Below are 72,089 nucleotides of genomic sequence, written 5' to 3'. Positions count from 1 at the left end.
TGTATAGTGTGGCCCACGTGTGACTGGTACCCACAGAGGTCAGAAGAAGGCACTGAATCCATAGGAACTGGAGTTGCGGAGAGCTGTGGGCTACCAGATAAGTGTTGGGGATGCAACCCGGTCCTCTGCGAGAGCAACACATACTCTTAACTGGCCGTCTTCCTGCCCCCAGAAGGAAGGAAATAAGGAAGGGAGGCGGGAAGAAGGGGAGGGGAGGGGAGGGGAGGGGAGGGGAGGGGAGGGGAGGGGAGGGGAGGGGAGGGGAGGGGAGGGGAGGGGAGGGGAGAGAGGAAAAATTTGGTCAAATTTTGGTGACATTTGGGAGAATGCATGGGTGGAATGAACCCCTCTTGTCTACCTAAGTCAAACACGTAAAGACTTAGTATAGGAAAGGCCACATGTTGCTCTCATATTTTCTAAAAATAAAATCTAAAAATCTAAATCGTCATGGACCCAATCTTTGCATAAAACAAACTGAACACCGGAGAGATTTGAGAGCTATTTGCTTCGTCTGTGATTTTAATACTCAACAGAAACACATTTTTTATTAAGTCTGTAAATTACCGTGCAGAGAGAGAGCTTTCAATTTCCAAAGCAAACTCAAGCACTCGTTGACTGAGTAGTTACCCCAAAGTACATGGCTTCAAAGGCATCTTCATCCAGCATCAAATAAAAATAATAAAAACAGATGACTCCACCTCACAAGCAGCGCGGAAGGGAACAGAAGTGTGTCAGGAGGGCACGGGTGTGTTCTATTACTGGGTGATATGTAAGAAACTAGAGGTGAGTGCCCCGCCCAAACATCTGTTTATGTGGTCAGCCATTTAAAAGCAGCTCAATAGTTTCATAATCAAAGGTCTCGTTCTCATTTTACAACCGGTGGCTTCTCAATACATGTATGGAAAGACGGCTTAGACATGAAAGGTGTGTGCTGCTCTTACAGAGGACAGGTTCTGTCCCAGCACCCACATCGGGCAGCTGACGACCACCTGTCATTCAAGCTCTGTGATATCCAGCACCTCCTGGCCTCCACAAACATCCGCACGCATGTGCACAGACACACTATATACGAATGTGAGGGCCCAGCCATTGCGGGTGGTACTACCCTGGGCAGGTGGTCCTGAGTTGTGAAAGCAGATTGAGCAAGTCATGAGGAGAAAGCCAGTAAGCAGCATTCCTCCATGGCCTCTGCATCAGTCCCTGTCTCCTGGGTCCTGCCCTGAGTTTCCTAGAAGATGGACAACAAGCTTCAAAATGAAATAGCCTTTCCTCCCCCACACTGCCTTTGGTCCTGGGATATCTTCACAGCAACAGAAGCCCTGAGACGGTGGGTAAAGTGCTGCCACGCAAGCATGAGGGCAGATTTAGATCCCGGGATCCATGTAAAACGCCAAGTGGGTGTGGTGACCACCTGTGATGCCAGCCGTGGCAGGTGAAGACTGGATTCCTCAACACAAGCTGGCTATCGAGACTAGCCATATTGGCGAGCTCTGGGTTTGATTGAGAGACTCTGCCTCAATGAATAAGGGAGAAGAGTAATCAAGGATGATTCTTCCTGACTTCAGAACTCACATGGACAAGCATACTTACACATGTGCCCACATACATGCAAACATGCATACACACATGTACAATTCACACACACACACACACACACACACACACACACGCATGCATCCAATAGTATTAGAAAAAAATCCTAAAGCTAGTTTTCTATTTTCCTACTGTGTGACTTGTAGTCCTTAGTGGAGACACAGCATGGCTTCAGAGTGGGCAGAGGGCTTTCGGAGCAGCTCAGTTTAATAAGACAAGGTTTTGTGCCAGGCCTGGTGGGAGCAGAGGGCACACACTGTACATCTGACAGCTACAACCAGTCTGCCCGTCTAGTTTAAACCACCCACTTGTGCGTATCATGTAACGCCAAATCCCACCTCCCCCACGAGGGCTTCAGTTACAGAAGACTAAACCAGGAGTGGTGGTTGGCCAAACAAGCCATTACTAGGGCTAGTCCAACTAGGCTTTCTTTGGAGAACAGGGGCCTACAAGCTGGACAGACTTTGTTGACCACATTCATGCTGAGAGCAGACGGCAATGGGCAACTCATGGTACTGAGGAGCAGAGACTGGGGCCACATGGGGGAGCACTGAGCAGACAGACACGTGGACCAGACAGCAAACAGGGACAGACAGACAGGAGAGATAGGCAACACCACAGAGTGTGTGGTGGAGACAAATTAGCAGATAGTGGCAAGAAAGAAGGGAGATGGAGAGACAAAATGGGGCGGCAGTTGGCACAGTTAGTGACAGGCAGAGACAGGAGGCAGACGGAAGACGGAGAGAGAGGAGATGAGGGGCATGGGTCTGAAGTGTGGGGACAGGCCAACAGTGGATGCACGGGCACAGGGTAGACTTACAGAGCAGGTTCCCAAAGTGAGACCTAGCCATGAATCAAGCCCTTTGGAGAGGGTCCTGGGGAGCCTGAGGACAGACAGGAAGACCAGAGGTGGGCACTCTGAGTGTGGACCTCAGGATCAGGCCTCTCTGACTCTCCCCAGCCACCCACCACCCCAGTCAATCTTTGTTGATCCTTTCTCTTCCACAGAGCAAGAAGAGACTTTCTCTGGTAACAAAAGCCTTATTTGCCTGGAGACTGGATCTCAGAACAAGGGACGCAATTGCCTTCAAATCTTCTTACTGGAATTTCATTAACCAAGGAAGATTAAACATCAAGAGAATGAGATTGAAAACCAAACTGTACCCAGAGGCCAGGGGAACTGCTTCTTAGGACACTGGTTGGTCTCTGGACACATTTATTTCCTCTGAAATTCATTTATTACCCCTTAAGTTATTTATTACAGAGCCAGCAAGACAGGTCAGTGCAAAGACGCTTGTCACCGGGACTGATGACCCGAGGTCGAGCCCTAGGACGCAAATGATAGAAGGAAAGAGAGCACTCCAGCAGCTGACCTCCACAGATACGGCATGGCATGCGTGTGCACCCACACACATTAAAATAAATGTAAAAAATTATATCACCTTCTGAAATTGCCAACAGGCCTCTCCCACACTGCCCTCCTCATAAAGACAGGACTCAGTTCCTGCCATCCAGTCCATGTGCTGTGTGGGCCCTGTGTACACATGACCATGAATAAATCTGTTGTGCTTTTCTCCTGTAACTATTTCTTCTGTTACAGGGATGTGAGCCATGACCCTCTGTGATGGTCAGGAAAGTGATCGCCCCCTTCTCTGTTCCCCAGGGAGACACAGAGAGAGCAGGCGTGACGATGGCAGGTGAGCGGGAAGGGAAGGGTGCGAAGAAACATGAAATGCCAAGACAAGGGGAAAGCAAGTGGAGTGGTGGAGCATGGATGAACCCCTGGGTGTCGGGATGGCTGGGAAAGGGCCAGACAGGAGACTAGAACCCAGGGCCTCCTCTTTCTAGAAAAAGCATGTTACCATTTCAAAATGGCAGACACACCAATCTCTTCATTCTCAAATGATGACTGAAAAGTTAGAGGAAGATACAGAAAAGGGAGCCTCCTGCAGACAGGGACTCTCCAGTTTCATCAAAATGAAAGGAACGAAGAGAGCTGAGTGACAGAGGAAGTCAGGTGTAAAATTCCAGGGACGCCCAGCAGAGGTTGATGGGTAGGTCAGAGACGAAACTCACAATACTGAGAGAGGAATAAAATGTGGGTAGGACAAGACACTGAAAGTCAACAGGGAAAGCATCCACTCTCACCCCAACACGCCCATTCCTCCATCCACACAGGCCTGGAGGCCAAGCATTTACCTCACACATTGAAGAAATGGATGGAGTCCTCACTAAAGCAGGCCCCAACTGTCAGACCCATCAGAGCTGCCTGCAGGATTCACTGAAGTACAGGAAGCTGGGCCCTGTTGCCAGTTTCGGGTCTCCTCATTTGTGTTGAGGTGATAAAACACCCTAGGGTTATAATCACAGCAGGGGAGTCACAGCAGCAGGAGTGAAACAGCGTCACCTCACATCCACAAGAGAGACGGATGCGTGCACACTTGGTGCTCGGCTAACTTTCTCTTATCCAGTGCATGGCCCAGACCCAGGGAACTGTGCTGCCCAATTGCAGGCTTGATTGTCTTACCTCAACAATGGGGACAACCTACCACAGACATGCCCAGAGACCAAACTAATCTAGACAATCCCTCATTGAGACCCTCTTCCCAGATGAGTGTAGGGTGTGTCAAGTTGACAACTGGAACTAACCCTCACTAAGTAAGATGTGAGAAGGGAGACTTCGCTTCTTAAGACTCTAAACATTCAACGCCGGAAATTAATCCACATTGATTTAGGTCATCTCTTCAAACTTCAGTCTCTACACTTGTAAAATGGGAATAATGGCAGCTCCCACCAAATAGAATTGTAAGGAAGATCAAAGAAGATGCATATTAAATCTTCAGCACACAGCTAAGAAAGACCACTTTTTGTGGCCCACAGTCTAGATGATAACTAATAACTGCCATAGGTGACTATAACTTGTGGTGGTATTGTGTTCCCCAAAATATTGTGTACCCTAATAAACTTATCTGGGCTCAGAGAACAGGAAAGCCACTAGATACTTAGGATAGGCAGTGGTAGCACACGCCTTTAATCCTAGCATTCCAGAGGCAGAAATCCATCTGTTCAAGGATACAGCCAAGCATGGTGACTCACACCTTTAATCCCAGGGAGTGATGGCAGATAGTAGAAAGGTATATAAGGCATGAAGACCAGGAACTAGAAGCATTTGGCTGGTTAAGCATTTGGCTGGTTAAGCTTTTAGGTTTTGAGCAGCACAGTTCAGCTGAGAGCCATTCGGATATGAGGACACAGAGACTTCCAGTCTGAGGAAACAAGATCAGCTGAGAAGTTGGCCAGGGGAGGTTAGCTGTGGCTTGTTCTGTCTCTCTGATCTTCCATTTTACCCCCAATAACTGGCCTCAGGTTTGATTTTATTAATAAGAACTTTTTAAGATTCATGCTATAATAACTCGTGTTAGTTAGCATCTGGTGACTGTGATAAACTCTCCACTTTTGCTCTTTTTGACATGTGAGATTATGAAGCTGGGAAAATATGGAAGAGTGTGAAAGGGCTTCGTCAGGCCGGAACATGGAGCCTTCATCCGGCCAAAACCCGAGAGTTTGTACGTAGAAAGGAGCGCTTCAGGGCGCATCCCTCACCGAGCTCACCCACACAGCACATACAGGTTCGTGCAAAGGCTGAGAAATTGACAGCCACGGAACAAGCCATTGGTTCCTTAGGCCAGTCTCACCAAGAACACGGAGCCACTCAACAGCAAGCTCGATGGCGATGGCGGCTTAAGAAATGTTTCATAAAGGAGCAGGGCATGAGATGGAGGAGGCAGCATGGCAGCAAGATGACCCTCGGGAAGGGGAAGTGGTTTACAGCCTTTGCCAACTCCGAAGGTGTAAATGTGCCCACCACAGCAGCTTCCAAACACCAAGATGAAGTTGGCAGGCCAGGAGGGGGGAAGAGAAGCACACAGCTGCACCCTGTGCACATCTGTGCAGTCTTCCCAGAACCCCACCCAGGAGCTCCTGGAGAGACAACCCCACGGATGCAAGGACGTAACCATTAACCAGAGGGAAGCAGCCATTCACCGTGCATTTGCAGAGAAAAGGCTCGGAGAGTCAGTACCTCCTAATCTCACATGGAATACTCGGTAAGATGAAGCCAGCCAGCTACCAGCCAACAACAGAGCCAGCAGCTGTAATCTACACAGGCCAGCCTCCCAAGACACAGAAAGGCTGGGAAAACAAAAGACAGTGGACCTATCAATCCAAACAGAACGTTACACAGATCTCTGGTCCATGTAGAAATGCCAAGCCTTCAGGACAGCTACACACAAAAAAGTAAAATAAAAACCTAAAATTACAATCGATTGTGCAGGCGAGCTGGTTGGGGGAGTAAAGGTGCTCGCCACCAAGGCTGACTGAATTTGATCCCTGGAACCTACATGGTAAAAGCAGAGAACCAGCCGGGCAGTGGTGGCGCACGCCTTTAATCCCAGCACTCAGGAGACAGAGGCAGGCGGATCTCTATGAGTTCAAGGCCAGCCTGGTCTACAAAGCGAGATCCAGGACAGGCTCCAAAGCTACACAGTGTGACCCTGTCTTGAAAAAAAAAAGTAGAGAACTGATTCTCAAAAGTTGTCCTCTGACCTCCACATGTGCACTACAGCACACACACACATGCACAGACATGCACACACACAAAAGTAAATGTAAATAAGATTTAAATATTTGCACACAGACACAATTGGCTGGAATACAGTCTTACCCCTCAAATTAACCACATTTCCTTTGTCAGGGTGGAGAAGTGAAGCTCTGATCTAAGATGTATTTTTTTAAGTAACTCTTCATACAAGGTCAAGTTAAGACGTAGACTTGAGTGACGTGTGCTAGTATCTTCTTTCCAATGCCCACCCCAGCTCACTGAGAACACCCAGGCTTCAAGGAAAGAGAGGAAGCAGAGGCCCTCTCTTCCTGCAGAAGCACCTGCCCCAGATAGTCGGTGACATGGCGGCCTATGTAACAAGACCGTGTCCCAAAACAAAACAAAGAAACACCCGATGCCATGCAGAGCCAGATAGCCATGGGCATGCTGGTCTCCAGCCCTTCTTTCTCACCAATTCTGTTGATAATGGTGGGATTGACTCCGCTCACTTCAGAGCATGAGTTTTATGCACCATGGGACTAGTCAAAAAGGCTGCCACCTGAGTGTGAGTAAGATGACCGATGACCGGCATAATGCGGTGACACCCAATCACAAGGACTTTAAGGGGTTTGTCATTGATATACACAATCTGATTGATACAGCAGAGGCCATGAGCACCCGGGGGATGCTGAAGCTGGATGGACAGCTCTCTATTAGCACAGACAACAACAGAGCACTAAACAAATTCCAGATCTAAGGTGCACTGAAGAATCGCACCAGTCCATGAGCACCCCAAAGGCAGGGCAGCGGCGGGCCAGAGGCAGGAAGTGTTCAAAGGAAGCTACAACCCCTTGGAAGCAAATCTTTCCACATTCTGCCACCTTTTCTTCAGTGACTTAACACCATCTGGCCATCAACACATCCAACCTCACAAAAATGAGTTATAAGAGCCAAGAATACTCCTGGGTGAGATGCATGCTGGGGAGGAAAATGTAGTGAGTGTGGAGTCTGTAGAGCATCTCTCAGTCCTCTGGAGAGATTTATACTTCGTGTCTGGCTTTGTCGTGGCTTCTTCAGTGAGACCCAGAGGCACAAATGTCTCCCTCATGCTGAAATTCCCAGGCACAGAATCCAGCTCATAGGAGGTTCACCACAGTTATGAAACCGAGTCACAAGCTAGCCTTTGCATTTTAATTTTCTTGAGACTATTTTCTGTGTGTATATACATACGGTGTGTGAGTGTGTGTGTGCGTGCATGTGTGTGTGTGTGTGTGTGTGTGTGTGTGTGTGTGCACGTGCGTGTGCGTGTGTGCATACCTGTATATGCACAGAGATGTAGAGGGCAGAGGTCAATGTTAGTGAGCTCTCTCTCTCTCTCTCTCTCTCTCTCTCTCTCTCCCCCCCCACCCCCCACCCCCCCACCCCCCCCACCCCCCCCCCCCCCGCCCCTAGAGTCTTTCCCTGAAGCTCACCAGCTGGCCAGAGGACCCAGGATCCTCCTGTATTCACCATGACTGGGATTACAAGCACATACCACCGTGCTGGGCTTTTATGCTGGCATTAGGGGCTGAAGTCAGGTCTTCGTGCTTGCATGACCATCACTTTCCTGAGCCCTCCCCCCAACCAGCCGCCCCTCCACTGAGTCCGACCCCTCCTGTCACTCACTTCAGGAAAAGAAAGACTTATAATCACCCCAAACCCAGGTGCCCTGACGCCAGTGTAAGAACACAGTCAGTAACAGACAAGGCAATATGTCACCACCACAGTCAAGCTATCCCACCACGGCAAGCCCTAAATAATCCAACACAGCTGAAGCACAAGAAAACAACCTTAAAACAAACTTTATGAAGACAACAGACGTCCTTAAAGAGGAAGTGAGTAAATGAGTGGTGCTCCCTGAGTGGTGCTCCCTGGTGCCTTCACCCTTCAGCTCCAGTTCTTTCGCAATCTCTGTCCCCTGAGTTTAATGCATCTCAATACGAGAAAATGAATGTCCTAAACACACACGTACTAAAAACAAAAACAAAAGCAAAGCAAAGCAAACACCACAAGCCTTGTCTGCGCCCTTTGTACATAACCTTTAGTGTGACGTCTCCAGGTCACTCACAGCCATGTGAGGACACACACACATGAGAATGTTTGAAATCACTCCATGTCCAAGCTTCCCACAGGACAAGAACAAGTTTTGTTTTCATTTCATTTTGGCCACGTGCTCGCTAGGAAAATAGCCCCAGATGACCCCAGACATTTGTTACTAGATTGAGCAAAAAACGGAGAGAATACCAAATGCTGTAGACTTGGAGCGGTGGGACCCGTCGCCCACTGCAGGGGGCAAGGGTGTGCAAACTGGTGCAAACTCTTTGCATAACTCTCTGGCAGCGTCTACCACAGAGAAGCATGCGCATCCAGGGTGTATCCCCAAGAGAAACACACGTCACAGGTCTCAAACGCTGGTGCAAGAATGATAGCCCCAGACTGGAAACCCACATGTCTCGCAGCATCAGAACAGGCACATAAAACGTGGCCACACTGTGAAGTGTCAGACAGCAGGGAACAAAAAGGGACCGGACAGGCAACCCCGAGGGATCCACAGCTAACCAAAGAACATGGGTCCTGCAGCCCATGCATGCAACACCCCCCAACACAGAGGGACTAAGCTGCCCTGATCAGAAGGCAGACTGAAGTGGTGAAACTTGGGAGAAAGGAAGAACCGCCATAAAATCAGGACACAGCTCCCTATGGGAAGGAGCAGAGAAGCCAGGGCCAGGAAGGCTCTGGGGGGGGGGGGGGCTTGCTATGTGGGGGAGAGGAGCTGGGGTCAGGAAGGGGGGTTGCTATGTGGGGGAGGGGAGCTGGGGTCAGGAAGGGGGGCTTGCTATGTGGGGGAGGGGAGCTGGGGCCAGGAAGGGGGGGCTTGCTATGTGGGGGAGGGGAGCTGGGGTCAGGAAAGGGGGAGTTGCTATGGAGGCGGGGAGCTGGGGCCAGGAAGGCTCTCGGGGTCTGTGGATCACCACTGGCTGATCTGCCTCCCCACACAGGGAATGATGGCACAGGACTCTGCAAAGAAATGTTGACAAGCCACACAAAGTTGCTTTGTGTGCATTTCAATTATTGTATTAAACCATTTTTAAAATACTTGAGACTAAAGATTTTTCAAATGAATATATATGTAGCTGTGGGCTGGATCTGTTTTATACCATAGGACCAGCTATGAATGGGGAGAAGCACTGAGGGCAGAATTTAAGCTGGACATACAAGTGCATACCAGTAATCCCAACCCTGGAGAAGGAAGGGCACACTGAAGTTGGAGTCATGAGTTCAAGGCCAGCCTGGGATGCATGGTGAGACTTAGTCAATTGAACTCAAACGGCAGCAGCAGAAGAGGAGGGGAGAGCAGGGGAGAAGGGCAGGCGGGCAAGAACTTCTCAGTGGTCATTACTTAAAAACAGTATATTCCCTGGGAAAGAGTGAATGTCCCCCGATGGCGGACACCCAGGGGGAGGAATGTTCTGGAGAGAACTAAACACTGAAGAGGAGCTCAGCAGACCGTCTGTCAGAACTAAGATTCCAGGAGTCTAATTCTCATGTTCCTCAACTACCGATGTGGCCACTTAGAAAAACAGGAACAAAGCAAGTACAAACACACACGGATGACGTGTCCACCCATGTGAAGGTTCCCTTTGGATAAATAACTAATGCCGACTCTAAATGCATTTTTAAGCCATTAACTAAAGATTGAGAGGGAAAGAACTGGGAGGCTTCAAGGCAATGCTCAAGGAGCCAGATATGAGGTCCTGCTGCAGTGAAGACCTGGTATCCGAAAGAAGAAAGCTCCATTTCCCATGGTGTTTCCCAAAAGCACATGCTGCTTTGAAACGGGTGATTAAGATGTGTGGAGCTCATTAAAGCCATGGCCTTGGGAGTCTTTACTGCCTTGGCTACGTCACAGGACTTCGGGCTCTTGGTTCCTAGCTAATATCCATCACTATGGTCAAGTTGTTAACACTTTAGAGGAAGACGGATGAAGGTTACCTGAGCACCGACTGTACGGAGAAACAGGCCCCCTCTCAGACACACGCTTTACCCTGCTGTTTCACACTCTTGCCGTGGCTCCACACATCCACGAGGAGACACAGCATCACCTGCGGTGCCTGTCCTGCTTGCTAACTAGTTATATCAACAACCTGAGCCGCCTTAACACCGCACACAAACACAGCTGCCTCAGCCTGTAAACTACACAAGTACATGAAGCGGTACCAAAACGCGCTGCATCTCGCTCCTGTTGATGCGGACAGTCTCCCAGGCGTCTACAACCGTTAGCTATAGGTTCCCAAACGTGAAAGCGTATGTTCTGCTGAGAATGGGCCCATCTAGAATAAAATTCTGGAGATTCCTGGCACCTCGGTTTGCCGGCCTTTCTAAGACAGATCTCTTATTTGCTTCAGTGAGTTTCTGACAACAGGCGCTGCAGGCTTAAGCAATCGTCAAGAAGTGTTGTGGAAGAGCACTTCCCTGCCGTGAAGAGAGAGCGCAGATGGGGGGGGGGGGTGCGTGCGTGCGTGTGTCTGTGTGTGTATCTGTCTCTGTGTATGTCTCTGTGCATGTGTCTGTGTGTCTGTGTGTGTCTCTGTGTTTGTGTGTCTGTGTATCTGTTGTGTGTGTCTGTGCATGTGTCTGTGTGTCTCTGTGTGTCTGTGTTTGTGTGTTTGTGTGTCTGTGTATCTGTTGTGTGTGTCTGTGTTTGTGTGTCTGTGTGTGTATCTGTCTCTGTGCATGTGTCTGTGTGTCTCTGTGTGTCTGTGTTTGTGTGTTTGTGTGTCTGTGTATCTGTTGTGTGTGTCTCTCTGTGTGTCTGAGTCTCTGTATGTGTGTCTGTTGTGTGTGTGTCTCTGAGTCTGTTTCTGTGTGTTTCTGTGTCTCTGTGTGTGTCTGAGTCTGAGTCTGTGTCTGTGTGTTTGTGTGTCTGTGTATCTGTTGTGTGTGTCTCTGTGTGTCTGAGTCTCTGTGTGTGTCTGTTGTGTGTGTGTCTCTGAGTCTGTGTCTGTGTGTATCTGTGTGTGTCTCTGTGTGTGTCTGAGTTTGTGTCTGTGTGTTTGTGTGTCTGTGTATCTGTTGTGTGTATCTCTGTGTGTCTGAGTTTGTGTGTGTGTCTGTTGTGTGTGTGTGTCTGAGTCTGTGTCTGTGTGTTTCTGTGTGTGTCTCTGTGTGTGTCTGAGTCTGTGTCTCTGTGTTTGTGTGTCTGTGTATCTGTTGTGTGTGTCTCTGTGTGTCTGAGTCTGTGTGTGTGTCTGTTGTGTGTGTGTCTCTGAGTCTGTGTCTGTGTGTTTCTGTGTGTGTCTCTGTGTGTGTCTGAGTCTGTGTCTGTGTGTTTGTGTGTCTGTGTATCTGTTGTGTGTCTCTGTGTGTCTGAGTCTGTGTGTGTGTCTGTTATATGTGTGTCTCTGTGTGTCTCTGAGTCTGTGTCTGTGTGTCTCTGTGTGTGTCTCTGTGTGTCTCTGAGTCTGTGTGTGTGTCTGGTGTGTTCGTGTGTGTATGTGTGTGTCTGAGTCTGTGTCTGTGTGTGTGTCTGTTGTGTGTCTGTTGTGTGTGTGTCTGTTGTGTGTCTGTGTGTGTGTCTGGTGTGTGTGTGTGTGTGTGTGTGTGTGTGTGTGTGTGTGTACCACAGAGTGCATGTGGAGGTCAGAAGACAGTTTTGGAAAGCTGGTTCCCTCCTCCACCGCAGGTCCAGCAGGCTGTCAGGCTCTTTTCCCTGCTCAGCCGTCTTGCAAGCTCACCAATAGGATTGTAAACGATGGTTGACGCAATCCGAGCAAACTCTCATCGAGTGTGGGGTACTAATCTTTCCCGCTAACAGCTAACCATCCAAAGCATAGATACTTATCAAATCTTTCCTTCATGTTCTACTCAAAAGCACCCCAAGAAAGTTAAACTAGTTTTCAGTAAACACCTTAAAGTGTTTTGTTTTGTTTTTTAATATACCGAGAGGCCTAAGTAACCACTGCTGCCAGCCACTGCTGGAGAACAGGAGCAACAACTTGGATCGAGATTGGCTAGGACATGGCCTTTGCAGAACTCCGCCCTCCAGGCATCGCATGGCTGTCCCTGTCCTGAAGTCAGAGACCCTCACACGATCCAACCTATTAATATTCCATCAGAGAGAGCAGTGTGGGGCATCAGGGCCTCACCTGCTCTTCTAGCCACTCAGTGCTTGACCCAGCTGTGGCATCCTGTCCCCACTGAACATGGAGTCCATAGGTGGGGAGACTGGGGTGGGACTTCAGGGAAGCAGTGTTCACATGATCACCCAGGGGGTGGGCCTTCGGGATTCAGCTATTTGGGGGTCACTCCTGCTCTAGTAATTAACCCCTCCCTACTCCATGTACCTATCAACTCGGAGACTGGAATAGGCTCCAGATTTTGATCTGTTGTCGGGACCGATCAAGTCCCCAGGGAAAGTCACACAACAAACTCACTAAGAGTCAGAGGGTTTCTTGTTGCCATCTATCCCCAGGGTTCAATGACTATGTCCTGTAAATCATCAATAAGTGATAAATCGCTACAACCTGCTGCCTGGACCCCAATCTACCCACCCATTCTGCAAAGGCTGCTCCTCACTGTTGAGAACTATTCACAGAACCCCTGGCTCCTTGACTTTACAGGGGAGCCCATCCTTCTTCCGTTGGATCCTGAGGTGCATAGGCTCATGAATGTGACCCAGGGTTCCCTGGGGGATGCGTGCACACAGGAGCCCCTCAGCCCACAAAGGTGAAAAGGCCCGAGCTTCTTAAGTGTACTTGGGCCCTCCTCTGCCTGTTGTTCTGTCTGGATGTCGTGGCGTGGCTGCCGGCCAACATGGACGCTGTTCCTGTTGCTATGACGTGTTGTGTCATCTCCACTGGGAAATCTGCCTCTTGAGAGCAGCAGTGACACAGGGAATGAGGCTTCCTGGGGCCCTTCCAACGGCAGGGCGGGGATCTCCTCGGCGCTGCCGAACGGTCCCCATCCACAGCGGTGAGGAGGAACAGCCAGATTATAAGCGGTGTCTGAGCCCTGTGCCCTCCACAGCTCTGGCACATTCCAAACTCCACATCCTCAAGGCACCCCAGACGGGGCCATTTCTAACCCCTTCGTACATTCTCTCAGCCACTCTTCTAGAGATGACAAAAACATTTCCCAGCCAAGGCTCATCAAGCAGACAAAAAAAATAAAACACAAGAAGCTGCCTGAGGGCTGGTACAGCCCAGTGGTACACGCTTGCCTAGCGTGTTCAAGGCCCTGGCTTTGATCTCTAACACTGAAGCAAAGCCATGGTACCCTCCAGCAAACACCAGCTGCAGGAACCTCCGACCAGCCAGTGAACAGGCCACTTAGTATAGGACTCAGTTTGCTGCTCTATGGATGAGAAATAGAAACATCACACAGGACCACTGGAGTAAAATTCCTAATAAGGTGACTGTGGAGTACTGCTATTTAAAGGTAAATGCTATTTAAATGTTGTGATGACCAAAAATAGGTTTCCAGGTTTCAAGAAACTATATGTGTGTATGGATATGTGTGTGTGTGTGTGTGTGTGTGTGTGTGTGTGTGTGTGTGTTGGTTTTTCAAGACAGTGTTTCTCTGTGTAGCCCTGGCTGTCCTTGAACTCACTCTGTAGACCAGGATGGCCTCAAACTCACAGAGATCTGCCTGGCTCTTCCTCCCCAGTGCTGGGATGAAAGGCGTGTGCCCCCACCGCCCAGCTGATATGTAAAGGTAAAATACAATGCAGGCAGATATTGAAATATTTCTTAGCATTCACAATGTTTAGTCATTCACATTTGGGTACTGTTATGAAAATGATCACCCCAAACTGTAAACTCCATATTTCAAGTCAGCACTCTTTACCCTAAAACAGAGTATTTAACAAGTCTTCTAGGCCGTCTCCTCCTCAACCCCCGCCCCCCGGGATCTTCAGCTTCTCTGTGTTGCTCCCTTTTAGTTGATGGGAATCAAGCTGTTGGAACAGGTGCCGAGATAAAAGGGCCAGAGCTAAAAATACTCCAAGCTGCTTGCTTTATCGACATTCTACCTGTGCTCACACAGGGGAATGGCACAGAGATCAGCAGACCAGGAGGTCAGTTGCAGCAGTTTTTTAGCTCCCCGATAAAACCCAGGCAGCCCTAGCTGTGGCCTGCAGCATCCTCTTCCTGCTCCAGCCTACAGTGCACCACAGATAGTTTCCCCTCTAACTTACAGGACGCCGCTTCCTCTCCAAGAGATAGACTTCTCACTAATGTTCGTGGTGTTTGTGCAAAAGTTATATGTCGCTCACAGTGGGGTCCCCCAATCTGCAAGATGGTGCCCATACCAGGACAGTTAATAGAGCCATAATAATACACTAACTTAAACCACTATTACTTCCAGTTTTTTATGGCAGGAGCATTCCTTGTGACTGCCCATTTAGCAATCAATTCTCTCTCTCTCTCTCTCTCTCTCTCTCTCTCTCTCTCTCTCTCTCTCACACACACACACACACACACACACACACACACACGCACACACACACCGCCCCAGGTAATGACTGTGACCTTTCTCTAAACAGCCCTTTAAACCCTGGAGGAAAAGGTGACTGCCAATTAGTACTCTTATCTTAAGGGGCACACAATAAAGGTGGGATCATTTCTAAGAAATCACTTAAGGAGCATGTAAGATTTGCTACTGTAGCAGAGAGGCTTTTTCTCAAGTTGCTTTTTAATTAAACAGAATGGCTAAGAGGCAGAGGTCACTTTTCACGCCCTTCCTTTGAATCCCTAACTGAATTCAACTGGAAGCTCGTCATTTTCAAGCCAAGTTCCAAGGCTGCACGCCATGATGTTTACATGGTTAAAAGCCAGCTCTAATGTTAGGTCCTCACAGCGTCTCCACAGGAGAACATTGCCTGCTTCTGGAAGGAGAGGGCCCGGGAGCCTGCGTGGAGCGCCTCGGGTAGCCTGGTGAACAGGTGTATGTAGCAACTCCCCAATGCCAGGATTTTTTTCTTTGTGTGTGTGTGTGTGTGTGTGTGTGTGTGAGTGTGTGTGTGTGTGTGTGTGTGCGCGCGCGCGCGCGCGCGCTCTATAGCTCAGGTCGCAAAGATTTGGATTGCTCCGTTTGGGTTCCTAAGGACTTTGGCTTCCCGGGTTTCATGCTAAACCAAAGGAAACTGTAAACCCTGCGTTTAAAGGTGTTGGAAATTGCTCCCTCTCATAGTAGGACTCTCTCCTCCCTGCGCTTCGTGCTGTCCTTTAAAGACAGAAACCTCTTGCTGTGCTCAGGTTTCTTGGGTAATGGACAGACTGGAGAGTCTGGAGGGTGATGGAAGACAAGACTGACCGGGTTTTAAAGAAAAGAAATATATCAGATGTGTGCCTGGGACCACTTAGTTCGCTCCTGCCTGTGCCCTCTGCTTCCCAGCTGAGTCCAGGAAAACCATGGGACCCTCGCGAGCCATCGGCTCTAGCTGTTTGGCTGGTGAGACTTTCTTGCTTAGGGTATGGAAGGTGGAGTTGGCACATCCCCGAACCCGAATAGGGCCAGGACCTGAGTGGCCCAGCTCTGAAGCTAGCTCTGGCCTCCCTGGCACCTTGGGACTCCGGGAAGCCTCCGCGGGGAGGCAGGCAGTGCGCATCAGGAGCGCAGTGCTCGAAGGTGGCCAGCCTGCAGCCACTTTTCCCAGGACTTTGCTCACCAGCTGCCAGGCTTTCCTGGAGAGGACAGCGGGAGGGCGCGGGAAAAGGCCCCAAAGGCGTCGCCTAGGTATCTCTCCTCCAGAGATGGGGCGTACAAGCCTTCCTCCGGTCCTGCCCACCTTCCGGGCCGGCGGGCGGGAGAGGCCGATGCGAGGAGCTCCGGGATGCCCCTGCCTATGCCGGCACGGAGCAGGAGGCGTCTGCAATCACCGTACTCGTAAAAAAACAAAAAAACAAACCCGCCTGGGCAACTGAAATCCAGAAGCAGCGCTTACCGTTGGACCGCCGCACGATGTTCTCCAGAAACGTGTTCTGCGGGGCCACCAGTCCCCGCCGGCCCCCAGCCATGGTCATCCTCCCGACTGCCCGGGCTCTGGGGGTGTCCGGTGCCGCGTCTCACCGCAGCAGACGGCCGGACACGCAGCCCGCAAAGGTTCCCAGCTCCCCGCGCCCCATGCGTCCCGCAGCCACGGAGCGCAGGGGCGGCGGTCCCGCAGCCGCCCTCGCCGCGCTCCGCACCTCCCCGCTGCGGCCCGCCGGGCTGTGCGCTCGAGTGCCCCGGGCTTGGTGCGCCGCGGCCGCCTCCCGTGGGCGGAGGGAGCCAGCCGGTCCAGGGCGCCCCCTACCGAGCGCGCATCCCGCGGGGACCCAGTCGCAGCCGGGAGCCGCGGGGCAAGGCTGGGACTGCAGCGGCACCCTCTGGGCGCAGCGGGAAGTGTGTCCAGAGTGCGCCTGGGGCTGGGTGCTGAGCTTGAGCAGCTTTCTTGGTGAAGTCACCCCTGAAAAGGTTACAAGGAGTCTCAGGAACAGGAGGGTGAGACTCTTCCTTTGCGCTGCTTCGGACCGGAGTCAGGATCTCCAGGCTCTGCAAACAGCATTCTGCGTTCTACAAGTTTTCTTAGCCTGCCTGTCCAGCTTCCCCAGCAATCAACCAAGTGTCTAAGGGGGCCAACTTGCAGGATGACTGACAGATTCAGCTCCCAGAAGCCCTTTTGGGGTGCAGCCTCCTCAACTGATAAATGGCCCCTTCCACCTGGTGGTTGTCCGCTCTTACAGAACAAGCATTTTACCGAAGAAAAAAACAACAAAACATGAGTTAGCACATTGTGGTTTCCAGCTAAAACACAATCTCTTAAGATTCGTGAGGTCAAAAATAGGAACAAACAGGCTGTCCAGCATCAAAGAGGTGGGCTGCCTCTGAAGGCTTCCCAAAGTCCATCAGGCTTTAATTAAACGGTTATTTAATTAAAATAACCGTGGCTTGGAGGAGCATCCACAGGGCAGACCCCGGGGTAGAGACTACTCAGACCTTTTGTTCCCCGAAAAGAGGGGTGTTCCCGCTGCACATACTGTGAGTGAGGCAGGGGACTGAGACTGTGTCCCCAGAAGGATGGATTGGTTGTTAACTGGTTAGTTTCAGATTGGACAAAGATCCAACATAAGCCAGGCGATGGTGGCGCACGCCTTTAATCCCAGCACTCTGGAGGCAGAGGCAGGCGGATCTTTGTGAGTTCGAGGCCAGCCTGGTCTACAGAGGGAAGGAAAGGTGCAAAGCTATATAGAGAAACCTTGTCGAAAAAACAAAAACAAAAACAAAAAAAAAATCTAACATAAAATGCAAGAACAAAACCGACCCTGGGACCTCTGATGCCTAGGTTCACCATCCTGAAACATCTTAATAAGCTGCAAAGACACCCTGTCTCAGATTCTAAATCTCAAAAGCTAATTCTGTCCAAGTATTCTCTCAGAGTTGTGGAGCACTTGAGGAATTAGACAGAGGGCAGGATACTGCCTTTTAAAGTTCTGTGCTGGGCCCTGCAGAGGGGGCTCGGCAGTTAAGAACACTGACTGCTTTTGCAGAAGACTTGGGTTTAGTTCACAGTAATTAAAAACGGTCTGGAACTCCATTTCCAGGGCATCTGATGCCTTTGACCCCATCAAGCACCAGGCACAGGCATGGCACACATACATACATGCAGGCAAAATTCATACTCGTAAAATAAATCTGGGGGAAAGATTTAAGTGCCGAGTCAAATGTCATTGTCAGAGTGACTAGATGAATCAGGCCATTATAAATGTCACCTTTCATCTATTTGCGAGGGTACCGCCCAAGCAATGGCTCCTGCCAGCAGAAGATGGCTGGGCAAGCCTGGCATAAGCTGTGACTTGAAGATAATGCTGGATTTCTCACATTGGGTAACATCAACCCCCAGGTTTGAGCTGTGATTTCTTAAACACTAGCTCCTTCTAGTGGTCCTCTGTCCTATTACAAATGAGGTAGCCACGGGACCCAAAGAATGAACTTGGGCTTGATGGCTACCCACTTCGTTTGATTAGGTTCATTTGAATAAGGCAAGACCTTACAGCTGTGCTATTTGTGGTGGAAAATTCACAAAGGGCAACTTTACATGATAATATGAAGACCCTTCAATCACCCTCATGCACCTGTTTGTGGAAGAGAAAACAATGGGGGGTACCTATCATAAAGAGACCATAAAATTTCCCTCATGTTTTGTGGCTTAGAGAAAAAGAAACAGATGGCATTTGTTTGGGGTGAGAGCCTCGGTAGGCTTAACTGTTGAACAAAAGGAGCTCAGAGATAAGCTTCCCATTTTAAATGCACCATTTCTGTGTTTTCTCAATGCAGACTGTTTGTATGCACCTTCTTAGAGACTAATTTTCATGGCACACAAAAACTACACTAAAAAGTCGACAATCTTTAACCACATTGTGATGGTTCTCTGGGTCTTTAAAAGCATACCCAAGTGTTCTCTGTGTCTAGCTGGCCCCTGGCTCATTTGCCTGGAGGAATAGTCTCATTCTTCCCTACTTGAAGGAGGCTGCTCTTGCTCCCTGCGCACAGCATCCTTCATAGAACCACACAGCAAATTAGAAACCAGTCTGGACACAAGAAACCTTGTCTTGAAACACACACACACACACACACACACACACACACACGCACGCACGCACGCACGCACGCACGCACGCAGCCTTAACACCGGAAAGACAGTGACTGGCAGCTCTTTGGGATTTTGCCAGCCAACCTGACCAGCCAGGCAAGCTTCAGAGCAGTCAGAGGCCCTGATTCAGAAAAAACAAGGTAGGCAGCGCCTGAAGACTGACATCTGAGACCTTCTCACCCCTACTCCAACCACACCACCTCCACCCCCAACCACACAGCTTGCCCTTTGGAAAATAATTTAAAGCTACTTACAAGGGTTACGTTTTATTTTCAAAACTATATCTGCAGAGTCTGGTTTGTAGCAAACACGGTGGATTTGAGGAAGTAGAGAGTCATGATGACATCTACTCTCAGGAAAACTCAGCACACGTTTAATGAGCGCTCTTGCCTCACTTCTCTGCATTCGGCTACTTTCCTTCTTTGCTAGTCTTTCTCTCTTTGTAAGTAAGCTACAGTTTAGCTTGCTCTCTCCACTGAAGACAGCCCTGCTTCTACCCTAGGAGATGCCACTTCTTAGGAGAATAGTTATTCTGCCCAGGACCCTAGAAGCCAGCGGCTGGGGCAGACTCACTGGACGTCACTGCAGACCCAAGTCCCCTCTCCCCACTTGTGTGCACCTTCTCCTGCTGTGAAGTTCATGCTACACAACATGCTGCTCTGCCCCTCTTTGCATCCTAAAAGGTTTGAGGGACACTGCATTCGGTGTTTAAAAGGCTCGGGTGCTGGAAGGTCTGTTATAGAAAAGTAGCAAGTCAGCAGTGCCTTCTGGGTGGAGCCAGGGGGTCGCATTCTATGACTTACAAATAAAGTCATTTGTATTTACCATTACTATTGGAAGGTATGTGTTAATCTCTCTCTTATTCATCTTAGAGACTTGCTGATTTACTAAGTTAATGTTATGTGATTCTGACCTCGTGTTTTTATCAATCCTTCAATGAGATTTATTCCATCCCAAGCTGCTGTTTTCCCCTTCTGTGTGTAATACCCCTGTAAATATCTTTGGCACTGTCGTGGTAGGCATTATTGCTTTAGCAATATTTAAGTCATGAATTGCTTTACCTTATGCTTTTCTGGAAGGCCTTTATTTCTAGTTTAATAGCTGTGTATATCTGATGTGTGTGTATAAGCATACATATGCTAAGGTGCCTATGTGGAGGTCACAGGACATCTTTATAGACTCCTCTCTTTCCACCTTTACAGGATTCAGGGAACTGAATTCATGTTATCAACCCTGTGCAGTAAGCACATTACCCACTGAGCTGTCTTGTTGGTCCTACCCTTTGATGTGAAAGGAAAAATAACATTAGTGGATGGAATCATCTTGGTTAGCAGTTACTTTCCATCAGGATTTGAACTACATCAGTCTCTGCTCTCCTAGCCTGTTGTTACTGCAGCGCTGGCCTTGTACCTGTGTCTTGAAGCTTTCCATATTCTGTCTTTGTTCTGCACTCTGGTCATTTTAAGTACAGCACAGAGAGGTTCTTTTCTGGCCCCCTGCATTAGAGATTCTACACATCTCTTTTATTTGGAAGTCCGCATGTGTCCCAAGATGTTTCTGCTAAGATTACAGTGAATAGGTTTCCTGTCCCTTTAGTCTGTGTCTCATGCCCCTTCTTTACAGACTTGGGGGTTCCATCTCTTTGTTTGTTTGTTTGTTTGTTTGTTTGTTTGTTTGTTTGTTGACAAGGTTTCTCAGTTCTGACTGTCCTGGAACTCACTCTGTAGACCAGGCTGGCCTTGAACTCACAGAGATCCACCTGCCCCTGCCTCCCAAGTACTGGGATTAAAGGTGTGCACCAGGTTTTATCTCTTAATCATGTCCCAGGGTTTTGCATATTGCAGTCATGATTAGCTTTTCAATTATTGGTATCTGATTTAATAACCCATTTCAACCCCTAGCATTCTATCTTTTATGTTCTCTGTTCTATTGGTAATGTTTCCATTGGGTTTCTTGTATTTATTGAGCACTCTGTTTTCAAGTTTTCTCTTTTTTCATGATTTTACCCCTCTGTAGAATTTCTAATCCGAGCCACTAAATTTCTTGTCATATCTTGACTTGATTTCATGTGTTTGTCTAAATATTTTTGGGGGTCATACATCTCCTAAAACAAGCCTTTACACTTGCACATCAGTTGCTGGCATTTCCATCCTCCCACTGTCTTTGAGTTGGGTTACTGCAGAGCTGGGAGCTTGTGCAGTTGTATTTTGTGTTGCTGTGTTTTTACCTTTTCCTGTTTCTTGTGTTTCTATGTTGCAGTTTGTGTATTGGGTAGGATGAAAACCTTTCTTTGGAGGTCTCAATCCCCAGTATCACTTGGAAAAAAGAAAACAAACTGGAAGTTTTTAACAGCAACAGCATCAAAACAAACCAGATCTAGACAACAAAAACCAGGAAAAGGTAACTACTATATCATTAATAACCACAGAAAAGAAAAAGGCAAAAAAATGGAGAATAAATTATGATCTTTAGATCAATAAGGATAAAAAAATACTCCTAATAGAATAAGTCAGGCATGGTGGTGGGTGCCTTTAATCCCAGCACTCAGGAGAAAGAGGCAGCAAGTCTCTGAGTTCAAGGCCAGCTTCGTGTACATAGAGAGTTCCAGGATAGCCAGAGCTACACAGTGAGACCTGTTCAAAAATAAAAGTAGTAAAGTAAATAAAGGGGGAAAGGTGTGGGGGGAGAAAGGTAGATCTGGGAAAACAACTCCGTGGGCAAAGCACTTACTGCACAAACGATAGCCTGGGTTCAGATCTCCAGAAACCAGGGGAAAGCCAGAGGATGCAGCAGCAGCAACAGCGCCTGTGATCTCAACCTCCTGCTGTGAGGTGGGATATGGATAAAGGTGAATCCCCAGAAACCCATACATAGGCCAGCCCTCTAACATATGCAGTGGCAGAGAGAGGGAGGAAGGGAGAGAGGGGGAGAAAGTGAGAGAAAAAGAGAGAGAAGAGAGAGAATCTCAAAAGAGATGAGAAATGAGAACTGACACGTGAGGTTGTCCTCTGCCCTCCATAAATCCTCCATGGCATGGAAGTATATACACATACACACACACACACACACACACACACACACACACACACACGGACACGGACACACAGACACACACACATGCACATACACACACACACACCACAAAAATACAAAAAAAAAAGAATAAAGTAAAGGAAAAGGGGGGCTAGAGAGATGGCTCAGGAGTTAAGAGCACTGATTACTCTTCCAGAGGACGCAGGTTCAATTCCCAGCATCTACATGGCAGCTAACAACTGTCTGTAACTCCAAGATCTGACATCCTCACACAGAGATACACATTCAGGCAAAAACACTAATGCACATAAAATTTTTAAAAAAACCATAATTTTTTTAAAAAAAGAAAAAGAAAATGGAAGAAGAATATGAGAAAGAAAACAGTAAGAAATTAGAAGTCTGATTTCAAGTAAATGAAAATACAAACATACAATTAGATAAAAGTAAGAAAACAAATAAAAATGAAACATAGAGCTTGGAGAGATGGCTCAGAGGTTAAGAGCACTGACTTCTCAAGCATAGGATCTGGGCTGGACTTCCAGCATGCAGCTCCCAGCCATTGTAAATCCAATCCCGGTGGATCTGGTACCCTCCTCTGGCTTCCAAGGGCACCAGGCACTCACAAGGTGCACAGACATACATGCAGGCAAATAAAATAAAAAGGGAAATAATAATGAAAACATAATTTTTTAATTAACCTAGGTGTGATTGTGAACACCTAGAATCTCAGCCCTTAGGAGGCAGGGGGATCTCTGAGTTCTAGGCCAGCCTGAGCCACACAGTGAGTTCATGGCAGCTGTAGATCATGATCCTGTCTCAGAAGATTTCAATGAATAAGTAACAATACTGAAAAATAATAGTAAAAAGAGAAAGCTTTTTTTTTTTTTAATAGGAAAGCATCCAGGATGGCTAATGTAGGAATCCACCAAGTCTCAGAGGTGAGTGTTGTACCTGAAGTCGGCTGCAGCCCTGCGGTGACGCAGGACAGAGCCATCAATGGTGCACTGTCAGCCTCCAGTTACACCCACTTCCCTTTTCCCACGTTGGGAACTGTTGCTGGTACCAACAAGCTTTGCTGCCTGGCCAGGTTCCTACTAGCTTCAGAGGCCCTGGAGTCTGCACCTAGAGGTGACAGATATCCAAGATGAGGTCTCCTGGGCTTTTCTCTGTCAGGTGTGATATGTTCATTGATGTCACCCTGTTCAGCTCACATTTGGGCAGTCGTGTTGGTGAGACTTTATGGGTGTAGCTTCTGATGTTACTAGAAGACAAATTTTCAAGCCAGGCAGTGGTGGTGCACGCCTTTAATCCCAGCACTCGGGAGGCAGAGCCAGGCGGATCTCTGTGAGTTCAAGGCCAGCCTGGTCTACAGAGCGAGATCCAGGACAGGAACCAAAACTACACAGAGAAACCCTGGATTGAAAAACCAGAAGGAAAAAAAAAAAACCTCACAGCAAAGTCCCTGATCTTCCAGCTCTTCTGCTCTTTCCTCCCCCTCTTCCACAAAGTTTCCTGAGCCTTTGGTGCACAATGTATCTATTGGGACTGGGCTCCAGGAACTACAGGCAACCAAGGAAAGCTGGGAAATGAAGGGGCGGTCTTCAGCTAAGAAGAGCATAACAATTGGTTGTCCAGTGCCAGTCAGCCCTAAAAACAAACATACAGGCAGCATTTTACAGACTAAATAGGTTATATTTAGAAACATATATGTGTTTACATATTGTGCTAGTTTGAATGAGAATGGTCCCATAGGGTCATATGTTTGAATACTTTATCCCCAATTAGTGGAACTGTTTGAAACGGACTAGGAGGTGTGGCCTTGTTGGAGGAGGTGTGCCACTGGGCGTGGGCATTTTTTTGCCTCTCTCTCTCTCTCTCTCTCTCTCTCTCTCTCTCTCTCTCTCTCTCTCTCTCCCTCTCTCCCTCTCTCCCTCTCTCCCTCTCTCCCTCCCTCCCTCCTTTTCTTCCTCCCTCCACAGTGTTCTGCCCTGGAGGGCAAGAGCTAAAAGACCTGGGCCCTTTGCCTGGTGGTCTTGGGGCTTTCATACCACACCCAGCAAAGGAGAAAGAAGGCTCTGTAGGAGAAGACCCAGCACAAAAGAGAAAGAAAATATGTGAACTAGAAGCTTCCCTTGGACATGAAAATGCACTCTCTCCTCGTAAAGCCAGACAGACCCACTTTACCTTGCTCTCTGTCCAGTGTGGCTTCCCCCAGCAGGTCCTTTTCTCCCTCCTCCCCAGACCAAGCGTCCTGGGTCCTCCATGGTCTCATAAGCAGCAGTTTTTATAGCCTGAACCACGCAGGGGATTGTCCATCTGGCCCAGAGAATCCAGGACAGAAGAGGCCTGCCTCCTCTGTGTCTAACATTGAGAAAGATTCAGAACTGAGTAACAATTCTACTTTGTACACACAACCCGTGAACCTGCTTAAGTGTGTCCACATCACACATTGTCACAAGATTTCTCTGAACAGCCCGAGAGGTCTACTGACCTCTGCTCTTTGATGCTGGTTCATTTGCTCACTACAGCCACGCTTCCTGGCCAATACTGTTCCCACCTTCAAAGCCCTCTGTCCATCAGCTCACTTAATAAATTCACCTTTTAGGAAGAAATGATCCAGAACCTTAATCCTTCTACCTGTGTGAAGAAATGCTGGGCTGCGGCAGCATAGGCCTTGGAGTGCTCACAAACCCTGCTAAGGGAGAAAGGGAAGAAACACACGAAGCAGCCAGAGCACGCAGACCTGCTGAAGCATCCCTCCTTGGAAGGACAAGTGCAGAACCGAAAGAGAAGTCACAAAGCAGTACCAACCCGTGAGACCTTCTGAGACTCGTGAGCACCAAAACCGTATCCTCAGAACAAGGAGTAACGCGGAGGAACTCCACGTGGACAAGCTGGTAGACAGAGATGTGGCGAGTAGCAAAGGCCGTGGACCCCCGGAGCTCCTGGGGCCTTCCTCTCCAATGTTAAGGAAAACACATAAACAGCTCAACTTTCCATCATAATAAAAGGAAACTGAAGCCTAAAATATGGTATAAAATAACTATTTAAACAACTGTACAGCTGAAATTAGTGCAAGTTCCCCAGCTCTGAGAAACAGAAAGATGGGAGAACCAGAGGCCTAAACACAGGAGTATGCTTTTCTGGCTTTATTCAAATGGGATGTCTTAGTCAAGGTTCCTATTGCTGTAATAAGATACCATAGCTAAAAGTTGGGGAAGAAAGGGTTTATTAGGCTTACTTCTCAATATCACTGTTCATCACTGGAGGAAGTCGGGACAGGAACTCAACCAGGGCAGGAACCTGGAGGCAGGAGCTGATGCAGAGGCCATGAAGGGTGCTGCTTACTGGCTTGTTCCTCCTGGCTTGTTCAGCCTGCTTTCCTGTAGAACCCAGGACCAGCAGCCCAGGGATGTACCACCTACAGTGTGCTGAGTCCTCCCCATCAATCACTAATTAAGAAAATGCCTTACAGGCTCACCTACAACCAGATCTTATAAAGGCGTTTTCTCAACTAGGTGCCCTCCTCTCAGATGATATAGCTTGTGTCAAGTTGACATAAAACTATCTAGCACAAGATATAATAAATCAATTATTTTTTTTAAGTCATAGCTTAAATTGGTGTGTGTTCTAGATAAATTGATGATGGATTATTAGAGACGGTTGGAACCTGGAAGTAAGAGATAAAAAGTAAAAGTTAACTACTGGGAACCAGGATGAATAAACCAAGTTAAAAGAGATCTAGAGGAACAGAGGATAGGAAAAAGAACATTTGAACTGGCCAGAGGATGTCTTCCAGGTGCCTAACACATGCTTGCAAACATCTGGTGCTATGGGATCTTCGTGTGTGCCGTGGCCTCTGAGACACAATCCTGTAAGTTGTAGGCAACTATTAAAAATATAAGTTGCTCATACCTAGAGGTATAGTGACTGTGTTGGCTAATTTTTATGTCAACTTGGCATGGGCTAGTCATCTGAAAGGAGGGAACCCCAATTAAGAAAATGTCTCCATAAAATTAGACTGTAGGCAAACCTGAAGGGCATTTTCTTAATAACTGACTGATGTTGGAGAACCCAGTTCATTGTGGGTGATGTCATCTCTGGGCTGGTGGTCCTGGGTTCTGTAAATAAGAAGGTTGAGGGACTGGAAAGATGGCTCAGCATTTAAGAGCACTAATTTCTCTTCCAGAGGACCAGGGTTCAATTCTCATCACTCACATGGCGGCTCAAAACTGTCTGTAACTCCAGTTCCAGGGGACCCGAAACCCATGGCAAAACACAAACACACATAAAATAAAAATAAAATTTAAAAAATATTTAAAAATAAAGCAGACTGAGTAAGTAGCTCCCCTCCATGGCCTCTGCATCAGCTCCTGCCTCCAGGTTCCTGTCTTGAGTTCCTGTCCTGACTTCCTTCAGTGATGGACTGTGATACGGAAGTGTAAGCCTAATAAACCCTTTCCTCCCCAACCTGCTTTGGTCGTGTGTTTCATCACAGTAATAGTAACACTGACTGAGACAAGTTTTAACCCAATTCCTTTCTCCAGTGATAAAGCCAGTTTTTCAGGGTTTTTTTTAAAGCGTACTTGTGTAAGTATTCCTAATGAGATGTATATGTGTCTGCTCTTTGGATTTTCCTTTTAACCAATTGTCTTATATCTTACTAGTACCCTCATGAATTAATGGATTAAGTAAATATTTGACCTCTGTTTATTTTACATATATAGAAAATAAATTTTTCTTTAAAAAATATACTCTGGCCTGTTGAGAAGGCAGGAGAAGCATTGGAAGATTGATGTGCTTTGAAAATGCAGTCACGAGGACACGGTGTGCTGGCAGCAGAGGGGTGACAGCTTCCTACTGCTGTGACAAATGGCAGATGAACTGGAAGAAGGAAGGTCCCGGGGGTCTCCGTCTGAGGGTGTGCAGTGTTTGAGTGAGAATGGTCTCCGTCTGAGGGTGTGCAGTGTTTGAGTGAGAACGGTCCCCGTCTGAGGGTGTGCAGTGTTTGAGTGAGAACGGTCTCCGTCTGAGGGTGTGCAGTGTTTGAGTGAGAACAGTCTCCGTCTGAGGGTGTGCAGTGTTTGAGTGAGAACGGCCTCCCATCCATTCATGCACTTAAAAACTTGGCCATCAGTGGGCAGCGCTGTTTGGAGAGGTTACAGGAAAGACTATAAAAAAGACTATAAAGCAGCACTGAGGGAACTGCAGTACTGGGGGTGGGTTTTAGGTATTTGCAGCCTCTCCCCACCCCCAGTTCTCTCTCTCTCCTTTGTAGCTGAAGATGTCATCTCTCAGCTTCCTGCTCCTCCAGCCAAGCCTGCCACTTGCCACCCCCCTCCCCACCATGGTGGACTCTTAGCCCTTGGGAGCCCTATGCCAAAAGAAGATCTTTCTTCCATGAGCTGCTTTTGTTCATAGTGTTTTGTCACAGCAACAGAAAAGTAACTGATACATACTGGATGGCCCCATTGCTTCTGGGCTTATGGCAAAGCAGCAAGCAGCTCGTCATAGAGGGAGCGTGTGGTAGCGGCAATTGCTCACTTCAGGGCAGCTAAGAGGCAAAGAGAGAGACAGAAAGAGGTCAGGGTCCCAGTACCTCCGTTAAGAGATTTCAGAGGTCTTGTAGTGTATTCATTATCCTCCAAGCAAGATCAGATCAGCTGTACCTGCTTTCAAAAGACCATCACATTAGATTATCAACTGTTGACATTACCTCACAGAAGAAGGAGGTAGAAAGGATCCTTGGACCCTCACCTGATATTCCATCCATGTCTCCAAGCCATTTTATGCAATTCTGCCCTAATTTCATGTGAGCTCAGGGACTCCAAAGATGCCGGAGAATACTTGCTGGGGGAGGGTAACTGAAAAGGGCCTCCGTCTATGAGGCTACAGGGAAGCCATGGTCCACACTGTGTGAAGACTTCCCATTAAACCAGGATGCTGCCAGTAATCCCTGAACCGTAATCTGTATGTAAACCCAACAACCCCATTGGTTCTCCTGGGTAAACGTTAGTGGCAGGGTGATTTGGTTGACCTTATCAGGAGAGGGAGATGTTGTTTCTGTTTCCCCAGGGAAGGAAGCCAAACATCCTTCCACTCTGACTTCCTTCCACGGAACCCCACCCTTACTTAAGGTTCCGCCACTTCCAAAAAGCACCACTGACTTGAGACCAGGTCTCCAACACAAGAGGCCTGGGAGAACATTCTAGATCCGAAGTGTCACAGGAGGTGAAGCTCAGAATGGTAGAGGCTAGGTCAAGACAACCCTGTGATATAACAGCAGTGAAACCCACATCGTCTGAACAGCTGTGCCATACTTTCCTGTAGAGAAGTTACTGTAACTGTTCATTATACTTGGGATCCACTGGCTGATGGCAAGGCCTGGTTGTCACAGCCTAAGGCTAACACTCGAGGAGGACAGAGGAAAACTGGGATGTAATGTGCAACTGGAGATTTGTAAGACAAAGAGCCAGTAAGGAGCCTCAGTGACAAAGTAGCTGAAGAGCAGCTCAAAAAAGGGATGCCTGCCACTCAGCATGAAGCCACTGTACTGAGCAGTGTAAACCCTTCCAGAACCAGCTCATTGATTCTATGGGGAACTTCTCTAGGGCTGAATATCTGTTGGTAAAGGAGCTTCACAAAGAACAGGTGTTCCCACCTGAGTTACTACAGAGGTAGCCCCCTAAATCCAGCACCCAAAGTTGGGGCACTAATGTAAAAGAGGCTCCCGACAGAGTGGAGTGTAGACTTCCTAGGTCATGAGGTCATCAGCTCTCAATAGGTAACTAATCTACAAAACAACTTATGAACGGTACAAACTAAGTGGGAAGATTTTTGACTTGATCTTGGGAATGGCAGAAAGCCACAGAGATGGCTGAGGTGCAAAGACCGCCATGCTCAGAGATTAGAAGAAATGACAGTTCTGTCCCTGTTATTAAAGGTGTTTGAAATCTAAAATTCTTAAGTTAGACTACAGATAAGTTTCTTTTTAATTAAATTGGGGTCAACCTACCAGAAAGATACTTTAAAATTCAAGCTCAACCATTAAGCTAGAAAGCTACAGCCCCTGGATGATCATTGATCATCCTGCTGATACTCATTGCCGGATAGTCTGGAAAGGAAACCCCAGAAGGAGAGGAAAGTGCATTAGAGAGAATGTACCAAAGTGCTGGCATGATCCAAGAAACGAGAAGAGATTAAAGCTTCAGAGAGCCAGTAATAAAGGAACACGATGTGGAGGAAGGCAAGCCCAGCACTCAGCATTAACACGACGTGGACCCCTGTGACTAAGCCCTCTCCCCACTCCCGAGGCGCTGTGTACCGCACATCTCCCTGCGAGTGAAATGCTGTTCCCTGGCTCTTTTCCTGGAGCTTTGCCAAGTCATCTGCCCAGCTTCCCCCTGTGCTCTGGTCCCTGGACGCAGGAAGGCCAAAGACAGAATTAAGAAACAGGGCTTATGAGCTAACATGAAACAAGAAAAGCACAAAACAATTAGGGGGGTGTTTGAGCAGGGGTCCATGGAGTGCGAAGGCCATGAGACAGACTTGAAGCAGTTGTTGTCTGGGAAGCTAATATTTCATATACACTTACTGTCTTAGTTAAGGTTTTTATCGCTGTAAAGAGACGCCATCACCATGGCAACTCTTAACCAAAATGTAGGGAAGGGAGCACAGTGAGGAAATACTAGATCAAAGCAAGACTGAAAACCAGTTGGGCAAACTCCAAACTCTGCATCTCCATGTCAGATGTACTTTTATCTCTTGGTCTGGTTCCACTCCCTGTTAGCAGCTCTCCTGGGCAGGTATCCCATGACTCTGGCATCTGTAATATCTTGGGGTCTCCAAGGCAAACCAGGCTTCAACTTCTCAGCTTCACACAATGGCCTCTCTAGGTCTCCATTTAAGGACACTCCTGACACATGCCTGGCCTCAATGGCTTTCCTTAGTCTCAGGGGCAAATTCCATAGCACCTTTCTTCTGTCCTTAACTCCAGAACCATGTAGCTGAAGCTGCCAAGTTCCACTGCTCACTGCGGCTGGAACATGACCCCTTGTTCAATGCATCTTCATTGACTTTCCATTTTTGATGGTTTCCTTCGCTGCCTAAGCTTGGCTGCTCTGGAACTTGCTCTGAAGACTAGACTGGCCTCAAACTCAGAGATCCACCAGCCTCTGTCTTCCCAGTGCTTGCATTAAAGGCATGTACCACCACACCCAGCTCTAAGCTTTTCACAAATTAGAAACTTAGCTGGGTGGGAGCTTGTCCTGAGGTCCTGAGGTCACCACTCCCTTTATTCCATTTCTTAATCTGTTTATCTCCTTGAACACAGGATTTAGCTCTGTTACACTTTGTGGTCTCTTTTTCTCCTCAAATATTTTTTCTTGCTCAGCTTGCTCCTTTTTATTATAAATCTTCATTAGAGTTAACACTAAAGACACACAACAGTCTATACTAGGCTGTTTTAAGAATTCTTCCAACAATAGAATTAATCTAAAACTCTTCACTTTAGCCTCAGACAGACTTTTCAGATAAGAGCAAAAAGCAGTCTCATTCTTGACCAAAATATCACAAGAATGATCTCTGGCAACATATTAATATTCTCCTCTGAAACCTCTTGAGCTAGCACCAACAGTTCAAATCATTCTCAGCACCATTGTCTTCCATACTCCTACTAGTATGGCCCATCAAGCAATGCTTAAAGCATTCTACTGCTTTCCTAACCCAAAGTACCAAAGTCCAAATTCCTCCAAATAAAAACATAGTCAGGTCTATCACAGCAATCCCCCAGTCCCTGGTACCAACTTCTGTCTTAGTTAGGTTTCTATTTCTGTGAAGAGACACCATGACCACAGCAACTCTTATAAAGGAAAACATTTAATTGAGGTGGTGGCTTACAGATTAGAGGTTCAGTCCTTCATCATCATGGCAGGGAGAATGGCGGTGTGCAGGCAGACATGGTCCATGGTGCTAGAGGAGATGAGAGTCCTACATCTTGCAGGCAACAGGAAATGGACTCAGCATCACACTGAGAGAAAGCTTGAGCAAGAGACCTCTAAGCCTGCCCCCACAGTGACACACTCCCCAACAAGGCCACACCTCCTAATAGTGCCACTCCCTATAGGCTTATGAGAACCAATTACATTCAAACTACCACACTTACATACCTGACCCTGGAAATGTGTTAAATCTGCACAACAATCTAGTCATTAACTCCATTTTACAGAAGAGGAAACAGGTATAGACAATTTACTAGTCCATGGCCAGTCACAGTACTTTCCTAATTGAAGTCCAAGAGGCCCCAGACATGATAAGGCAATGTCTAGATCATCTCCAACTAAGCATTAGAAATCATCCCCATCATCATTGTCATCCACCATCATCATCATTTTGGTCATCATGACTATCATCATTGTCACCATCATCATCATGGTCATCACTATCATGATTATCAGAGCCATCTTTGCGGTAATTATCATCATCATCATCATCATCATCATCATCATCATTGTCACCTATACAGCTCCTGGCATATAACAGGCACTATTGTTCTATTGCATCAAAAATATTCACAATTACCTTTTGCACCCACATGTGCACATTGGGGGGGGGGGTGGAATGTGAAATTGATTCTTTTTTAGATAATAGGCTTGTTTTATTTTGTTTTGTTTTTTTCCATTTGTGTTGCTTTGTTTTTAGAGATAGTGTCACTGTGTAGCTCAGGCTGGCCTAGAAATCTCTATGTATCCCAGTCTGGCATCTGAGTCTTGATCCTTCTCTTAGTTGGGGTTCTATTGCTGTGAAGAGACACACTGACCATGGCAACTCTTATAAACAGTTCAGAAGTTCAGTACATTATCATCACAGTAGGACATGGCAGCATGCAGGCAGACGCAGTGCTTGAGAGGAAGATGAGAGTTCTACCTCTTACCCAGCCAACAGGAGTTGAACTCAGATAGTGGGCAGTATCTTGAGCACATGAGACCTCAGAGTCTGCCCCCACAGTGACACACCTCCTCCAACAAGGCCACACCTCCTCCAACAAGGCCACACCTCCCACTAGTGCCACTGCCTTTGGGGGCCGTTTTCTTTCAAACCACCACAGTCCTCTTGCCTTAGTCTCTAGCGCTGGGATTAGCATGTACACATCACTGCACTCGCTATTATAAACTTTCTTCTTTACAGGTATTTTAATGCTCTGGTTTCTCTTCAAATCTTCACCTTTTACAGATGTTTTAGGTTTATAAAAAATTGTGTATACAGATAGGTCCCACATTCCTCCCTTTACTACTTGCAATCTTACTGCCCACACTGGTTCCATGGTTATTAACATTTTGCACTGGAGTTGTGTTTTTGTGATCACTAATGACCCAATATTGATTTTTCTCTCCACAGCATGGAGGATGGTGGCCAGGACCTTGTGCATGTTAGGTATGTGCTCTACCACCGAGTTTTAGCCCTGACCTGCTATTGATATACTAGTAACTAAATTCCACATTATACATTGTTCTAAAATTTTAACAAGTGGGTATGTATCTACCATTGCAGTGTCACATAAAAAAAATAGTTTCCCCACTTCTGTAACTCCTGTACCCATCCATCCATCCATCCCTCTCCTCAAGTCCTTGGCAACCAGTGATCTCCTTTGCTTTCTTTAGTTTGCCTTTTCTGGAATGTCAAGTGGCTGAAATTACAAATAGGCACCTTTTATCTTTCACTTAGCGATCTGCACTTATGATTCCCTTATGTCTTTTGTGGATTAAATTCTTTGTATGGGTACACAAACTTATTGACACATTCACCTGTTGCAGGACATATCAGCTGCTTCCAAGTCTTGGTAATCATGACTTAACCTATTATAAACATGGGTGCACGAGTGTTTTAATGGAGATACTTTCAACTAATTTGAGCACAGACTAAAGACCACAACTGCTAGATCTGTTTATTTTTACAACAAACTATCAAACTGTCTTCCAAAATGGCTACACTGTTTTGCCTTCCCACCAGCTATGAATAAGAGTTATGTTCTCTACACCTAAACCACTATCCTGCTTTCTGCTATTCTAACAGATGTGAGCATCTCCTCGTTGTTTTAGTTTGGAATTTTCTGAGGGAAAATGACACATAGCGTCTGTATGTAGGCTTACATACCATTGGTCCAGATCTTTTGCCCAGTTTAATTGCATTAACCATCTCATTCTTCAAGGAGGTAACTGCTGCAAGCCGTAAAAATATATACAGTAGGATTTCAGCTGATTATGACAAAGCTAATACCTGGAAGAAGCCAAGGACCTTTCAGAGATCAAGCCAAGGCTTAAGGAGCCTTGGTGATATTTGGCTTTTGATTATTAGCCGTTTCCTGCTATGAGTTTCTTGTGTGCTTATTGTAGCTTTTCCATCATTTATTGGGCACCATTTTCCCTCTACGAATGGAATATTTAGATAACCTGCGCTGATAGCTATGCACAGCCAAAACCCCAGTTCAAGCCTCCCTGTAATTATCGTCATTGGCAACATCCAGCCAGGTCCATCCCCAGGTGGAGGAAAATACCTTATCAGAGATACCTCTGTACTCTCTAAGGACAGACTTAAGTGTCCAGACTATCTGTTTGAGAAGGCCTGGTAGATGTGCTACTTAAGCTTAACTTTCTCCTTTCCAAAGTCTTATCTCTAGTTTTAGATCCACTCTTAACAATTAACTCAGAACTAAGAGTTCCAACTTACAGGTACATCTAGCTGTGACAGAAGTTGCCTAGCCAAGTTTCCTAGTGATAGAGCACACTGGCCAGAAACAGTGGGAGCAGAGATAGCTTGGAGAGAAAAGGGTCAAAGAATAAAAAGGCAATTTTATTTTCTGAGAATGACTAGACAGAGAAGAGAGAAGAGAACGGGAGAACTAGATGGAGAACTTGAGGATGAGATGGAAGATGAGGAAGAGCCAGATGGGGAAGTACTAGCTGGGTAAGAAAGAGATGAGAAGAACCTAGATGAGGCAGAACTAAGATGAGAGAATTAAGATAGAACTTAGAGGGGACAGTAGATAGAGAAATCAGGCAAGAAAGAAGCTAGGCGTGAGAACAGAACTGAAGCTGTGTAAATAGGACTTTATCCCAGAGGAATAAAGGAGACAGACAAAGGGCTTGGTGTACTTAGATTCATTTCCCGAAAATAATTCTCAACGTTCGTAGTTTCCCTTCTGGGCCCCTGGGAAGAATGTTATTAAGGCTGGTCCTTTAATAATATACAAGAGGTAAGCAAGGCATAGAGGAGCTCCACAGTGTCCTCAAGACCCACATTAGTCTGAGCTCGGGCAGGAGGCCCATAGTCTGTATTCCTACACTGTGCTGTGCTGCCTTCAGGAGGCATTTGTCAGCTAGCACTCCTGCATCCCAGTGCTGCTCTGCAATGTACTAGGTGGTCTAGCCTTTGCTCAGTTGCTCAGTCTCTCCTCTGCAGTGTGAAGATAACAGGCCTCATAAGCCAAGGCAGAGAAAATGCTGGATTTGTTCTATGCACATGGCACCTGTGCAGAAATTACAGCTGTTATCAGACCAATGCCATATGAAAGAATAAGAAAGGGCTGTGGTAGCTGTAAGCATAAGCTCCTGCCTGGAAACTAGAATAGATTAGAACAGTCTGACCCTTTGAACTCTGAGGGCACTCAGACATCCTCGGTGAGGTGTTTATAATCAGCTGCCAGCTGAGACCTGAGCTCCTCACCTGGTGCACATGAATGACTAGGGAGTTCTAGTTCTGAAACATATGAACAGAACTTGCTGTCCTCGGTTTCCCTTTGTTGTTCATCTTACCATTCCTGCTATCCCCAGAAGAAAGTCACAGTCCCATTAACCTTGCAATTCATGAAGCAAATCTACAACCAGACATACACTGCTTGCATCTCTGGAAACTCTAGTGGCAACAGAGAGAAATCATTCAAGCAATTCCACCTGGTGTGAGGACCAAGGGTGGTTCTGAAATCATGCACAGTCTGGCTTGAAATGTCCTTAAGAAGACATTATTCAGTGTGTGTGTGTGTGTGTGTGTGTGAGAGAGAGAGAGAGAGAGAGAGAGAGAGGAGGGGACAGAGACAGAGACAAGACAGAGATAGAAGAGAGTGAGTTTGGGATATAAGAAAGTTCATCAATAAATGTAGAAAACTGGCTAATTATACTTGGCTCTTCAGAAGCAAACAGAATAATCATTTTTTGAAATTATTTTCTAATGAAAGAGAACCTGCTGGTGATGTTCCATTAAACAATCCTGTTGCCAAATCACCTTCTTAATATTTATGTCTATACCCATAGATTTGCTCTGCTTTCAACTTTGGTCAGAGATATTCTTGTTTTTGTTTGTTTATTTTGTTTTGTTTTACAGCAAGAAATGGTTAATGCAAGGAACTCATAACTGGCCAAAGATCTGAGAATAGCAACTGTGAGTGTTCAACTGTGGAGAACCATCTATTCAACCTCCCTCCATCAAAGCTCAGAGAATACCGTGGAAGAGCAGGCAGAAGGAATGTAAGATCTGGAGGAGTGCTGGGGAAATGCTATCTTTTAAACATGACATGGCTGGTCCACAAATCAACTCCCAGCAGCTCTAGTTGACTGCACAAGATCAAGACGTCAAAAGCGCAGCATAGATGGGTAAGAGGCTCAAAGTCCAACCCTAGCTGAGGTGCTACTGGCAGCTGATAACTGATGGGGAGGGAGAGCCACCTTTCATTGATCACATGACTGTTTGCAGCTTGTCTGTGCCACGCTGGGTGGCCCTATATTCACACATCTAGGGTCAACACTGATTAGAGTTGGAGAGTAATGAATAATAACAATATTTTTTTAAGAGGACATGGTTGAAGGATGGTGATTTGGTTGATTCTAGGAAGATTTGGAGCAAGTAGTAGGGGACGGATAAGATCTAAGTATGTTGTATGCATGCAGGAAATGTTTAAAGAATAAATATAAAATATTAGGTTTTAAGAAGCAAAGACTATAGGCTCAGAGAAGAAAACGGACCCCTAAATACCTATCTTAGACCCCTACTTTGTTCAGACATTGCGCTATCTTTACAATATCTTAGTTTCTTTAAATGATGGACTTTAATTGGGCTAACTTCCCCCCATTGTTGCAAGGTAGGTCCACCAGAGAACACACGGACACTCTTAAAGCTAAACAGAAAGTCTGTGGCTGCACAGAGAACTTGCCCAAGTCACACAGCCTTGGGCCTCTGCGGCGCGCTCCTCGGCCAGCGAGGAAGAACGACCACCATGCGAGGATCCGTCTCAGAACACACTTTATTGGAGCGCCTCTTGATCAAGGGAGAGCGGGAGGTGAGGGGCGGCGAGGACTAAACTGCAGCTGCTTATATAGGGAATCAGGCAAACGTGCCGTACTGTGATTGGGTCCTGCCAGAATGCTAGCACGGGGAGCCACGGGATAGGCTGAGGACATAAGGCCAATTACCATACTCGTGCACCATAGCCAAATATGGAGTTGTTTACAGCTAGGCTACCAGGAAGCCAGTGCCATCTTTGAATAGCGGCTCCCTACATCTCCCCCCTCTTTATTAATTAAGCAGCAGGAGAGAGTATAGGTCTGATTTCTGCAACACAAGTATTTCATCCAATCAGGTCCCCACCTCATGATGTGTTGACCGATCGAGGATGAGTTAACTGTGCATAATTGCCTGCATACCTTCCCACGTGCAATGGACCAACCAGTCCCTGGGGTGCAAAGGCTATGCATGTAACAACAATTGTCCACATACCTTCCCAAGTGCAATGGACTAACCAGTCCTAAGGGTGCAAAGGCTATGTGAACCCATATGCAGTCAGACTTGCTCTCCTTGAAGGAAGGAAAATGTCCTACACTTCAAGTGCAGTACACGAGCCTGGCATCCTGTGCTCAATACAAGTATGTGAAAGCTGTCCACATACCTTCCCAAGTGCAATGGACTAACCAGTCCCAGGGGTGCAAAGGCTATGTGGATATTAGTTGTTAAGGCACAAAGCCAGATTTGAGGGGAGGAGCCACACTCCAAAGTGGCTAATGCTTGAGTGATAATGACCTTGTCCTTTTTAGTACGTGCTCGCAAACGGCAGACCAACCACAGACAAAACACGCATCCTCCAAGGCAGCATGCCAAAAATATACCCTACCCCCACCCATTCTAAACAGGGAAAAGGTAGAAGCAATCCAGGAGGACAGTCCCTCTGCCAGGCTGAGATCCACTCGGGTGGAGTTGATGGTCACCACCACCACTCTCAGTTTCTCCAAGGTCTCTTCAAATTCTCCGGACCAATTTCCTATAAGATAACTGGACAATTGTTTAGACAAATTTGCTGCTCAGGAACCATTTTGGAATTGTACACTAGTGACACAAACCAGGCATTCTCCACTCACAGCCCAATTGGGCCAGCTGCCAAAGGATGTCAACTTGTTCTTGTACCAAGTCAATGCACTGGTTAAGCACCATAAGGCCACCGTTCAACTGTGCATTTAGGGAAGTAGAGGTATGAAGGATGGTTTGGAGCCATTAACTCCTTCCACCTGAAGAGGCTGAAATGGCCAAGCCTGCATCTCTGGAGACAGGGACCAGCTGCAGCAGTTTGAACCTCCACTGCAAAGGTGATGCCTAGCACCTGGCCCCCAGCCAGCACAAGGATTCCCCATAACCTCTCTGAGAATGATTAGAATAACAAGTAATGTGTGAACACCATAATTCCCTCCTTGGAGCATAATTAAAGGAGCTACGTCAGAGCAGCTAGCATCCATTCGTGCAGCTCGTGTGGTTGCAAGGACTGCTGCCGCTAGGCCAGCATTACTTAACGGTCCCCCAATTTCCCGACAGGCTTTTAGCCAAGCTTCTAATCCCTTTCCTTTCCACGGGGTTATAGCTCTACGACATTCTTTAGTGCTTTGCTCATACACTAGTTGTTGAACCAGAGGCATAGCTGTTTCTACATCTCCAAATATCTTTCCTGCAGCCTCTACCAGATCTTTTAATTGTTTATAAGGCACAGGTTCATGATATCTGTTGTTTGTTTGCGGATCTTCAAAGACTGGAAACGCGGACGCTAGCCGCGCCCAGGTGTCTCTCCTGATAAAACGACAACCTCCACCTGTTTGCAGACACGAAGGTGTTGCCGAGGGTGGATGTGGTCCCGAAGGCGCCGTTGGTTCCACATTCACCCCAGCAGAAACATTATAAGGAGGAGGTCGCTGCCGCCCATGTCTCTCTTCCTCATATTCAGCGGCAGCTTCCTCTAAATCCTCCTCCTCATCAGGGTCTAACTCACCGTCTAATACTGGATATCCTTCCTTTTTAGGCCTACTTAAGTTCTCCCCTTTAACGTCTGATTCTGATAGACTATCCTGGTGCTTAATTAATGCCTTGCGTCCCTTTCTAATGATTTCCACATTGCGTTCTTCCTTGAGACATGCATATACAAAACAGCAAAGAAGAACAACAATTGTCATAGGAATGAACACAAAAGCAAGCACAAACGGATTTATCCCAGCAATCAGCATACCTGGAGAACTTACCGACGTCACCGCCTTTCCTGGCGAACCTACCGACGTCACCGTTCCTGGAGAACTTACCGACGTCACCGTTCCTGGAGAACTCACCGACGTCACCGCTCCGTGTGCTGAGTTCTGAATCCTCTTCGACCCCTCACCTGGTGTCCGAAGTTTCTTTCCCTTGTTTCGGCACCAGTTGCTGTCCTTCCCTTCCCGGGTTTCGGCACCAGTTGGTATCCGAAGTTGCCTTCCTGGGTTTCGGCACCAGTTGGTGTCCGAAGTTACCTTTCCCGGGTTTCGGCACCAGTTGCGGCGCGCTCCTCGGCCAGCGAGGAAGAACGACCACCATGCGAGGATCCGTCTCAGAACACACTTTATTGGAGCGCCTCTTGATCAAGGGAGAGCGGGAGGTGAGGGGCGGCGAGGACTAAACTGCAGCTGCTTATATAGGGAATCAGGCAAACGTGCCGTACTGTGATTGGGTCCTGCCAGAATGCTAGCACGGGGAGCCACGGGATAGGCTGAGGACATAAGGCCAATTACCATACTCGTGCACCATAGCCAAATATGGAGTTGTTTACAGCTAGGCTACCAGGAAGCCAGTGCCATCTTTGAATAGCGGCTCCCTACAGGCCTCGCCATTCTTTTTCTTTTATGCACAAAAATCACATCCTGGTTGACACACTTCAGTTAGCAAGAGCAGTTAGCAAGAAGCAAGACCCAAAAAGCAGGGCTGGTACACTTAGGGACTTTCCTGGAATCCAAAACTGTGGACTAGGTCTCTGATGGATTAGGTCTTTGTTTCTATTTGGGCAGGGATTTCAGGTTAGAATGCTGCCTCCAGCATGGTGTTAGTTGTGCTGAAGTCTGGGGGTATGTTACAGCACGAGAAATAACAAAGATAAATAACTTATCTAAATATTTTAAATCTAAATCTAAATTCTTTAAATTCCCAAAACTTACCTGTCTTCATCTAGCAGTAGTTAATGAGAAAGTTGCATTTAGTAAGACAATAAATTAACAAGTTTAGAAGAATCAAGTTCATAGTCAGAGCAAGAATGTGGAGTCATGTCCCTGTCACCCCACTGCTGACCAGAGGGTTGCTATGAGTTCAAGGCCAGCCTGGGCTACATAGCTCTGAGCCAGCCTGAGCTACAGAGTAAAACTGTGTCTCAAAACAAAACAAAATGTGAAAGGATGCCAATATCATAATGAGCACATATTCACTGCCAGTACACTGTTGTATTTCATGCCTATCGTAATCCCAGCATAATACAATCAATAAAGACTAAAATCAGAAAAAATTCCCCATTCCTGTGTGGAAGAATTCAGAGATGGCTACCTCTATTTGTAGTCAACACTGTGAACAAATACACAAACAAACAAAATACCCAGCTACCAGACCATGAGCCACTACATGTGATCACATGCTGGCCTCAGTGTAAAGCTATGATGTCATACATTTGCCCAATCTCAAGCAGCTCTGTGCCTTGTTGACCCTGCTGTTCTAGCTTCATTTGTATCTCTGTGATATAATAGCATAATAAGACACAATTTAGGGAGGAAAGGGTTTATTTGACTTACTATTCCAGGTTGCAGTCCATTATTGCCAGGAAGTCACAGTGGCAAGGGCCTGACACTGTGAACTGGAGAGATGACACTGACTGCTCTTCCACAGGACCAGAGTTCAGTTTCCAGCAACTACATGTTGGCTGACAACCATCCATAACTCCAGTTCCGGGTTATCCTACACTCTCTTCAGACCTCCTGGGGCATGGCATGCACATGATACACAGTTATACATTCAAGCAAACACCTACATACGTAAAATAATTTTTAAAAAATTTAAGACCTTGAGACAGCTGGTCACCCCATATTCACAGTCAAGAGCAGATAAAATGAAGGCACCTGTGCTATCTCCTTGCTTAATATTTGGCCAGCTTTATATACTCATACACAGTTCAGGGCCCAGCATAGGGAATAGTGCTGCCCGCAGTGGGCTGGATAAGTTAACAATCATGACAGTCCCCCCACAGACACACCCCACAGGTCAACCTGATCTACATATTTCCTCACTGAGACTCTCTTCTCTGGTGGCCCTGGATTGTGTCAAGTTGGCAGAGCTAATCAACACACATGTCCTAGCCCACGCCCTGTAATTGTCCTCCCCTGGCTTCTTCCATCTGTGACATCACTAAGTCTCTCTCAAGCATATATGCTCCTTTACTACTGTAAGTCTAATACACTTAGATTTGTTTGGTTTTGTTTGCGTTCTGGTGGTGGTCTTTGGTAAGAGGACAGTCAATATTTCACAGACGAAGAAAGGTACCCAAACACCTCCAGCTATTCCTTGAAGAGCCAGGGGTTAAGCCAGCGGTAACTAACTGGGGAGCTCCCACTCTATCTGATAATATCTATATTTGGCCATAAGTGCTAGATCAGATGTAGGAAACAGACTTGAACCATATACTCTCAGAGGTCACGAGCAAGCAACTTTAAAAGGTATGGCAGCATTAAAAATTACAATCTATACAAGCAACAGAAATTGAGTTCTTAAATCAAATGAAAATGTACTGCCATCTGCTCTTCACAGTGGCACAGCAATAATATGCATAAATAAGTCTCGGGCCAGAGAAAGTTTCCCAAATGAGTTTTAAAAACAGATGCAAACAGACAAGAGCTAAAGTCTAACAACTGATTGATAGCAAGAAAGAAAGCTCAGAATTTTCCAGATGATCATAAGAAAATCCCATAAGCCCTCTGGGCCAGTGTTCAGACCTGGCCTGCAACTGTAGTCCTTGGGGCTGCAAAGAGTTATTTGAAAACACACAACTCAGCATAAAAATGCAGAAGTACTTGTTTCAAAGTCTTTGACAATGCTTTGTTGACTTCAGAATGAAGCAAGGTAGAGAGGCTTGTAAGGGACACAAAAGGGGAGGAAGCTTGAGCCATACCAGAAATCTCTGTCTGTTTCTGTCTCTCTGTCTGCCTCTCTGTCTGTCTCTGTCTCTGTGTCTTTCTGTCTCTGTGTCTTTCGATCTCTTTCTTTATGTCTCTCTTTCTCTGTGTGTCTCTGTCTCTGTCTATCTCTCTGTCTGGCTCTCTCTCTCTCCATCTCACCCCACATACACACATCAACAATAATGTGGAGACATTGCCCATATCAGCCTGAGGAGTTCTCCCTTGAGGAGATAAAGCTGGATTCTGGGCACACTGCAGAAAAGAATTTCAGGACAAACCAGAGTGAAGCAAAGTCGCTGAGTCTCTTTCATAGATCTAAGGAGAAGTACAAGCTCCCAGGTTAAGCACAGGTGGACAGAGGCACAGAGGGAGTATCTTACATGGGGCTTCTATTGCTGTGAAGAGACACCATGACCATGACAACTTTTATAAGAGAAATCATTTAATTGAGGCTTGCTTAACAGTTTCAGAAGTTTAGTCCATTATCGTCATAGCAGGAAGCATGCAGACAGACATGGTGCTGGAGAAGTAGCTGAGAGTTCTAATCTGGTGTTAATCCCACCAAACAAGAGTAAAGACCATTACCCAGACTCTTTGATCAAATTAAGCAAGCTTTATTCTCTGCCAGACAGAACTATCTCCCTAGTGTGGGGTTTGAAAATACAGCGTCGAACACAGGAAGAGGTAGGGTTTATATAGTGTGAGGACCAAAGTTAAATGCTGGAGGGTATTCATGTTTTTACTCCCCTAACCAAGTTTGTCTAACCCATCTGCACTTATGCTTACACTTGATCACATGTGGGCAGGAGGTCCATCAGGATGTATACTTGCCTCTGATTGGACCTGATGGGAAATACGGTCAATTGTGGGTTTTGCCTTTTTAGCCCCTGCAAAACATGACTCCTGGCCATTTTCTGGGGACCCAGATATAGACCTGGCCAACTCATCCTCCTGGCCAGTATTTAATTAAAGCTTGATTCAAATTTGGCTTTAAATTGTGGTGGTGGTCTTATTCTCGACCAGTGGGATTAAAAATAATTTAAAAAAAAAAAACTTGCAAGGCTACGGGGTTTTCAAGGGTTGGAGGACTTCCAGAGGAATTTTGGTTACATGGGAACTTGGTTGAACATTTTTAAATTGTTTGGCAGAACATCTTATCTACCAGGGTACATCCAAGGTGTGAGTCAAACTCCACAGGGTGGGGACCACGTCAAATTCTAGAGACAGGGTAAAGCACAATCAACAGGAACTTTGCAGCAAACAGGAAAGAACTTGTTCTGACCTTACAGCAGAATGGCTTCCATCCATAAGATGGCGGGCAGCAGGAAGAGAGAGACACTGAACATGGCTTGAGCATTTGAAACTCCAAAGCCCACCCCAGGGACGCAGTTCCTCCAACAAGCCCACACCTCCTAACCCTTTAAAATAATACCACTCGCTGTGAGCCTATGGGGGGGGGGGAGTAGGGAGGAAGGAAAGGGTTTAAAAAGGAGGCTTTGGGGAGGGAAGAGAAGGGGGAGAGAGGAGGAAAAAAACAACTCACAAACCAAGGCGTAAGTGTGGGCTTCCAGGGAAGGAGAGTCACACGCCAGTGTCTTTGTGTGTGTGTGTGTGTGTGTGTGTGTGTGTGTGTGTGTGTGTGGTGTGTGAGATATATATATATATATATATATATATATATATATATATATATACATATGCATATATATATTAACAATGTATGATATAGATTTTTAAATATGTGATTTTATGGCTTTAAAATTACATTTTCACAGAAATTAATTCATAACAAGAATTTAAAGTTAAACATTTAAGTTTAAAAGCATAAGATCGGGACTAGAGTGAGGTTAAGAGTATACACTGCTCTTGAAGAGCACCCAAGTTCCATTCCCAACACCCACATCCAGCAGCTCACAACTGCCTGTAACTCCAGGTCCAGAGGATCTGATGCCTCTGACCTCTGCAGTCGCCATATGCAGGAGCACAAACCCTCATACAGACAGACAGATACACAAGCACTCATACATACAATTTTTAAATAAATTTTAAATCTATGTAAGTGTGTATGAGGTATCATTTGCTTTTTTTCTCCCCTAAGGAATTTGTGGGGCTGGGAGGTGGCTCATCTGGCAGAGTGGATGCCTAGCATGCACAAAGCTCTGGGGTCCGTCTCAGCACCTCACACGTTGTGTGTAATGGTGCTTGCCTGCAATCCCAGCACTGAGGAGGAAATAAGGCCAGAAGATTAAAGTTCAAAGTTGTCCCACTCCATGTGGAGTTCAAGACCAACCTAGACTGTAACATGAGACTCTGTCTCAAAGAAAAATAGAACACCTTTTTGTTAAGTTCTACTGTGTCTCTGTTGGGGTTTCTGTTGCTGTGATAAAGCACTATGACCATAAGAAACTTGAGAAGGAAAGGGTTTCTATGCTTACACTTCAGGCAACTGCCCATCACCGAGGGAACTCGGGGCAGAATTCAAGGCAGGAACTGAAGCAGAGGCTGTGGAGGGGTGCTGCTCACTGGCTAGCTCCCCATCGCCTGTTCCATCTGCTTTCTTACCCCACCCAGGACCACCTTCCCAGAGGCAGCACCACTCTGAATGAGTTGGGCCTACCCACATGGATCATTAATCGAGAAAACTTATTACTCACTTAACTACACACAGACAGACCTTATGGGGTCATTTTCTCTATTGAGTTCTCTTCCCAAAGGACTCTATTTTGTGTTGACAGAAAACCAGCCAGAACACGCTGTAGTGTGGCTTAATGAAATGCCTCGTTAGATTTAGGGATGAGAAAGGAGCTAATGCAGTTCAAGTCAGGGCTATAACCGTTTTCAGGATCAGGGCAGTGGTGAGTGTCCACGGAAGCAGGGGACACCTTGCCCAGCTCAGGATCCTTAGCTGGGGTCTGAGCTGTGTCGCTCAGCTGCCCCATCCCCTCCAACTCACTGCACCCTCTAGGTTGGGGAGGCATGTCCAGTGCACGAGGCATCAGGCAGGACAGCAGTGCCATGAAATGAAGACACTGTGGGGAGCCAGGCATGATGGTGCACACCTGCTTTCCAGACCTCAGGAGGCAAGGTTGGGATTTCCAGGCCTCTGGGGTGACATAACAACACTGCGTCTCAAAAATTAATTAATAGGGGTCGGGGATTTAGCTCAGTGGTAGAGCGCTTGCCTAGCAAGCGCAAGCCCCTGGGTTCAGTCCTCAGCTCTGAAAAAAAAAATTAATTAATAATTAAAGCAAAGGGAGAGTCCAGAGGGACAAACCCTGGAAGGAAGGCAGCACCTGGAGTCTGTATGGCAGAGGTTTCTTTCCACTCCTGGTACACGGACCACCCATGATATCACTATTGCCACTTTGTGAGAATGCAAACTGTACTATTGATGAATGGGTTAATGACAGCAGCCACCTCAGCTGATGCTTTTGTGGATTCTGTGCTCGGTACTAGCCAGGAGTCTATGCATTTTATGTAAGTAAACTCATTTACATTCACCCTGTGAGTTCTTAGGAGAAAGGCACTGTGATCCTTCTCTTATTATAGGAAATGGAAACATTTTCTTGATTGCCAATTAATGTAGGAGGACCCAGCCCACTGTGGGTGGTACCATCCCTAGGAAGGTGGGTCTGGGTTAGAAAAGCAAAATGGCTGAGCAAGCCAGAGAGAGCAAGCCAGAGGGAGTTGTACCCCGTGGTCTCTGGGTACAAAAAAATTGCTTTTGCTTGTGGGGCTTCATCACAGCGACAGAGAAGCAAACTGGGGCAGTGACTCTTGTCATTCTCGTCGTACTTCAAGCTGTTCTGCACTTCCTGCTTGGCGCTCTTAATCATCCACACAAGGAACAAATTGGTCAAATCTGCAGCTAAAATTGGGATGCCTTGTACCTGACAGGACTCTGTGTTTCATGGCCTGGAGTACAAGTCGCCATCCAAAGATGGGCAAGAGGTGTGTTTGGGATGCAGACTGGAAAAGCAATGTCCAGTCCCTGAAATGTACTAGAAATCTGTGTTCTTGTACATTCTGATTTGGTTGATTCGTTTTCCTCAGCACATTTTACGAACGCAACACCTGAGGGGAAGTGGCTTTACCCTGCAACCCCTGCACAGCCCATGCTTCTTTGGTTGTGTGACAGAGGGGTTTGAAAACAGGCCAGACGAACTGTCAGCGGCCCTGACTCTGCCCTCCAAGTCTCTCTCTCTCTACCTCCCTCCCTCCCTCCCTCCCTCCCTCCCTCTCTCTCCCTCTCTCTCTCTCTTCCTCCCTCCCTCTCTCTCTTTCCCGAGAGTTCCCTTCAAAGCCTGTAAACATTTTCTTCCTCTCCTGAGCAGCCCCAATTCTCGATAGTTTTCCCCACTGCTTCCGTAGCCAGAGTGGGGAATCATGCTTGTCTCCTGTTTTTCTAGAAGCCTGACTCTGCTCTCCCATGGAAGTCAAAGCAAACCCAAAGCCCAGCTATCAAAGTAGAAAGAGAAACAAATTTTTAAGTCAGGGAGTTACTCGGTATCTGAATCTAGCCATACACCTCCATGTTCCCTGAACGGGAGATAGAGCTGAGAACTGCCACCAGCAGCCTGGGAAGTTCCCACAAAGCCCCCCACCCAGGGGAAAATTTTTGAAGCAGAGTTGGAGTACATTAAGAAGGAAGTTTAAAACAGGTTTCAACACCAGGTTAATAGAAAGACAGGTACTCAGGGAAGGATGAAGCATGCCAAAGAAGGGTGTGGGCCTCACAGGAAAGACCCTGACACACCCAAGTATCTTACTATCAATGGTATTGGGAGCTTTTGGAACTGAATTGCTCAGTTTGCTTCTAAGGGACTACCCACCCCCACCCCCTTCCTACCATCTCTTCTCCTTGTAGACAATGATGTTAGAAGCTGTCTCAAGCAGTGCCTTGGACAGAACTGTGTCTTATAAGATAAAAGCATGGGTCGTGCAGGTTACACAGGCCGTTAAGACACGTCTTTTACAGTAAACGGGGTTTCTAGTTAGGGTCCTAGAAAACCGTGTTCGTACATTATTGAATATCTTCTAGATAGTGATTGTTTTTCCGAATGTTACGAGGCTTAACTGCTTCCATTTTTTTCTTTTCATGGGTTTGTGTGTGTATATGTGTATCTACTAGTAAACTAATTTAACAAACTGTCAGCCTTAGATAATTTGTACTGATATGGATACTTGTATATTGATACAAATGTAAACTATTTTTATATTCCTATTTAAGATAATTTGTATATTGATACAAATGTAAAATTATGTTGTATGCATGTTCTACCTCCACTTAGGATATTTTGTATACTGATACATATTAAGGACATTGTTACCATATTGCAGTATACATTTCTACCTCCGTTTAGGATATTTTGTGTATTGTCACAATTTTGAGGTCATTGTCCTTATACTGTACGTCTGTTTACAGACTGTTTACTTTGTTAATATGAAGCCTTAGTCCTTAGGTTGTTTAGGTAGATAAGACTTACAGATTTATAGTCACCCATGCTTGTCATTTCTATAGTTATGTTAGTTAGGTTCTCAGACTTACAGAAACATGTCAGATGGATAGGTAATCTTCAAACACTTCATAGACCTAGGAAATGTGGCATTTAAATGTTTTGCTGACTTAGAATTCTGTTGACATGAGACATGATTGCTCCTGGCAGCACTGATCTACTCCTGAGAGAATATTGGGCTTCCAGACATTCCATTTGGAAGTCTGTCTTCTTCTTGGCACAAAGTGGCCTGCTGGACAAAGAACTGCCCTTGCCTCAACTGCTGACAGTATGAATGCTGTCCTTTCCGGATGAGAGGACACAAGGAAAAGTGACTACTGAAACTTACCAAGACAGGGGGAAATGGTCTTTCAAAATTCCTGCTTCTGAAAATGGTCTGTTAGATATTCTAGGCCTATAGCCAAAATGGATGTCCCAACAGTGCTCAGAAAATTTAGGTGACTGTCCTGGCTGCCAGCTGTCTCTGTCTAGTCTCTCAATTTTTCGGAAATTGCTTGCTTGCATTTCCTATTGTCTCAGATAATATTATGTTCCTTCTCAGGTCTTGATGGGGTTGAAGATTAGATAGTTACAGTTATAATCCTCTCATATCTTAGCTAAGAACATTTTAGATGCTAAAGTTAGATTCTTCAGGATAGGACAGCTATTGAAGTAATCTCTATAACATACCATTTACCTATGTTCTGGACATTTCTGGATTTTAGTATGTGTCTCTTGTTTGATGTTTTTCTTGATGTTTTTGTTTATGTTATTGCCTTTCCTAAATAATACTTAATAATCGTTCCTATTATGTAGTTTGTATTAGGTTAGAACTTTCTTATTTAGACAAAAGGGGGAGATGTAGTGGACAGCTGTTCTGTCTATGATCTTGAAGCACCACCCCTAGAGATGTAGCAGGTAACTGCCCTAAGTACCTGCCTCTGGGGCATGGCTCAGGGCTACCCTTAAGACCTGAAGTGTACATTGCGAGCCTCTCGTGGCTCCCTCCTGGGACTTGGATGCTGGGACAGTCTCCAGGCAGAAAAGCAGCGTGAGACCATGCCTCACTCTTTCCAGGATGCCCACAACAATTCCTCTGTTCTGTCTTGTGAGTTTTTCTTTTTAAAGAAATCCTTTTGCCCTTTAAGCAGACTCTGCGGATTTCTGGCTTAAGCTAATGCCTGCTAGGATAGGAAAACTTTATTTTCTTTAGGGGTGTGGTCCTGGTAGATTGACTGTACTTCAGTGATGGCCCCATACCCATCATATATGAGCAGCACTGATCGGTTATTCAATAACTCAGTAGGTTATTGAAACAAACCAAACACAGAGGCATGAAATCAGGAGAGAGATGTGGGGAGGGGGACCCAGGAGGTAGAATTCGGAAAAGGGGTGAATATGATAAAATACATTGTATGCATGTATGAACTTCTCAAAGAATGAATAAAAATATATTTTAAAAGTTAATAAGGACTTAGGTGCTAAGGGGTCATGTGAGAAGGACATGCATGTAGGCAACTGGAAGCAAAAAAGTTAAGAGGAGAAACGGGGTAGAAAAAATATATGAGGAATTTATGGCAACGAACTTTCCCAAGTTTTGTGAAAAACATAAACTACAGACTCAACAAACACCACGTAGAGTAAATATAAGGAAAGCCACGTCCAGACAGCCATAGTCACGGCTCCCATTGCTCCCTCTGCTCCAGAGTGTAGGCTGAACCTACTGTGTTTGTCTTGGTGTCGATATGGCAAAGACTTGCCATAAACCACATGAAGGAAGAAACATTGGCTCGAGCTTGTAGCTTCAGAGGGTCTGATCGTGGTTGATTGGCCCCATGAGATTGGGCAGGACACTGTGGAAGCAGAAGCATCTATCATCACAGCGGACAGGAAGCAGGGGGTGGGTCTGCTGACCAGGTACAATCCTCCTAAAGCTTGCACAGTCTCCCAAATTGGAACCAACAGTTGAGGACCAAGCAGTCAACATGAGCTTTGGGGGAACATTTCATACTCAAACCAGAACACCCAATTATTTGTTTCCAATTAATAGAATACAACAAAGCTAACAGAATATTGCTTCCATGATAAAGTGGAAAACATCTGACCTCTTTTGGTAGCTTGCTCTCCCTCTCTCCATCCTTTCCTCTCTCCTTCCACCTGCTTGCTTCTTGTCTCTATGTCCTAGCTTTTGTGCTTGCTTGGCTTCGTGGAACAAGCTGAAATGTTGTAAGACACTTAATGGAGTGGGCCATGATCCACCACACCTTTTCCACCGGGAGGATTAGCATACAGAAATCTATGTTCCAGACCAGTATCTACAAACTGCTCTGCTCCCACTGGAACAGGGAAGCCTTGTGCAACAGAGATTCTCCTCCTCCTAGAACACAAGCACTCTGGATTCATTGACAGAAATGAAGGCCACCCTCGGTGCAGCTGCTGTGTACCATAAACATAACAGTAGCTCTTATATAGAGTAGCACGTGTGCATCAGTCAGGGTTCAGCTCCAAAGAGAAACTACAAAAGTTACTTCAAAGAAAGATTTTGACATAGAAGACAGAGAACTGAGAACTGAAAAGCCGTGGAAGCTGGGACATCATGAGACAGTCACTGCAGGGAGCAAAGTGTCTGTTGGTGTGGGAACAAAAGGGAGATGCTGCATTTACAAAATGCACAGTCTGGAACCAGTGCCCCCAGGAGAGACCCACCAGCTCATGGGTCAGCTGGTGCCAGGGTTGGAGCTGCATAGGAAGGTGATGTGGCAAAACCACAAACAGATCAAATGGTGTGCAGTGCTAGCCAAGCTGCAACTATCTGTGTGGAGAGGAAGCCCCCGCGGCGGGGGGGGGGTGGGGGGTGGGGGGGGTGTCCCCAGTGAAGAGAGGGAGGGAGGGCTCCCTCCAGCCCTGCCTTCTCCCTCTAGCATCCATATTATCATAACTTGGTAGTTTTCACAGTCCAGCAACACAGGGCACAAGACAGGACAATGAGATTGGGACAGAAATTATTAAGTCACAAAATGAAAAGGCAAATCAAAATCCCAGGACTGAGAGATACTGATGATTGGTGTCTGAGGGGAAGGAGGGACAGGACGGAGTTTCAGGACTTCATTCAGCCTGTATTTCCACAAGTTCTTTTTGAGAACCAGGAATGAATAGAAGAAGCTGTCCAGGCGAGTGACAAAGAACTTCAGGCCCAGCCTTATTCGTGGTGAAGCCTTTTCCAAAATTAGAACCATCTTAAATATGCCTTGCTGCTTCGTCTGGTCCTTAGAAACCTTGTCTGAGACTTCACCTCTGAAGTGGAGACCCCAGGAACCTCCACCGTGGAACGTCTGCGGGCCTGATAAAGAGCCTGCACGGAAAGCAGGAAGACACCAGTGCCAAAGAGATGTCACAAACGCCATGCACTTGAACTAGCCCCAAGATATTAAATTACCACTGCACTTAGGGCTTATCTGGTTTCCCTTGGCAACTAGACAGGAGGTGCTGAGCAGAGAGCAGCAGAAAAGAAGTTTCATCATTCGGGTTGTATAAAAAAGTTACCACGAAAAGAAGAAGAAAAGGAGTGGTACCAACAAGAAAGGAAATTACCATCACCCAAAGCAGAGGACCAGCCTGAGGTGGGGAGGCACACAGCCCAGCAAACCTGGGGTCTCAGAGGCACCACCACAGCCTGGTGGCACTCAGGGAGGAGAGCGGCTACAGTTTACCTGCCTCCTCTCTCTGGGGAAGGTCGTTTTTACCACAGACTAGAACCTTCATGTGTTTGGCACCACAGGATTAGTGCCCAGAATAAGACAGACATTCAACCAACGAATCATGCATAAGCATGGTGATGCCAAATCACAAAAAGTATCTAAAATTATGACCAATAAATATTAGAGGAAAGTACACAGGTATTGATGGCATTTTGAAAGGTAACTGTTAGAATACGCTCTGTCTAAGGGCTGTGCTGTGGAAGCCAGGAGCAGCTTCTCGGACATGCTCTCTGGTGCAGTAGTACAAGTGGCTCATGGGAGTAACCAGTTGCTTTCTGATTGGATCTGAGACCCCTGCTCCACAAGAAGGAGTTCATATCTGACACGGTAAACCTGGTCAAAAACTCCTGGCTTGGGATGTCATCTCAAAGCTGTTGCTGCTGCTGTTCATTTGCTTTTGGTTTCCTTTAGAGACAGTGTGGTGACATATTGTGTACCCTAATAAAATTTACCTGAGGATCAGAGGACAGAACAAGCCACTAGATTAAATACAGAGGCCAGGCAGTGGTGGCACACACCTTTAATCCTAGCACTCCAAAGGTAGAGTTCCGTCTGGATTTCTGTGAGTTCAAAGCCACCCTGGACTACATGAGATTGACTCAGTCTAGGAGAGAAACTGAGCCAGGTAGTGGTGGCACACACCTTTAATCCCAGCACTAGGAAAGAAGTAATATGGCTGGGCAGAGAAAGGTATATAAGGCACGAGGAGACAGGAACTAAAGCTTTTCGGCTGAAGCCCTTTTGGCTAGAGGCCTTGGGGCTAGAGAGCGTTTTCAAACAGAGGATTCATGGAATTGGTGAGGTGAGACGTGGCAGTGGCTTGTTCTTTTGTGTCTCCAATCTTTCAGCATTTAACCCCAATATCTGGCTCCCATTTTTTTTATTAAAAGACCAATTAGGAATTCGAGCTGCAAGACAGGGTCTCACTATGTAAACTTGTCTGACCTAGAACTCATTGTGTAGACCAGGCTGGCCTCAAACTCACGAGAGATCCACCTGCCTTTGCCTCCTGAGTGCTGGGATTAAAGACATGTGCCATGACTCCCAACTATCACTGTTGTTTTACTAAGTAGACAGGATATACCTGTCAAACTGCCTTCTAAATATTTACGTTTATGCCCATAGGTCAGAGCTGCTGTCATCTTTGGCCAGAGAGGCATATTATTTTGTAGTGAGTCATGGTTACTGCAGAGACTCGGAGCTGACCAAAATGTTGAGAATAACTGAATGTTGAAAGCAGAACCCTAAATGGGTTATCGCCTTCTGGAGACTGCTCAGGGAATATGTCAGAAGAGGGGTGGAGAGAATGGACGAGCCAGAGGGAGGGGTGCTGAGCTGTGGAGTACTTTCTTGCAGGCATGACATGCTCTTTATACTCTCGAGGTCTCAGCAGTTTATTAACACTCTCTTACTGAGAAGTAGGAAGAGGCTTCACTCTCCCTGAGGACATAATGCGGTTAATGGTTGATAGGGGAGCGAGAGATATTTTCTTCCATGGTTAGCCACAGGTAAGGTGCCTATGCTTCTGTAAATAATGCCCTTCCATTCATGTTCTTGTAAGCAACCCTAGTTAAATTCAGTAATTCACAATAAAAGAAAGGAGAAAGAAAAGGGAGGGAGGGAGAAAGGGCTATGCAGTTGCTATCAAAGACTTGGTTCCCAGGTGGTAGCACCAGGAGATGGTGGAAACTTTGGGGATGAGGCATCCTGGTCTTTAGGTCAGTTGTAGTATAATGTATTCACATGCACCCTTGGCAGCTCTTGTGTGACCCCTTAAGGCCTGATGAGATATTGTCATAAAAGGTGCAAGCCTGGTCCCTCCCACCCTTGTTCTGCTTCCTGAGTGGAGATGTGATCTGTACCATAATCCATTTCCCCATCAGGTCCATCCTCTGTTCCCTGTCCCCTACTCATCTAGGACCCCTAACTAGAATAGACAGAACAACCAGGGTAGCCAATGAATTCACCTGCAAGAATGAAGGCCAAGCAACAGAAAAGGCGAGTTTGTGTCCTTCATGACCTTTTATCTTGCCATTACCAGAATGTGCGGACCACAATTCGTGTGGATCTTCCCACATCAGTACAAGGCAACCCAGACAGCTCCTCCCCAGACATGACCATAATAATCCCTTCATCTTGTGATAACTTGTGCTTGGAATTTGCCAGCAAGAAGGTTGCTATCGGGGGCTGGGGATTGGCTCAGGGGTGAAGAGCACTGGCTGCCCTTACAGAGGACCTGAGTTCAGTTACCAGCGCCCACATTGCTGTACACAACTGTCTGTAACTTCAGTACTGGGGACCCAGGGCCCCCTTCTGGCCTTTGTGGGCTCCTGCACATGTGTGGTACACATATACTCACTAAGGTTCACACATAAACACATAAATAAATCTTAAAATGAAAAAGGGCAATTACCATATGTGGGCCTTTAAGCCTCCAGAACTATGAAGAAAGTGAATCTCTTTCCTTCATAATGTTATTTGGCCTCATGCAACAGTGTATCATTACTTACTACACTTACCATGCTGGACAGCAGAGCCTTGAACATATTCCTCCCATCCTACTTTACTAAAACATTGTATCCTTTGACTGGAATTTCCCATTTCCCTTCCTCACTTCCCAGTCTTAGGCAACTTGCAACATTGTATGCCTCACTTCCACACACTCAACATCTTCCTGTGTCGGGCTTGTTTTATTCCCTTGAGTTCATTTACATTTTTGAAAAGGTGAGAGATATATGATTTATTGTCTTATTCTCCTAAGACACAAACTCCGTAAGATCAGAAACTGGCATAGGTAAGCAATTAATGCACATTTGTTATTACATGACATGCCTACTTCAATCCACATTTCTGTGGAAGAATTGCAAACACAGGATTTAAGTGGTGAGCCCTTAACATGTACAAAGGAGCAATACCAAGTGGACTCAGTAAGTTGTGTGTGTGTGTGTGTGTGTGTGTGTGTGTGTGTGTGTGTGTGTGTATCAATAATAATAAAGAAGTCACGAATTTTTTAGGACAGGGGACATAGGAAGAATTGGAGGTGAAGGGGCATGAACATGATGTAAATACAGTATTCACCGGAAATTCTCAAGAAAATAAATGTTAATTTTTGAAAAGTTACCCCAAAGTGTGCAGATAGTGGGCTACTGAGTCAGGTAACAAATTTTGGTGGTAAGTAGTTAGGAAGCCATTAATATCTGATGGAAAGAAAGAAAGAATCTTTCCCCAGAACCTAAAATGTCACACTGTTTCCTCTGGAGGAGATCCCAAGAGTAAGCTAATGTTCTTTCTTGTCTAGAATAATTTTGAAGTTATCCTTTTTTAGGGTTTTCAAGCAAGCACTCCTGAGAATGCTAACATGATTGAGCCTAACATTACAGCAAGCAATAGACAGTGTTCCTTACGTCTAAAAGCTAGAACTCTAATAAGTGAGGCCTAGACAGCCTGCAGCAGGAAGTTTGGCCTGGTGGGAGAATGTGCCAGATTGGATCAGTGTGGGGTTATGTCTACCCGTTAGCCAATGAGGTTTCAATTTATGTGGATGAAAATAAAAAATTGTTAAAATTTAAAAAAGCTTAGCAATTCAAAATTATTCCCTCCAGAGAAGAAAAAAAAAAAAGCTTTTAAATAGAAGAGTCCCCATGTAGCATTTTGCATATTGTTTCCATGTGTGTTATCTAATTTGGGTTATAACTAAGCTGGTTACCAACTAGGTTCGATAATACAAAAATGGAATAAACTTTTCAATTTTAAATGAGAGTTAAGCATCTTTTTGCTTACTATTTTTTCAGTAAACATTTCAGATGCCACTATAAGAACTGTAACTTTTTACTAGACACACGGATACTCCCCAGTTTTAGAGACAATGGAAATTAAGGGAGGGTAAGTCAGTGCCCGCTGGTGTGCCTCGGCCAAGCGCAGGCTGTCCCTGAGAAGGGGCAAATTCAGTTCTGTCTTACATCCAGACGCTATCCGGCTTCTGGACCTCTCCTCTTGCCAAACACCCTCAACCAGGCTGAAAGGAACTCTCCTCCACAGTACTTCATAAACTCACTTCCTAGTTCCTACACATCCAGGACCATGTGATTCTATCCAAAAAGATGGATGAGTGTATACAGTCTCAATAGAACACTGTGGTTACTACCAATCTTCTGCTGAGGGGACTGAACCACAGTGTCCTTGGGTGGACTTAGATGCCGACTCATGAAAAACTTGCTTCTGTCATAGTTTAGCCATCGTGGGCCTCGATGGTGTGCATAGAAAGGTTTGGATTCCAGCCTGTGGAGCTACCGGTGGGATATTGGGACCCTGGTCTGTCTGTCTGTCTGTCTGTCTGTCTGTCTCTCTTTCTCTCTCTCTCTCTCTCTCTCTCTCTCTCTCTCTCTCTCTCTCCTTCCCTCCCTCCCCTCTGTTTTGTGACTCCATAACTTAAACAGCTTCCTCTGCCACATGCTCTCACCATTGTGAGCTAATTGCCACATGCTCCAAAACAATGAAAATCATGAGTCAAGTGTGTTCAGTTTTCCATCAACTTAACACAACTTGACTAGAGTCATCTGGGAAGAGAAACCTCAACTGAGAAAATACCTTCATCAGACACACACGCACAGACACACAGACACACACACACACACACACACACACACACACACACACACACACACTACATACATAAAGGTTAAAAAATCCCTAATCATGAAAAATCAGAGATTAAATGCAGAATCTCTTTTTTTAAATTGTGTGTCAATTATTCATTAGTGAAATTACTGCTACATCATCATCCAGTTCCCCAGCTGCTGGAAAGCTCTTTCCAGTTGGGAGAGAGTACAATGGACCAACCTAAGGTGGAAGGTGATTTGACTCAGGTAGGGCCAAGTTGATCAGGTTGTATCTGGAGGAAGCTAGACTGATCCACAGAGAAATGATAACTGAGGCTGTGGCTGGAATGAAATCTGGGGCATGATGCTATGAAACAGTTTGGAATATCTTTCTTTTTAGCCCAGGCTGGCTTCAACTTCACTATGTTGTGGTGGTATTGTGTTCCCCAAAATATTGTGTACCCTAATAAACTTATCTGGGGTCAGAGAACAGAAAAGCCACTAGATACTTAGGCTAGAAAATGTTGGCACTCATGCCTTTAATCCTAGCATTCCAGAGGCAGAAATCCATCTGTTCAAGGATACAGCCAAGCATGGTGACTCACGCCTTTAATCACAAAAAGCAAGCCTTTAATCCCAGGGAGTGATGGCAGATAGTAGAAAGGTATATAAGGCATGAAGACCAGGAACTAGAAGCATTTGGCTGGTTAAGCATTTGGCTGGTTAAGCTTTTAGGTTTTGAGCAGCACAGTTCAGCTGAGAGCCATTTGGATATGAGGACACAGAGGCTTCCAGTCTGAGGAAACAAGATCAGCTGAGAAGTTGGCCAGGTAAGATTAGCTGTCTCTCTGATCTTCCAGAGTTCACCCCAATAACTGGCCTCAGGTTTGATTTTATTAATAAGAACTGTTAAGATTCCTGCCACACTATGTAGCTGAGGCTAACTTGAACTTTGCCTGCCTCTACCATTGAGTGCTGAGGTTACAGGCACATACCTCTACACCCAGCTTCTGAGGTCCTAGCATCCAACCCAGGGCTTCACACATTCTAGGCAAGCATTTTGCCTGCTTAGCTACATTCCCAGCTTTGGTTTGTGAGTTTTGGACATAAAAACAGGCCTAAAAACAGGAGCGGTGGTTTAGGGTCTCTGGGACTCCAGCCACACAGAACCTTTTCTATAGGTTGGTTTTCATTGCTGTGACCCCATATATGACAGAACAACTCAAGGGAATGAAGGCTTATTTTAGCCTTCGGTTCCAGGGGGTCCTACTGATAGAAATTCCCACCACGACCCCACAGTCAGGCATGGTCACGCATGCCTAGCAGGACACTTAGTCATCTCTGCCTAGTCATTTCCGGGCCATATGTCTTGTGTGATCTCTGCGTGTGGGCCTGTGTGCGCAGGTACAGCCTGGCCTTTATAAGGTGGCGCCATGTTCCCCACCCCCCCTCCCTCCTCTCTCTTGCACATGCCCTTCCACGGGCCTGATCACATCTATCCTTTTTCTTTGTCTTGATAAAACTCTTGTTAGTGGATTCTGTTATGTGTCATGACTTTTCCTTTGGGGCAAGAGTGCCATAAAAACCAACACCTATCCCCATGTGCTTGGGCAGAGAATCATGGCACTGGGAACACGGACAGGAAGCAGAGAAAGTTGTAGCAAATGAAAAGTGGCCAACATGAAATATAACTGCAAAGACACACCCCAATAAATCCTACTAGGCCCTGCCCCCCACCTTTCACTATCTCCCAATAATACCTCATATTGAGGATCCATTTCTCAAATCAGAGGACTCCTCCTCCTCCTCTCTTTTTGAGATCCGGTCTCACTATGTAGTCCTGGCTAGCCTAGAACCCATGAACACTGTACCCCTCCCAAAGAACCCTATTTTCAGTGTTGTCTTACTTTGAGTTTCTTTTTGTAAAATATTTTTATTAATTCTTTGAAATTCTTGTATGTTGTATTTTGGTCATCTTCATTCCCTCTCCCAGCTCCTCCAGATCTGCCCCCATCCCATCTACCCAACTGTGTGTCCTAATTATTTTATTGAAAACTATTTTTTCAAACAGTACATTCTGATGATGACTCTCCCTTCCCCCAGTTCCTCCCAGATCCTCCCATCTCTCTACCGACCATGCTCTTTCTTTCTCTCTTAAAAATAAAAACAAAACAAAAAAACAAACACTGAAACCAAAGCGAAAGACCAATAAGACAGAAAAATGGCCAAACAAAGCAATTTGAGATAAAAATGTCTACAAAAATATCATTGAGTTCATTTTGTGTTGGCCATCTACCATGAGCTTCTGGGCATGAGGCCTCCACCAAGTGTGGTTAATGCACCCAGGAAGATTCTGTTGGAAAAAGGGAAAAAGAATCTGGATCAAGGACTGAAGTTATAACACTTATTTATTTTTTTTTTTCGGTAATTTTGACAAGGACAGATGTAGGAATGGAGAAAGCAGGAAGCGAGGAAGGCCGGGGCGGAGCGTGTTAGACACAGTTGGCTGCCCCGTTTGGTGATGGGGAGCCAACCTTGCTGCACGTAGTTCCTCTGAAGCCGAGAAGAACACAGCTGGGACAGAGTCCACTTCCACATGTGTGAGAAACAATGACCCTCACACTTCATAAGAGCCATGAAACCCAGAGCAGTTTATGCCTTTGCAAAGTTGGGCATCAGCCTAGAACGGCAGATATGCTGAGTGCAGAGAGGTTCATAACCCTAATGTGCGGCCCTTCCTCCCTTTTTTATAACCAGGACAGACAATCTTACACATCCTCCAGCTCTTATCTTTCCTTGTGTTTACATTTCCCCCAACAAAAACTCTGTTTTCATCTCTGCATTCTTACTTACATTCTGTTTATTTTATAGCTCGTCGGATGCAGGTGAGCTTGGCTGTAAATTTCTGCTCTAGACTTCTAGGTTTGGGTGGGGGAAATAACTTGAGGAGAAGGCATTGGCAAGGGTCTCTGTTTTCTGTTTTTTGTAGCTGGACCTAAGTTGGCTCAAGGCACCTTTGAGAAGGAAGTTTGATTTTTATCTCTCACACATGCCTTCTGGGGGTAAACCCACACTCATTCCAGTACCCTGCCAAACGAGAGGCAAAAAGCAAGCACCCATGGTGCAAGAAAGCCCTCAGGCAAAGAAGGCTACAGAAAGCTCAAAGCCCATTCAGTGCAGAGTTTTAAACCTTTTCTGTCCCACACAGTAGTTCCAGTTTTAAAATCGGGACAGCCTGTTGGAAGAGACTCATATTTCTTGTCTTAGTTTGGGTTTCTATTGCTGCAACAAAACACCATGACCAGAAAGCAAGTTGGGGAGAAAAGGGTTTATTTATTTGGCTTACACTTCATTCAGCATTGCTGTTGATCACTGAAGGACAGGACAGGAACAGGGCAGGATCCTGGAGGCAGAAGGAAATGCAGAGACCATGGAGAGGTGCTGCTTACTGGCTTGTTTGCCCTGGCTTGCTCAGCCTGGTTTCTTATAGAACCCAGGAGCACCAGCACAGGGATGGCACCACCCACCATGGGCTGGGCCCTCCCCCGTTGATCACTAATTGAGAAAATGCCTACAGCTGGATATCGTGGAGGCATTTCCTCAGCTGAGGCTCTTTCCTCTCTGATGACTCTAGCTTGTGTCAAGTTGACACACAAAACCAGCCAGCACATATCTCCAATCTAACTATGCATCCCCAGTACCATGAAGAGCATTGTACCCCAGTGGCTAGCCATACATTTCAGTTCACAGAAATGAACTATGGGAAAGTAAAACTCTCTCAAAGATGTGCTAGCTGGAAGGGTGGACAACTGGGAAGGTGTAAGACCCAACCTTGTACACCATCTCACGGATGATCTCTGCAAGGGAGGAGAAGCACTTTTGGTGGTGATAGGGTCCTGGGGAAATCCCACAAAAGAATCACCATCCATGTATGCAATCAGCAAGAGCGTTCTGGAGCCAACATTCTACACAAGGGCAAAATGGTGACGACCCTGACAGGAGCTCTCAGGCTCCTTTTAAGCATAGCCAAGGGGAGCTCCTAGGGTAGTTAGGTCAATTTAGATATGATTGGCTTAAGCAAGTGGCAATATTAGCACATTCTAATCAGCCAGGGCTAGTCAGGGGCTGGTCACGGCTACCATTTTCCATTTTGGGGAAGGCCTGGACAAGTCCCAAGCCCTGTCCTTGAGCTGCTGTGGAGGCTTGCTAGCCTAGTTACATGCTGACTGTGGGGGCTGGCTCAGGCCTGGTATGTTTATTTCCTTTGTCCCTGCTGTCGGGGGGCCTTGAAGATGGATTGTCTTTTGTTTATGGCTCCCTCAGAAACTGCTTGTTCAGTCCCAGGAAGTTGAAATTGAGGCCTGATCTCTGAGAGAAGATTGAGCAGCCTGTTATGGCATCTGCTTGATTCTCTCAGATGGCACAGTATTTGGGCATGTAGTCCTTTGGGGGTAGGTAAGCAGGGGAAGAGAGGTATGAGGTAAGAAAGTCACCTATGAAGATTAAGGACAGGTAAGCAATGAAGTTGGAGGCATGAGAAATATCTGAAACATTCCTTGCTGAGGAAAAAAAAAATGAGTGACTTGAGAACACAGTGAGCAGTCTAGGGAGATGGCTCAACAGTTAAGAAAGTTTGATGCTCTTGTGAAGGACCAGGGTTCTAGTCCTAGCACCTATGTTGAGTGGATCACAAATGCCTACAACTCCAGTTCCAGAGGCTCCGATGCCCTCTTCTGACCTCTATTTGTGTGAACACATGCGTGTGCATCACACACACACACACATACACATGCACATTTAAGAGAAAAATAAAATAAAATGCAGTGGTTGTTGGGAGGCTTGGAGGCGATGCAGGGGTCAGTGCCAGTCAGTGTGCACAGCTGCATTCTTCTCTGAGGCTGTACTGGAGCCAGGTACACACTCACAGGAGTGGTCACCTAGATAGAGTCCTTCTTGCTGGTTGATGCACTCATTATAGTCTGCCCAACTGGTTGGTTTCCATTTCCACCTGTAGAAGGAGAAGCAAGTAGGGTGAGTGACCAGAAAGAAAGATCTTCTAAACTGACATTTCGGGATTGAGCTCAGTACTTTTGAAAGACTGAGAGTCCACTAAAGTCATGAAGCACTTGCTATTCATCTTTGTTTCCCAGCTATCCCAAATTTATGATGAATAAATTAAGTGAAATAAATGACGGAGTGAATTTTAAAACCTTGAGATTCATTGGACTTGGTGTGTGCTTATTGTCTTTCAAACCACGAAATGAAAAACAAGTAAGAAAAACTATAAGAACCAGCCAAGCCTTTCCTGTTGTATTAATAAGTAAGGACAGGAGCTGGAGAGACGCTCATGGTTAAAGGCACTGCCTGCTCTTGCACAGGATGCTAGTTCAGTTCCCAGCACCCACATAGCAGCTCACAGACACCTGTGATCTAGTTTCAAGGAATCTAATGCTCTCTTCTGGCCTCCCCCAACACCAGGCACACACATAGTGCACATATATACATGCAGACACTCACATACATACATAAAATAAAAATAAGTAAATCTTTAAAATAAATAAGGGGGCGGGGCAGCAGTGGCACACACCCTTAATCCCAGCACTTGGGAGGCAGAGCCAGGCAGATCTCTGTGAAGTTAAAGTCTGGATTACCTTGGAGAACCCAACATGTTAGAGATTCCAGAGTCGTAGGATACTTGCCGAGGAGAGCTGCTAACAGGGAGTGTTATCAGCCCAGAGAAAGAAGTGTGTTGCAGTCAACAAAGCTGAACAAAGCTGAAGAATTAGAGATCTGAAGAGCATTTTGACATCAGACGTGGAGATGCAGAGTTTGGAGTTTGCCCAGCTGGCTTTTGGTCTTGCTTTGATCAAGTATTTCCTCACTATGCCCCCTTCCCTACATTTTTGAATGATAATGAATATCCTGTGCCATTATATGTTGGAAGTATGTTTTTTTTACTTTGATTTAATAGGGGATTACAGTTAAGAGATTGCTTGAATCTCAGAAGAGACTTTGAACTTTGGACTTTTAAACATTGTTGAGACTGTGATAGACTATGGGGGATTTGTTTGTTTGTTTGTTTGTTTGGTTGGTTGGTTGGTTTTTTTATACAGGGTTTCTCTATGTAGTTTTGCTCCTTTCCTGGAACTCACTTGGTAGCCCAGGCTGGCCTCGAACTCACAGAGATCCTCCTGGCTCTGCCTACCAAGTGCTGGGATTAAAGGCGTGTGCCACCAGGAGGCTTTTAAAAGTTGAACTAAATGCATTTTGCATTATGATATGGCTACAAGCCTATGGAAGCCAGTGAGTGGTATGTGGTAGTTTGAATGTAATTGACTCCCATAAGCTTATAGGAAGTGGCACTATTAGGAGGTGTGGCTTTGTTGGAGTGGGTATGGCCTTGTTAGAGGAAATGAGTCACTGTCAGGGAGGGCTTTAAAGTTTCCTGTGCTCAGGACACTGCAGAGTGTCTTAGTTGACTTCTTGCTGCCTGTAAGATGTTGGACTCTCAGCTACCTCTCCAGCACCATGTCTACCTGCACGGCACCATGCTTCCTACCATGATGATAATGGGCTGAACCTCTGAAACCATAAACCAGTCCCAATTAAATGTCTTCATTATAAGAGTTGCCATGGTCATGTGACTTTTCACAGCAATAAAAATGTGAACTAAGACAACTTCAAATGAAATTGACCTAAATCTAAAATAAATTGTAGAATTCACATGATGAACAGCTAAATCCTCTCTATATAATTTCCAGCACTTTTCTGTTTGGTAATTTTTATAATCAAATATTTGGAAAAATAAATGGTTTTTAAATGCATAGATTGTAAAGGGGAAAATTACACTGAGTTCGAAAAATATTTACAAAGTAAGTGGAATAAAACAGTGCAACCTTTTTGGATGTGACTGCTTGGATCTTGAGTGTCCCTTGACCAGTGTCACAGATTTGCCAGACTGTGGCACTATTGGGAGGTGATAGGACTTGTAAGAGGTGGGGCCTAGGAGGAAGAAGCTGGGTCACTGGAGAGGTCACACACACCTGAGGAGATACTGGTGTCCCTCTCTCTTTCTTGCTCTCTTTTCTTCACAGCCATGACAAGGGGAGCAGCTTCTCTATCACACATTCCCATCATAACGGTTTGCCCTGCCACGGATCCAAAAGCAGCAAGTCAACTACCCATGCGTGGAAACCTCAGAAACCATGAGCAAAAACAAAACAAAAAAATTAAGCTTCTTAAATCTTAATTTGCTCAGGCCTTTTGTCAGCAATGAAAAACCTAACACATGAGAATTTTAAGTAAAGGCTGGAGAGATAATTAAGAGAATGGGCTGTTCCTTCAGAGGACCCATGTTTGAATCCCAGCACCCACATAGTAGCTCACAATGCTGTGCAACTCCAGTCCCAGGGTATCTGACACCCTCTTCTGGCCTCCTTGGGCACTAGACAGACAGATAGACAGACAGACAGACACACACACACACACACACACACACACACACACACACACACGGTACACAGACATATGTACAGGCAAAACACCCATATACATGAAAGTAAAATAATTTTTTAAAGTAATTTTAAATAAGTTCAGTTTATTTCCAATGTTCCCAAGGAATAGAGGAGAGTAACGTATGGGAGTTTCTGTGACTATGTTCCTTTCAAAACTCTGCTCTCCCTCACGCTCCTCTCTAAACCGATGGCCTTCTACCTTTTCTCACTGACAAGAAAGAGTACTATCATCAGGAAGACCTCACCGCTCAGCATCCTTACTGTAAACGTGTTTGTAGATATCTCCTTCTCAGTTTTTCCTGGTTTTGGGATGAGTTATCAAGGCTACTTTTCTTTCTTTCTTTTTTATTTAATTAACTTTTTTTTTCATTTATTTTATATACCGAGCACAGTTTCCCCCTCCCTCCTCCTATCTGCTTCCTTCCCCATCTGCTCCTCCTCTGTCTCCATTCAGAAAGGGGCAGGCCTCCCATGGGCTTGAACAAAACATGGCACGTAAAGTTGAGGCAGGACCGAGCTCCTCCCCCTGCATCAAGGCTGGGCAAGGTCCAGCATGGAGAACAGGTTCCCAAAAGCCAGCTAAGCACCAGGGACAGGTCCTGATCTCACTGCTAGGAGCCTTACAAACAGACCAAGCTACACAACTGTCACACACATGCAGAGGGCCTATGTCAGTCTCATGCAGGCTCCCTAACTGTTGGTCCAGTGTCCATGAGCTCCCAGGAGCTCAAGTCAGCTGTCTCTGTGGGTTTCCTGTCATGACCTTGCCCCCCGCCCCCCCCCCCCAGGCTCCTACAATCCCTCCTCCCTTTCTTTAGCAGGACACCCAGAGCGGAGCCTACTTTTCAAGACCAATTAGTGACCATGACATGATGACCTTCATTTTCCTGTCTTGCTCTATTTGTCTTCTCTATTTTTCTTACTTCTTCCCCCAAAATTAAAGAACTGAATAAGAATCATTTCTGAAATATCCTTTTGTCTCAAACATACAAGAAATTCCTACTGTGATGGTTAATGGTGAGTAGCGTCATCCTGTGGGAACCAGAATCCATCGTTCTCTGCTTGGCTCCACATGATGTGACCAGGTGCCTCACTCGTCTGCCACCACCATGCTTCCCCGGCTATGGAAACTTTTCAAGTAGGACAAACTGCATGTTATGGTATGGCCATGAGCCTATGGGGGCCAGAGAGTGGAATGTGGTAGTTTGAATAAGAAATGTGCCCAATAGGCTCCTGATATTTGACACTGGCTGGAGCAGTTATGGGGAGGAGCAGGCTTGAGGGTGGAAATGTCACTGGGGGAATGGGGGGCATGGGGGGCGTGGGGGAGAGACTCTGAGAGTTTGGAGCCTTGCTCCACTTTCAGCTGACTTCCTGCTTTGTACTTGAGGTTAAAGATGTGCTCTCTCAGCTTCCTCCCGCTCTGACTCATGCCTGCCACTGGCTGCCATTCTCTACCCTAGCATGAATGACTCTATTCCCCCTGGAACCATAAGCCAACACAAACTCTTTTCCTTAACTTGCCTTTGACAATAGTGATTTATCAAAGCAACAGAAAAGTCACTAATACACCTGACATGATCAGCTGTACCCTCGAACTCTGAGCCAAAACAAACCCTTCCTCCCCAAGTTGCTTAAGTTGGAATTTTTATCACAGCAGTGAGAAGAGCAACTAATACAGAAAATTGTACCAAGACATGGTAACGAAGTCACAAATCATGTTTAGAAGGCTGTGTAAACATTCAAATGTAACTATCTCAGACAAATGTATTGTTTTTAAATATATGAGAAACCAAACCATGTGACTCGTGACCCTTTGGAACTGGTCTTCAGGAGGAACGTGAAAGAGCTTGGAGCCGTGAGCTACAGAAGTCCTAGAATACTGTAAGCAGAGCTTAACGGGCTATTATGGGGGAGATCAGAAGATTAATACGCCAATATAAATGCAGACAGTGGAAGACTGGCTCCCGAGGTGTCAGAGGGGAACAAGGACTCTACTGGCACCATTTGTGTTACATTGCAGCTGTGGTCGAAGGGAACCAGGCATCTTGATCTGGTAGCAGAACTCTGCAGAACTGTCTACATGGCGCTGGCTTTGCATGCATGAAAATCCAAGTGGGAAGGGGTAGTGGAGACTTGCACCAAGGTTGCAGAAGGCTACTAAAGATAGCAACATGTAGCAGGTTCAGATTTCCTGCAAGGAGGCCCTGTGAGGCTACAGTATGAATCTATAAGGTCTAAGTTGCAACAAAGATTCTAAAATGTTATAGTTGCCAAGACCATGGATGTATGAAGAAAGTTCTAGGCATGTGTAGAGCCATCCAGAGACAGAGAGGGAGGGAGGGAGGGAGGGAGGGAGGGAGGGAGGGAGGGAGAGAGGGAGGGAGGGAGGGAGGGAGAGACAGAGACAGAGAGAGAGAGAGAGAGAGAGAGAGAGAGAGAGAGAGAGAGAGAGAGAGAGACACTATACTAAAGTAGAAAACCTAGAAGGATAGAGCTACTCAAGCTCACTGAAGTTCAGATGATGCCACTACAAACCCCAAACTATAAACCCAAGGCTGTAGGGTTTGGCACTTGCCCTCCTGGGTTTTTACCTGACTGTGGTTCAATCTTATCTGGCCTCCATGTGGAATGGTAATGTTTATTCTTCTTGTCAAATATTAGAAGTGTTACTCTCATGCAATTCTCTCTGTCCTCATGGTTCAGCAAGACTGGAGAGAAGTTGTCAGAATTGGCTTGATGTCCATCTTATGTTTCAAAGACATAAATCACAAGTTCCTTATCAGTTTCTATATAGAGCATCATTTTTCAGACTGTAAATCTTGAACTAACAACAAGTTATGAGACTGATGTAGTGAACTTTATTAACCAGTTAAATGAAAGGAAGTGGAAAGAAAATTGAGTATGCATCACAAAGTGGTTGGTAGAACTGGTCTGTGGAACTTCAATTTTGGTTATATTTATGGTTTTGGGGGGGGGTTGTTTTGGTTTGGTTTGGGTTTTTTGTTTGTTTGTTTGTTTTTGTTTTTCGAGATAGGGTTTCTCTGTGTAGCTTTGTGCCTTTCCTGGATCTCATTCTGTTGACCAGGCTGGCCTCAAACTCACAGAGATCCGCCTGGCTCTGCCTCCCAAATGCTGGGATTAAAGGCGTGCGCCACTGCCTCCTGGCCTTATTTATGTGGTTTTTATTGTTCAGATTTATTCACAAGTATTCACCTTTTTTTCCCCTGACTTTGGACTCACCGTGTGATTTGTTTTAGCCAGTGCTCTGGAAGCAGAGGTGGTATGATCTTCAAAGGTTTGAAGAACATTTGTGTAGTACAGCTTTTACTCTTCTGAACTTCTGCCATTTCCATGAGAAAGCGTAGGATCAGGCTAGTCTGCAGATATCAATAACATGATGAAAGATATATGAAGCCTAACCATCCATGCTAAACCACCCAGCCAGGTACAGCCTATGTCAGCCAATCACTGACCACCCACATGAACCAGCCCTGTGAAGGCCAACATGCCACCCATCTGAGTCCAGTAGAGGTCAACTGGCTCTACCCAACCCACAACAATAAGGTGAAAATAAACACATATTCTGGAATGCTCATGAGTTTTTCTGAATCTTCATTTGTTATGTTGGCAACATGCACTATAGTGAATTACAAAAGATTTGGAAGTTATTGGTCAAAGCTCCATGGTTCTCCTTCATTTCTTCTTATTTTGAAAGGAAGTCCCTGAGAAGGCTGGTCACAGTGGTAGACAATACAGCTACACAGAAGGATGAGGGGGGTAAGAGAGGGGAGGATGGCAATGGACCCTCACACTAGCATCTGAGGTCCTTGAAACTATGTCCTGTAACTCTCTCTGTGTGTTCTTGGTGTCTTCCAATAAACCTTTCTTCAAGCCATTTCAGAAAGGTGTCTGCTTGCTTGAAACTTAAGTGTCAAGTTCTTTATATTTATAAATAGTATTAAAGCCTGGTTTTCTCACTATTAACTATGTTTATACTCCATCTCCCTCATTAATCCTAAAGAGTATAAACATTTAATACTGGGAGCAAAAGTAATAATGTCCTCCTACACAACTTGGCTCAACTTAATACCTCCTTTTAAAAAAATCATTTTATTTTATGTGGGTGAGTGTTTTGCCTTGCCTTGCATCACCTGCGTGCCTAGTGCCCGAGGAGGCCAGAAACGGATTAGATCCCCTGGACTGGAGTTACAGATGGCTGTGAGCTACCACGTGGATAGTGAGAATTGAACCTGAGTCTTCGGGAAGAGCAGCCGGTACTCTTAACTGCTGAGCCCTCTCTGCAGCCTACAACTTAATACATTCTTATCTAGTCTATCTCAGTTTATAAACGTGGACTGCTCCAAAGAGGCTTCAGGTATCTTACAATTAAAAACTCAATTTTAAAACTCTAATTCATGGCTCAGTTATAGTCATTTCTAATAACTATATTAGTAATTTCAAATATTATTTACCTTACACCTATTATGTTTTTTAGTGCTTCATTCTAGAGAGCTGCCGTCTGAGTACACAGTCACAGTACCTGGTCACCAAAGTAAGTAAATGACATTGAAAGTTAAGGGCTAAGTCAGATTTCTGAGTCTGAGAATCTAGTCCGGGCTTCTGAACAGACAGTGGAAACACCATGTCTTTGGGAATGCTCTATACCCAGCAAGAGCTGAGCAGAGAGGCGGTGATAGGCAAAACAGCCTTGTTGTGACCAGTTTCTTATACCAGTTTCAAAGCTCTAAGTGCTGGAGATGTAGCTCTGTGTGTCACCAGGGTTTGACCCCAGCAAGGGAAAGAAGCATATTCTTTAAAAAAGGACAGTAACTGCAGAGAGAAAGGGGGAAAGGCTGTGGCATGCTTTCCAAATTCCGAGAGTCACAAACTTGGCCTGGGTTGAAACAAAATAACACTTTTCTGACCATCAAAACTAATGAAATAGAACCAAGACACAGCTGAAAGAGTCCTGTGTGTGGGGACAAGGGTCGTGGTGGTGATGGTGGTGTGTCTGCATGTGTGCTCAAAGTGTCACGGTTTGAAGCAGTTCATTTAAAAACGATGAAAACCTTCGTGCATACCCATGAGGTTCCCCAGAGAAAGCATTTCCTGGTGTTATTACAGAAGGTTCCATTAGATAAGAGATCACTCAGCCGGGCGGTGGTGGCGCACGCCTTTAATCCCAGCACTCGGGAGGCAGAGGCAGGCGGATCTCTGTGAGTTCGAGGCCAGCCTGGGCTACCAAGTGAGTTCCAGGAAAGGCGCAAAGCTACACAGAGAAACCCTGTCTCGAAAAACCAAAAAAAAAAAAAAAAGAGATCACTCACTGTACAGATTCATGGTGTCATCTCCTAGGTTCCTTCTAGAGGAGTGGATTCAATTTCCCCTGTTGAAAACTTCCTTACCGGAGGGATGCTCATTAAGACTCAGGAAGCATTAAAGCCGTGGTTCTCGGCTTCCTAACGCTGCAACCCTTTAATATAGCTCCTCGTGTTGTGGTGACCCCCAACCATAAAATTATTTTGTTGCTACTTCATAACTGTAATTTTGCTACTATTATAAATTGTAATGTAAATATGTGATATGTGACCCCTGTTGGGGTCACGACCCCCAGGATGGGAACCAATGCTCTAAAGGGAGGGTTTTTCTTAGAATTTGGGAAATAACTCAAAAATTCTCAACAAGCTCCTGGAACTGACCAGATGCACAAGGCTCTTCCTCCCCAGGGTTACAGTGAAAGGGAAAAACAGTAGCCATCCTGAGAGACACTCCCCCACCCCCTCCTCTAAAGGTATTTGCTGACCAGCAGTTTTAGAACTGACCAGAAGTTGAACTCATAGGAAGATAAGGCTGAAACAATAAATATTTATCCTGGATTGGTAAAACAGGATATGGGGAGTAATGGGCTCAACCGACCAGAAGTTGAACTCAGAAGAGGGTAGGACTGGAACAATAAATCTGAATGTATAGATCCTGGGTTCAGCAAAAACAGGACACAGGGAGTACAAATTTATGTCTCTGTAGGTACCCTGAATCCTGTTAGCCATCAGTAACCTCATGCTTATAGTTCAGCCAGTAACTTCGAAGAACTGCCTCACCCCAGCCCCCTGGTCCAATCCCAAGCCGCATGTAAACCTTTTCTATACAAACCCCTTCAAGTGAGTGCTCGGGCGGTCCTCCTCCACCCGCTGTGTCCGGTGTTGGACGCGGACCAAGCCCGGGCTTGCTTGTCATCAATAAACCCCTTTGTGTTTTGCACTGGATATTGACTCTGTGGTGGCCTCGCTCGGGGGGTCTTGCAACTCGGGCACAACAACAGCGGTGAGAAAAGCCGACAAGGCGGATTTGTCAGGCTGCCGGCTGGCTGCGTAGACTCCAGAACACTGTCCATGCTGCTCCAGCTTTCGGTGATGTGGCCGCTCTTCGGTCACCCGGTAAATGCACTGCTTCGCCACACTGGGCTTCAGCGGTATCCTGACTCTGGTCTATTGTTTCCCTATCTGGGTTGAGTAGACGTTTCTTCACACCTCTCCCAAAAGTGTCATGAAACGGTGGTGTTACGTACCTGTGTGTGCTGTGTACGTGTTTGTGTACACATGTAGAGGTCCGAGGTTAATGTCAGGTGTCTTGATTACTCTCCACTTTCATTTTTTAAAGTTATTTTCTTGTGTGTGTGAGAGGGTATGCACATGTGAGCATTGGTACCCACAGAGGTCAGAAGAGGGTACTGGATCCCCTAAGGCTGGTGTTACAAGCGGCCAGTGAGCCACCTGGTGTGAATGCTGGGAACTGAACTGGGGTCCTCTGGAAGAGCAGCAAGCACCCCTAGCCCGTGAGTCACCCCTCCACCTTCGTTCCCCGACTACACTTGAAGCTCACTAATTCAGTTAGGCTGGCAAGTGTAGCTAGAGTTTTCCTGCCTTGCCCACAGTCAGGACAAATCTCTCTCACCCGCTAGTCCCACAGCTGCTCAGACCCAACCAAGTAAACACACAGACTTATTTTGTTTACAAACTGTATGGCCATGGCAGGCTTCTTGCTAACTGTTCTTATATCTTAAATTAATCCATTCCCACAAATCTATACCCTACCACGTAGCTCATGGCTTACCGGTACTTTACATCTTCCTTGTCCTGGCGGCGGCAGTGAGTCCTTCTGCCTTCCTGTTCTTTTATTTCTCCTCTCTGTTAGTCCTGCCTATACTTCCTGCTTAGCCACGGCCAATCAGTGTTTTATTTACTGACCAATCAGAGCAACTTGACATACAGACCATCCCCCAGCACAGCCAAGTGCAGACCATCTCAGACACCTGCACTCAGGCTCGTGGTCCTAATCATCCTCTATGCGGACCTGCTGGGTAAAGCCACGAGGAACCCGAGAACAGGCTCCCACAGGACATACAGAACATCCCACAGCAGGCAAGCCAAAAAAAATTTCAGAGATTCCTCTATTTCCAGTCCCCACCTTTACCCCAGGCTGGGTTACAGACATGCACCATCATGTTCACCCCCATGGCTGGGTTACAGACATGCACCATCATGTTCTCCCATGGCTGGGTTACAGACATGCACCATCATGTTCACCCCCATGGCTGGGTTACAGACATGCACCATCATGTTCTCCCATGGCTGGGTTACAGACATGCACCATCATGCTCACCCCTGGCTGGGTTACACACATGCACCATCATGCTCACCCTTGGCTGGGTTACATACATGTACCAACATGCTCACCCCTGGCTGCGTTACAGACATGCACCATCATGTTCACCCCTGGCTGGGTTACAGACATGCACCATCATGCTCACCCCTGGCTGGGTTACAGACATGCACCATCATGCTCACCCCTGGCTGGGTTACAGACATGCACCATCATGCTCTACTCTTCACTTGGGTGCTGGAAATCTGAACTCAAGTCCTCATGCTTTTGAGGCAAGCACTTCATCAACTGAGCCTTCTTCCCAGCCTCATTAAATTTCTCACCTCTATGTTTAATAACAACTGTTGACATCTGAGTGCTTACCATGCACCAACACCTATACTTCTGTCACTAGAGCCTTTATAGCAAACCCATACTGTCGTTATCCTTTGTATTATGGGTTTGGGTTATTGCTTCCTGTCACCAATAAAGTATTTTAAGAGCTCTGTAGATGTAACCAACCGTCTTATTAAATAAGAAACACAGAACCAATGTAAAAGAGAAAGCCGAGAGGTCAGAGCTCAGAGCTAAAATCTTACCCTTCCTCCTGCGTGCTCCTAGCTTCCTGAAAGAGAACTACTTCCTGTGTGTATGTCTTTTCATAGTCTTTTTGTTCTGCCTTCTCATTGGTTGTAAACCCAAACACGTGACTGCCTCATCACTGCCTGTATATACAGCCCTCTAGGTCTTAAAGGCATATGTCTCCAATGCTGGCTGTATCCCTGAACACACAGAGATCTATGGGATTAAAGGTGTGGGCCACCACCGCATGCTCTTTCTATGGCTCTAATAGCTCTGACCCCCCGGGCAACTTTATTTATTAACATACAATTAAAATCACATTTCAGTACAAATAGAATACCACCATAGAGCTCTCTAGTATAGTTTCATGAGTAGTAAAGTTTCTGGAACATGTTATTTCTACGATTATTTTCATAAACCAACTTAATGTTACTTTGTTTCCTTTTCAGGGCTCCACACATCTCATTTTATCCCCAACTCCTCAGATTGTTTCATAATCTAGATCCCAAGGTTCCCTAAACACTGACTCTTAAATGAATGCATATTTGTTTTTTGTTTGTTTGGTTTTGGTTTTTTGAAATGGTGCCTGTCCTGGATCTCACCCTGTAGACCAGGCTAGCCTCAAACTCACAGAGATCTGCCTGGCTCTGCCTCTTGAATGCTGGGATTAAAGGCCTGTGCCACTGCCGCCCGGCTGCACATTTGTTTTTATAAGCAGAGCACTTCCCCCCATTTCCTTCTATTTTCATTGTTTTATTTCTTTGTTTTGAGACATTGTCTCACTATGTAAATCAGACTGGCCAAGAACTGACAAAGATCTACCTACCTGTGTCTCCCAAATGCTGAGATTAAAGGTATGCACCACCACACTCAGCCCCCATTTATTTTAGATTTATTTATGTGTCTGCCATTCACGTGTGGGTGCCTATGGATACCAGAAGAAGGCATCCAATCCCCTGGAGCTGGAGTTACAAGCAGCTGGTTATCTGCACAATATGGGTCCTGGGAACAGATCCTGGGTCCTCTGGAAGAGCAGCAAGCACTCTTAACTGCTGAACCATCTCTCTAGCCCCCAAATACATGTTTTAAAGTCTTAAACAGAAAAAAAGACATATAATTCTTAAAAC

At 46.0% G+C, this 72,089-nt stretch overlaps 1 protein-coding gene and 1 long non-coding RNA gene across 4 annotated transcripts in view; both read right to left on the bottom strand.

The window, feature by feature from the left end:
- Positions 1-16,430, bottom strand: part of Kcnh1 (potassium voltage-gated channel subfamily H member 1) — a 309,023-nt gene extending 292,593 nt beyond the window's left edge. For all 3 annotated transcript variants that reach the window (XR_013043517.1, XM_006988144.4, XM_006988145.4), the window contains exon 1: positions 16,176-16,430. Coding sequence is in view for 2 of the 3 variants with exons in the window: in XM_006988144.4 (XP_006988206.1) it covers positions 16,176-16,254 (79 nt within the window). In the remaining variant the exon portion in view is untranslated. The remainder of the gene's footprint in view (positions 1-16,175) is intronic.
- Positions 16,431-58,538: 42,108 nt separating this feature from the next.
- LOC121821413 (uncharacterized) lies at positions 58,539-65,042 on the bottom strand. Its single transcript, XR_013043516.1, has 3 exons — positions 63,730-65,042; positions 62,269-62,373; positions 58,539-60,233 (listed from the first exon to the last, which is right to left on the bottom strand). It is a non-coding gene; the product is annotated as an uncharacterized LOC121821413 (long non-coding RNA).
- Between the last annotated feature and the right edge of the window lie 7,047 nt (positions 65,043-72,089).

The sequence above is a fragment of the Peromyscus maniculatus genome, chromosome 11, assembly GCF_049852395.1.
Source record: "Peromyscus maniculatus bairdii isolate BWxNUB_F1_BW_parent chromosome 11, HU_Pman_BW_mat_3.1, whole genome shotgun sequence".
In the NCBI taxonomy this organism is placed as follows: Eukaryota; Metazoa; Chordata; class Mammalia; order Rodentia; family Cricetidae; genus Peromyscus; species Peromyscus maniculatus.
Note: the sequence above shows the minus strand (reverse complement) of the source record. Positions and strands in the feature narration are given on the sequence as shown.